Here is a 69,182-nt window from a genome sequence, read left to right on the forward strand (position 1 = left end):
ACAGCTTTGTCCATTTGGTAACACAGCCTCGAGGAAAGTAAATGGTTTGTGGTGACAGAAGCGAAAAATGAGAGTCCTCCTGTAGCAGAATTGGTTCCCATGTTTCTTATCTATGTCACGCTAGAAGCTGTAAAGTGATTTATCAGTGTGACAGGGAGGCGTACATCCCACTGAGAAAATGAGAAACCCCCATGCATGAAATTACTTTTGTTGTAATTTAGACAGAAAATGTCACTAATTTCCATGAATGGCATTGACATTTTCTCAGCCTTTTTAACCCACTGTTTACACAGTGTTGTGTTTGTAATCCATGTATTCACTTAGAATTTGTTATTCTGTGTGAGGCAGTCTGGCAGTAGCTACTTATGGTTTTGGAAATAAGTCGAGGTCTTACACCTTTGTAGCCAAGAATGTGGAAATGAGTTGTTAACCTGATTCAGAGCCACATTTGAATACATGTTAGGTTTAGGCACAATACCATATGTCACAATAAACATTATAAAACGTGACGACTCTTTCTGTTGTCTTTCCAGTCCTTTTTCAGAAATTTATTTTCGTCTTGCTGCATTTCTCCCTCTCTTAGAGCCATCCACTGCTTTTGATTTGGGTGACACAGCAAGCTTTGATGATGGACTGAGGAGGAGGGCTGTGTCCTCTTCTGATACACCAAGACCGAGAACATCAGACGAGGAAGAGGAAGAAGAGGAAGCAGAGTTCAGACTGGCTGAGAAGAAGGAGGAAAAACCATGGTTTTCTTTGAACAAATGCATTGTGGGAGCTCTGATCCTGCTCTTCTTAGGTTCCCTCTTCCTCTCAGGTGAGTTCCTCTCATGCCTGACTAAACCTCCCAGTTTACTTATGCGTTTTGTTGTCAGATACAATAAGAGGCACTACTTGTGCTCAAAATTACTGTATGCTGTACATCAATAAGATACTGATCATCCAGAAGCCATTTTTACCATATTAACCATATTAACTAACACTTAAAGATGAAGATGTTAGGAATAAGTTAGTATTAAAATTTGTTCCTGCAGCATATCATCTTTTAGAAATAATCAGAATCAGTGCACATGTTTACACTTTTTTACTTTGTTTTATTGTAAATATTGTCAGAAAATTTCATTATTGCACATTTGCTTACTTGGCAATGTCAGTATTTACAAAATACTTAAGCACATTTATTTGCAGTTGTCAGCAATAGTTAGTCTATTTTTAGATGTTGTTGACTAAGCTGAACTATGTCAACAGGTTTCTTCTCTGACCTGGATAATGGTAGGTCCAGTACTAAAGATAAGACAGCAGTGTAAGCTTGTGCACTAGTTGCTAACAGGCTTGTCCAAGTGTTTATCTTTAGCTTGACACTTCATGCACTGGCAGCAGAACATGGCAAATAACTCGCATTTTGAATTGTACAATAACCCTGTTTGTCACAGTATGAAATGGAATTAAAAATATTCTGCATAAATAAATGGTGTCTGTGTAGTGCACAAAAAGTGGTCTAACTCACAGAATGCACCTTACAACAGAAGCATCTTATGCTGTGATAATACAGCATGGCAGCTGCAAATTGGTCAAAGTGTCCATATGAAATTTGTGTGAAAGATGCGTCATCTCAACAGGTGACTTCGACACGTCTGAACTTGGTGATGGAGAACAAAGCCAGGTCTGCTCTTATATTTTGTCTAGTATGTGTCTATACAGTATTGTTTAAAGAAAACTGATCTTAAAACTTTAAGGATAAATGCTAAAAGGATGAAAGACTGGATTACGATGTGGCTTTTATTTATTTGCCAATGATTTTCCAGGATGGGCTTAGCAGTGATCCACAGGATATGAAAGAATTACTGGATAAACTGACACAGGAAAACCAACAAATCACTCTGCTGGAGGCTCAATTACAGGTCAGCCTACAGTCATATAGATGCCAGTAAAGATGTTTTCCTCTGTCATGACGGTTTAATACTCTGCCGTACATAGGCAGAAAGTTTTCAATAAATGTTTTTGTACACATTGTTAACTGTCTATATGTGTGTTTATCTCTCAGTCTCAGAAAGAAGAACTGGACTCAGCATTAAAAGCATTAGCAGCAAGCGGCGATGAAATGGGTAAAGCAGATCTGGAAAAAGAAAATGCAAAGTTGAAGCAGGAGCTGTCATTTCTGCCCGAGCTGAAGAAAGAGCTGCAGAGTCTGAGGGCCAGGGTGACCGAACTCAGCCAGCTTACAGGTGTGATGTGAAGTGAGGAGGCTTGTTTAATATTGACTGAAATCTGTGCTGTGAATATTGCTCTCAGCTAATGTTTATTAAAATTATAATGCATATGTTCATAAATCCTTTCTTCATGCAACTGAGTGTAAATACTGTGATATTAAATGGATTCCTCAGCGTCATAATCTTTTGACTGTTCTGATAAGCAACTACGAAGGCCATTATAACTGATATCCTGCTATTGTCACAGCTGATCAGGAAATGCCCCCGGCTGCTTCTAATTTATCCCCTCAGTCTGGAGACAAAGATGCTCAGAGTAGCCAAAAAGCAGCTGGACCCGAGAGGAGGAAGCACAAGAATGAGGGAGGTAGACTAAAGGAGGAACTCCAGAGACAGAGAGTTCTTTTGGATGAGAGCAGGAAAAGACTGGAAGGCATGAAAAAAGATGGAGGCGACAGGAAACAAGTCAGGGACAGTTTGGAGGAGATTCAGAGGAAGCTTTCTGATCAAGTCGAGAGGTGGGGGAAGAAGAAGCCGCAGGATTCCAAATGGAAAGGGAACAAAGGCCAAAACAGTGAGCAGGGCCAGTGGAAGAAAGGGGAGAAGAAAGTGCAGAGAGGACAGAAAGAGTGGAAGCACAGCAAAGAGGGAGGATGGAAGGACAAAGAAGAGAACAAGGACAAGTCTCAGAAGCAAAACTCTCACAAAGAGGCATGGAGGGAACACCAGGATGAGTGGGAGAGGAAGAAGGATGAGCGCAGAATGGACAGAGAGGAGCGGAGGAAAGAGAAGCCATGGCACAGCCAGCCTGGTAAAAGCTCCCACAGCCAACATCATCATCACCAGCATCACCATCATCACGCCCGTCAGCTTCATCAGTACAACCACAACGACTTCTGGAGAGACCAGGAACAGAAGCTCAGCCGCAATGTTCGCCCCCAGCTGGGCTGCAGCTCGGTGGAGCACTGTGCCAGCAAAGAGGGGCTCTACCCAGTGGAGTTGTCTGAGTTTGAGGAGCTATTGGAGGGTTACCTGAGCAAGCTAGAAGGATCTTCATCCGAGGGCAAGGACAAGATCCGAAAACTGACCGCAGAGTTCTTTGAAGACGGCATGTTTATCCATGACAGAGTTCTTTTCAGTGACTTTGCTGAGGATGTAGCGGACATTCTGGAAGACATGGTGGACGTTTTAGAAGGCATTGGGCAGAAGAAGAACGACTCCCTGGAGGAGGAGATGGAGGAGTTTGAAAGAGAAGCCCTGTGGAAGTTTGCTGCCATCACTTAAACAGAGACATGGAGGGAAAAGGTGTAAAATATAACACAAGTGGTGGTTTTCCACGGCATTTCTTGCCTATATTTGCCTCCTCAGAGCTGTAACTGTAGTAGCTTCTGGTACCAAGTGATTGTGCCTCATAAATGTGCCCCTCTGAGTCTTTAGTTATAAGATAGACTTGTATTATTTTGGATTTAGTTGTTACCTACCTCTGTCAGGTCATGCCTTTTAATGCAAAGTCCTTCAGTAATGTGTGGATTTTCCTCTGCTAGCGATTTCTCAGTTCTTAGTGCATGTTGCGGTACATAATGTAAATTCAAACTGATAATATTCAGATCACATGCAAAAAACAGGGTTTTAGGGAGATTTTTCAGCACCTGTGCAATGCAGTTAAATATATTTATACAATTCCTATATTATTAGGCTGTTTAATTACAGAAAAATGTTATATTAACTGAGAAAAATATTTTTCTGTCATTTGACTTTCTGCCTTGTGTGAGAATGGAACCTGCCTTTACTCCAAACAGGTTACAACAAAGGAACTTTTGCCTCAAGTCAGATGTAACTGTCCAATCCCAGAGGATAAGATCCTGGTTCTTTCAGGGATAAGAATCAGATCAGGTCTGACCAGTTTCATTTCAGCAGCTCTTGGGTAGATTTGGGCAAACACACAAATTGCTGCTTTAGCACCTTAAGTGTTTGGTTTTCTACATTTGACTAGACTTTTCATGCTGCTCCGCCACCTTCACAACAAAATTTTTCCCCTTGCGATTCACTTCTGTTTTCAAAGCTACTGGTTAGCTCTGTCAAAAAAAAATTTCCAGGAATGTAGCTAAGGGGACCGCCAACACATGATACCCTACTATCCCAGAGCATGCAGAGTAACAAGTAAGGAGTTTAGTGATCTGTAGTAACCCCCAAAACATTACATTTAATGAATTTGTTCATTCACCTAAATGAGGCTGGCAACCAAACCGGTGTTTTGTTTGTCATTTTCCACTTATTTTGTTTGCAGGTTGACTTAAACTGACATGAAACATGATGTGAAAAAAAGATAAAGGCGACTGCATTTCATTTTGTTTTCAAATTCGAGTAAGCTGGACAATGGTAAAAGACAAACAGTACAATGCAAAGTCTATAGAGGATTGCAACATAATTTTTAGTTTTTCTTTCAGTTTTTGATGCTAGTCGTGTTTGATTATGAATATTTTCTTCTTTAGGTTGATGTGAAGTTTAAAGCAACAGAATGTGCTTGTTACTTCTCATTTTTCAGTGACTGGATGAAGCTTTTAGGTGTTTCACATATATTTATTCTGCCACTACACTGCTCCTCTACTCTTTACACGAGAAAAAGAACCACGTGTTGAATGTGAAAATGGTGACTTCTTTTCCAGAAATGTAGTTTTCCAGATGCTGTTTATGTGCCTTTATTATAACAGTTATGGTTAGACTGAACAAGGCATTTTTGATTTCATTTGCTTCTGCAAGATTTAGAAAAAGTTCACACTACTTGCATTGTTTCAGGTGGTTATGGGGCAGAGAATGAATGTGGGCAGAGAATGAATGTCAGGGTTTGCACATGAAGTGACGAATACAAACTGATTCTTGTTAAACATTGTATGTTGTTTCTGGAGGGGAGCTTTGTTTTTCAGGTGTTAGATCAAAGGGTTTGGTAGTAAGCTTAATCACAACAGATAATTCCTTTAATGAAACACATTTATGAAAGTTTAAACAATATTTCAGACATATTTTTGTCTTTGTGGGGACAACACTAGGGCTCTGCGATTAATGACATTGTGGTGTTTAATTGGTCCCTGAACAAATGTCTCATTTCTAATTCTCATCATCAGTTATGTTCTTGTTTAGGAGGTCAGTGTTAAGTTCAGTACATTTCAATAAAGGTTTTTCACCATTAAATGTTTGGAAACATCAGTTGATTCATTCATTGTGTGTGGAAATTTTCAAAAAGAAATCACAGATACAGCCCCTGCTTCAGTGTTAAGTACCAGAACAAGTTGTATTAATGGAACTGCTCCAGTGCTGAAAAATTCACAATGATACCCACCAGTGTGTGACTTGTGGCATTTGAATCACTCTGTGGTGGGAAGCAGAATTGATAGCATGCCAGGCATCTAGTATCACAGCTCTGATGCCAAACTAAAATATTTACATGCAGATTAAAATTCTTTCACCAGGAGCTTACACATCGATAGACAAACTCACTTCCGGCCTGGCAGTCGCTCACTGACCTGATATGCTAATGAACGAGAATGTAAAGCAAAGAGTGAGGACAGGTGAAGCACTATAAACATGCAAAGACTGATTGTCATTCTTTGAATTTTACAAACAAGTCACCATGTGAGCATTTCTCTTTTGGTAATCTTTGAGGTATGACCTGGCTCAAAAACAAAAAAAAAGGTACCTGTAGCACATTAAAATGCAAATGAACCAGCAGGTATAAACATGCAGTCTCATGAAAAGCAATAAGAAAAAAAACTCCAGAACATCCTCCATTGTCCTTGAAATAAAGTCTTAGACATGCATGATGGTCACCTGATTAGAATGGCCTAACAAAGATGCTATCAGTAGGTCCCCTGCTATGCAAACAAACTGAAAAGGGTTTTGTGCTATCATCAGTAAGAATTTGCCCTTTGCAGGACAGAACAGGAGTTATTTTTGGTTCTGTGGGTGTGTTTATGTATCTGTGTATGTATGCAGTTTTATCATGTGTCCTCAGAGCAATGGAAATCAAGCAGCGATAAAGGCAGCCTGCTGGATGGGGTTAAGGGGGCAGGTTTGGTGTTTTCCGCTGATGTGAGCATCAGTGAACAGATATGAAGCATATATATTTCAGGAGGTGATGTGAGAGTGGACAGACAAGGTTCCTGGCACCAGCTGTAAAATATAGTATCTCCATACATCAGGTACGGCCACAGCCTCTGTATTTGTTTACAGTTCTACATGTGACTTGTTTCTTGTGTGACAGATGTTTGCAGCTGTGTTCAGGCCTTTGTTTCTTTATTAAATTATTTTACAGTTCTCAGTACCGACCATCATGGAAGCTGCTATCTCCACCCTCATCACCGAGTTCAAGAAGTACGCTGGGAAAGATGGATCCTCCAGCACCCTGAGCAAAGACGAATTCCAGAGCCTGGTGAGCTCTCAGCTATCCCACTTTGTCAAGGTAGGCTTCATCTTTTAAGTTGTTCATAGACAACATAGATGGAGACATTAAAGAAACTGTGGTTTGTTATGAAGCTATGTATCTGAGGACTCTTGCAAAATGTCCCAATTGTTGTTCAGATATTAATGTGGCTACATTGTTTTCACACACATTTCACTGTTATGATTTCATATGAAGATTTCTGCAGAGGTGGAAAGTAATTTATTCAAGTATTAAGTATAATTTTGAGGTATCTGTACTTTTGTATTTTCATGTTCTGCTACTTCACACTCGAGAAAAATGTACATTGTACTCATTACATTATTATTAAGTTTAGTTACTTTTTAAAATGAGATCAATAAAACAACATAAAGTATAATTATAAGACTTTACTGATTCTCAGAGTAAAATTCACAAGCTACCCAGCAGTATATAAAGTATGTTAAATTTTAAGCATATAATATAGTTAAAATTAGCTACAACATTAAATGTGATGTAATAATAATGCATCAATCATTATACTCCAATAATATGATATCCATTAATATGAAGCGTGCCATTCTGCACAAGTACTTTTACTTTAAGTATATTGTAATACTAAAACTTTTCTACTTTTACTTAAGTAACATTTTGAATACAGGACTTTTACTTGTAACAGGGTATTTTTATGCTGTGCTATTACTACTTTTAAGGTAAACCATTGGAGTACTTCTTCCACCATTGTATTTCAGTAAAGTACTGCTATGTGTGGGTATAGACATGAGGTGCAGGATATGAGGAATGTTTTCCATATACAAAATACTAAGGCAGGGCAGCAGATAAAGCCTATTTTCTTTAAAAATGTAAAATTTTCAATTTATCAATAAACAACGTTGTAAATAAAATGACACAAATCAATAGAATATCCCATCTCCAATGAGCATCTTCAGCATAAGACAATGCTTTTGCCTGTCAAATAAAATATTCAGTATACAATGCATGGAGTGAAGGAAAACGAGCAAATATCATATCTGAGAAGTTGTATTTAATTATAGTTTTACTTGATAATTGCTTAAATGATTAACCAATTATCAAATTTGTCACCAGGTCATTCAGAATTTCTAAATATAATGTTGTACTGCATCTGTATGAAAGTGGATTGATGATAATTATGTATGACAAATAAGTCAGACACTGTATATTCCATATAGGAAGCTTTGTATAACTGTAAATGAATTTTAACTTCAGTTAATTCATTACTACGGTCGGCCATTAGGTGGCAGGACAGTCTTTCAGAGCAGTTGATGATGCAGCTCACAGTGATCTTTTATTGATGACCCACAGAACGCCAGTGATCCTGGGACCATTGACCAGCTCATGGGCTCACTGGATGAAAACAACGACGGGGAGCTGACTTTCACTGAGTTCTGGCAGCTGATTGGAAAAGTGGCCTGCCAACAGGGTTGCTTTAGTCAGTAGAGCTCGCCTTCCTCTGTTGCTTTTGGCTTTGAGCCGATTGTGCAACACCAGTCAACTTAGTTTAAGCTGTCCAGCTCTAAACTCAAAACCATTTGAATTCTTTAATCACTTCACCAGTGCCACATGTAACCACATAGTTAACCATTTGCTGAATGCAGGGAACTTTGAATTAAAGGCTTTACTGTCATGAACCTTCCGCTTTTAGCATTGTCTTCTGTCATTCATTCACCTCATTATATGATGTTAGGCCACACACATTTAGCATTGGGGGGCAGGGTGTATTACAGCCTTGATTTAGGGGGCAGTAATTCTATATGTGTTGCTGCTGCCACAGCGTTACTATCCAGGCCATATCTTGTTCCACAGAGCTTCATAATACCTGTACAAAGACGCCCGCCCAAGCATTAAGCAGCGGTGATGCAAAAGCATAGCCTGTTTCATTGTTTGTCAGTGAGCCCAGAGAAGACTGTGTAATAGAGATATGTTTACCAAGTTCATCCCATTATGTTTTGGAGGGCTCATTGTTGTTGCAATTGGGGTTTTGAAATTCAACTGCACTATGGTTGTTTAGCTGGTAATTCTGGGTGTTATGGTCACTTTTTATTAGCTCTGATGTCTATACAGAATTATTTGTGCTGGCATGCTCCTTATCTGTTTTATAGCCTGGTTTAAATGAATTTTGTAAAAGTGAAAAGGTGCCGCTAACTGATTTTTAGAATGCAGCTCTTTCAGCAGACAGGTAAATGTGACCTTTGTATCCGAATTACACATGCTAAGGTACCAGTGTAGGAGGAGTGATGACAGGTGAATGAGTCAGCAGCAACAAAGAGGGACACAAAATGAACTGGGCACACATCTAGTGTGGACTCTGAGTAGGCCACAGGCCCCAGAGTTGGCAGTCTAGAGCTTTCCCACATAACCTGGATGTGGAGGCTTGCACCTCCCTTATCCATAGAAACTAGTAGTGAGATTTAATCCATTGGGGACATTTTTAAAAAATACAAAGAATCTGCTAAGACTGCTGCACCTCTTGCATCACTTTTGCCACCCACACTGGCTTTCCTGTAGCATTTTCACTGAAGATTCCTTAACTCTCAAGTTTCCATAATTAGATGGAAAAATATCGAGCCCGCATCACTTGGTTTGCTTTTGTAGTTGAAAAATATGATTTTGTTTATATTGGCAACATTTGCTGGCGCAAAACAGGAAGGTATTTTGAATTTGCATAAACGCATGGGTTGTCTTGAGTCATACAGATGTGTTTATACAAGGACATGTTCCCTAAAAGGGTTATAACATTCTGAATTATAACTATACTTTCAGTTTTAAATTTTTTCCTATGTCTACATTTAACGTGAATTTTTTATTTATTTATTTATTTATTTTTTGAAAGCGATCGATCCTTGCTCAGAGGATAATCCTGCCCGCCCTGTCTCCTCGCCACCGGAGAGGAAACCTCTCCAAAACCCAAGCCTTTCTATATGCAGTGAAACTGCAAATAGAAACAACTGACCAAGGATAATTCCAATAAAACCCAAGTTTAAGTGTTTGGATACACTTTCACTCCCCTTTCCTGCGAGTTAGGCCCGCGCTATTCGACATTCCCAGTTCTCCCTGACTCTTCCAGGTACACGCCCTTTGACTTGTCATGGGGAAAAGTTTTAAGGAAAGAAAAAAAACGTAAATCACGGAAGAGATTCTGCAGTCCTACTAGTTTGGCAAGTTCTCTGGTCTCAAAGCAGCGTAGAAAGGCGGAGAAGAGGGTAGAAACTCAAATTTGCGCATATTTATACACCTCTTGTCCCGCAGAAGGTATATGGTGAGTTGACTGCGTCTTTTAAAAATGCTTTTAAGGTTCTCCTCCGTATAAGCAGTGTATTTGTTCATCGTTTTGCCACGTTTCGATATCTTGTTGCAAAAGCCATCCCATGAAACTGCGGCCGCGCTCTGACTGCAGGTCGGTTTCAGTGACTGCAGTTCTCAGAAGTTGTTAGGCTCGTGTTGCACTTTTAGAAGAGAGTAAATGTTCATACTTGCTGGCTTTTTTCCGCTTCGTTGTTCAACGCTTTTTCGATTTGATTTGCAGTATATAATTGCCATATGCTGTCTCTCCCCCCTTCGCCTCTCTCTCTCTCGGAAAAACATTTGATATTTTGATAGATCGGTTGTCAAAATGCCGATCAATTACAAGCAGCCTATCGAAAATTGGCATGATTCGAGGGGTGCTGAGGTGAAATGTAGTATATCCACTGGGCACCCGGATCGCGCGTAAAGGCGCGATTTTTGCGCAAAATCTACATTTTGCACACAATATGCTTTTAGTAAAGAGGCCCCCGGGAGTGATAGTTTGGCTTGCTGAGTGGATTTTCCTGGAACTGTGTTGTTTATGACAACTTTTTTCACTGTAGATTTTAATGTTTAAAAGTACTTGTGGTGGTAATGGTGGCGAGTCCTGGCAAACCTAACGTATGCCAGTTGTGTTGTGGCGTTCCAGCGTTCAGTTGTCTGTATTTTCAGACTTGGATTAAAGACAGCTACTGTACGCCTGCTCGCCGCAATTTACAGCCACAACCTAAGTTGTTCCTCTGTTAATATTTTATGCCACACGACCGGTAGCATTGTCATTACTCTGCGCCCATACCGTATCACATTCTCCCATTTGGAAACGCAACACTTGATCCCCTTCGGACTCTAGAGGGAAACGGGAGACCTATGGTTGTAGGCCTGCATATTAATTATTTGCACAGTTGTGTTTTTTGGCTTTAAAACCAAATACCGGGGATTAGTTTGTGTTCTGAGTGGGAGGAGTGATGCAACTCTTGAATTCATTTGTCGAAATTAGAGTAGGCAATACTACCTTAAGACAGGTCATTAAGTAAATAATAAAGAAATGTCGCTCCAAGAACAGAAGGCCTGTTTTATTTTTGAATAGGAAATGAAAGCCGTTAGGGCCTTTGTGTACTCAGACTATGAGGGTGTGTCAGTGCAGGAAGAAGTCCCCTAAAGTTCCTAGAAAATACGGGCTGTGTCTACAGTAAACTAACAAAAGATATGATAAAATAGGCCTAATGAGAGTTAAAAAAAAACAGTGTGTCAGATTAACCTGTTTATGAAGAAATACACATCATATTATTACTATTGTTCAGTGACAACGGTACTAATGATTAGATGAGATATGCTTACACGCTTGTGTCTGCACTGTGCTCATGTGGCTCCACAGTGGGTCAGACAGTTACGAGATCAGTAGTCACCATGTAACATTTAAGAGTGAAATGTTAGATTTTAATGGTCCTATGCTACAGTGTCAGAGCTCTCCTCTTACAGGTATATGACCTAGTTGGCCATATATGTTTGTGGTCACTGCTGTAGAGAAAATACTTGGCTGGAGTGTGCTTGAATGTGAAATTAATTTCAGTAAGTGAGATACAAATGACTACTAAGTTGTAACAGGGATTCACACTAGCTTGGACTCGGGCCTGTAAATTCCTAAGTGATCTCTACAGGTAGCATTGAATAGAATTCCTGCAAAGACGCATCAGCTACTGGCATGTTTTACACTTTGAGCAATGTCTGTATACATGACTGTCTCTTAAATTGTGTAACACCTAGTTTGATTGTTGAATATGTGTGTTTTTTAACAAGCAAGAATTCACTGTTGTGTAATGAAATACTGGTAATCAAATACATTTGGCCATGTGTGTTTGTGTGCAACAATATGAAGGCAGTGGCTTGGGAAGAAGAAAGGGCAGCAGAGTGAAAGCGAGGATGAGACCGTGACAGGCAAAGGAAGAGAGAGTGGCATTGAAAGAGAGAGGCAGGTACAGCTGGAGGAACATAGAAAGACATAGAGAAAGAGAGAGGAGCAGACAGGGGCCAGGTAATCCCTTAGGTAATGTGAAGCTCAGATCAGATGACCTATCAAAGATCAGAACTTCCATTGTACATCGCATCTTGTCTCTCAGTCAGCTTCCCTCTCACCATCTCAACGTGTCTTACGTCACCATCCTTTCCATACTGCAGAGCTAGACTCAACATCTGAAACGAAAGGCCTCACAAGGACATGAGGAGATTCTCTGTTTCATTTTCCACTGGATGCACCTATCACTTTAGTGTTTTCTGAATAAAACCATTCTACATCTTCTTCCCTTACACAGCATGCAACATCAGTTTAATCATTTTTGCCATGGTCATCTATCTATCTATCTATCTATCTGTTTGTCTGTCTGTCTATCTTTCTAACTAACTATTTCTTACCACTGTCTTGACCTTTCCCTTTTCCCAGAGAGAAGAGTCATGGAGGCTGCCATTCAGTCTGTGGTAAAGGTCTTCTTGAAGGCATCCAAAGGAAAGGAGAGTCTAGGAAGGAAAGAATTCCAGAGCCTCGTCAAGACCCAGCTCTGCAACATCCTGTCGGTTAGGAAAACTTCACTACCAACACTTTGCATTATGCAGCTGTTTTACAGAAAACCACACAGTAGAGTTTTGCATTGGCCAGTCTTAGCCTGTCCAGAATTTTAACATGAGTATTGTGGCCAAATCATGGTGTAATATACAGGAGATGTATGGAAAAAGTGGTCTGGTAGAGTGACATTCATCAGCATTATAACGTAAATAGAGCCACTGATAGAGGGTCATTTACTAATCATGTATGATGATTTCATGAGTGAGAGTCACCATCATACTAAAAGGTCTCATGGTTGTCTATGCCTACTACTAAGGACACAGACAGCAAAGAGGCGGTCAACAACATGGCCCAGAGCCTGGATGCCAACCAGGATGGCAAGGTTGCCTTCGAGGAGTTCATGAAGCTGGTCGGCTATCTGTCAACATCGCTCAGTGAGCAGCGTGTCCTTGCAGCAAAAGAGCCTTCCCAAAATGCTGCCTCTGCACAAGTGGCACAAAGTGCTCACAACAAAGAGGAGGAAAAACCAGAGGCAAAAGCAGAGGCAAAGGAGGAAGCAAAGCCAGAAGTAAAGGAAGAGGCAAAGCCTGGAGCAACTGCCGAAGTAAAGGTAGATGCAAATGCAGATAAAACAGCAGAAGTAAAGGTAGTGGTAAAGGCAGAGGGGGAGACACAGCCTCAGGCAGCAAATAAGGAGCCTGCAATAGTGGTGGTCCCAGCAGCAGGAGAAGCAGCAGCAGCATCAGCAACAGTTGAAATGGTCATAAAAGAAGAAAACAAGGTGGTGGAAACAGAAGTGGTGGTGGGAGCTGCAGAGAAGCTGGCTGCAGCTGTGGAGGCAGAGGTGGAGAAGACAGAGGAGGCAGCCTCATAGGGGACAATCCATTCCTTTACCAAAAAAAAAATACACATTTACATTCAACCCTACACAAAAAATGTCATTAACATTGCCAAAATAAGTTGGCAAACTACTAAAGGTAATTAAAACACACAACTTTAAAATGCAAATGATCAGTATAAATTCAAACACAACAAACCCAGCTCTGAAGAAACCCCATTCCCTACATATGAAAAATAATACATGTGAATGATATAAGAATTATTGCTTTGTACTTGTGTTTACCACTATGTTCACATTTACAGCATGTGCATCCCACTCTATAGCACATTTACCTCATTATGATGATGTACTATGATAGCATGCAGATATACACTATCATGTGCATGCATTATCCCTGTGAAAACTGCAAACACATTACCAAAGTTTCACTGTATGTTAAACACCACCACAGACAAAAGAGTTAGTTTAAATCCTGTCCTCTCCCCACGTGTCTTGACGGTTGTGTCACACATCTCCACATCATTCACTGTACAGTCCTCTAAGTCTGTGGTGAAGCATCACTATATAGCTTGCTAGGCACTAATGACCTGAAGGAATAGTTTGACATTTTGGGAAATACCTTTATTAGATTTCTTGCCAAAACATATGACAAACAACACCACTCCTATATCTGTCCATTGAATATGAAGCTACAGCAAGCAGTTAGCTCAGGTTAGCATAAAGAGTGGAAACAGGGAAACAACTGGCTTGGCTGTGTCTACATGTAGCAAAAACCACCTACTGGCACCCTCAAAGCTCACTAGTTAACATGTTATAGCTTAGCAGAAAACTATCGTTTATACTTTGGTTTTTGTATGGATTAAACAAACAAGATTTAATGTGTTAATTAGTGAACTCAAGAGCTGCTAGCAGGCAGTTTTTGATAGCCCTTCTTTTCTGTGTCTGTGCTTGCTAATCTAATCTAACTGGCTGCTGGATATGGCTACTGGACAGATGAGAGTGGTATCAGTCTTACCATCTAACCCTAACATGAATAAGTGCATTTTGAATTACTTTTGTAAACGCTGCATGAAAATCTGACAATAACACTATTATTTTATTTTTTTTACATTCTCATCTTTTAACCCACAATGCTATGACAATAAACAAATTGTTTTGCTGAAGATTTGCATTACTTCAGCTCATCTAAAATGTGTACTCAGTACCCCATCACACCCTCGCCCTCTCTCTTTCTAGTCTACTTTATGGGTCTCATTCCTTTTTTTCTGTAATTCCCAGAAAGGTTCACTTTATCTGCAGCCTGCATTATATTCTCCTCATTCATAATCATAATTATGGATTAGGACCTGGAAGATACAGCACATAGAATGTAGTCCCTTGGTAGTGGGCTGGTGACTGGAGAAGCAGGTCAAAGACGGTGTTCATGCAAACTAATCCACCTAGGTTAGAACTGGTGGAGAAGAACAAGATAACATACAGTTACGAGCAAAGAACCCCATAAACTGGTTCCCTGGTAGCACTGGATTGGAATGGCAGAAACCTTCTGGCTCACTTTAAAATTGCTCCTTGTTTCTTGCTGTTTTCCACTGGTTGTAGCCCCAGTTGCATGTTTATTTTTCAGTCACACCTGCATACAGTTTAAAGACACTGCTTGACTTGCAACTGGATCCTTGAGTGCCAGGCACTGGGAAACGACAGGATTAGGCATTTGATGAGTAACACACCCTGGGACACAAACAATAACATGAAAGTAATGCCAGGCTCCAGCGATCCTGCCCATCAGACAAGGTGGTGGTGTCGGAGGGATTGTTTCTTTTTAAGGAAAAAGAATACTGAGCCATATATATGAATCTATGTGGTGTAATCTTTTACAACAGGCTAATAATAAGATGTTGCATGCTATTAGAAACGTATTTGCTAAATATTACCATTGTATTACCATTATTGTGGCCATTTCTATGTTCTACATGGCCTCTTTATATTTAACTTCTTAACCTAATCCTTTCGTATTTGAACCACTATGGAGAGCACTTGAAAATGTAGTTCTTTGTCACATTAGATGCAATTTGTTAATTACAATTTAATGACTTGTAAAATGTTTCATCATCAATAACCATGCTATTTTATAGGTCTACCTGGCTAACAGCATAGTGCTTAAAGGTACACACTACCAACAACACTTGGTGCTGCCAGCTGCTTAGCAGCAAAATGGGCAAGACAAATAAACCTGAAGTCATGTGGTCACCCTGCCTCAGTGCAACACTCCCATTGTAAATAATCACTCATTAACACTCACACTCACGCCTTTATACTTAGAGTATGCTATGTTACTACTACTAAGAAACTTATTGGACATGTTCAGGCTATTTTATAGACTATATCATTATTTCTTTTATTGAAACCTACAGTATATACTTTTTGTATCCAGACATTTTCTAACATGGTACTTCCTTGAATAATGGAGACATATCACTCTCTTGCACCATCTGCAGTTGGCTTCCTGTTCAGCATGTACATTGGCCTTAGGCACTTAACCAAAGCGGGTTTTACCACTTTTATCCCTGTTAGATTAATTCATTTAAATGTGACCTCTGTGTTTTTTCTTTGCTCTCAATCATCATCATCAGCCAAATTATGGTAAGAAGAAACTGGATAAAGCAAAATTCACTTTACTGACATGTTCAAATTACTTGACTTGCACTGTCAACAGATTCCTGGATTTTGAGGGGACAGACCCAGATGGAACATCATCTGGAAATTATTTTATCACAGCCGATGCCTTATTTTAGCCTGTTTGGAATAGCAGAAGGACAGAGTGAACTATGAACATTTTCTTTTAAAGATTAAACTGTATGAATTGGCTGTTATGTTATTGTTCTGTAGTGTAAACCCCACCCAACCTTAACTCCATGTAGATTAAAAACATGCTGGAACCAAACACAGAGGGGATTTGCAGCAGGGTGTGTTTGCAGCCAGATTTTGATTGCCATACAATAAGTCTCATTCATTATGAGACAGTGGATCATGATAAAAGCCTGTGTTAAGAATTCTCCCAGTGGATTAAGTGTACATGCAAGTGTATGGATGTGCGTTTAAGGACATTTTGGTCTAAAATGTATGTGGTTTTGGGATCATTCCCAGGATATTGTGCAGGGTGTTATCATTGTGCATTGAAGAACTCTGTTTATTTCCTGCCAAGTTCTAGAGGGTGTGTGTGTTTTGCATTTGGACTCATTTTAGTCCATTGTCATGTCCAGGAAACTCCACTGTGCTAGTATTTTAACTTCGTATGTAATGCTGTATCATTTTTGCTCATTCTATCTGGTATGTGTAATGCCTAATAATGAATAAAACTGACAACATATTTTTTCTTTATGGCCTGCTATGTGCTTTGTTATTTGCAAGAATCCAATTGTCATGTGTGTAGCCCTTTCATGTGCATGTGTGTGTGATGGAGAAAGGAAGAGAGACATAGTATCTCCAAAGAAAGAGAGAAGGAGGAAAGAGAAACAGAAGCAGTACATGAGTAGGTGAAGGAGTTTCAGGGGAGGATGGGAGGAGGAGGTGGGAGAGGGGCAGATGATACTTAAGCCACTGGCAAACTCTCCCTGTCCATCTCTGCCTTGCCTCTGTCCTCTGCACCTCTTCAAAGACAAAATTGGCCCTCTATCAACACTCAGGTAAGACAGACAGCATGGAAGGGTTGCTTCACTGTACTTTCTCTTCAGTATCTAATGAAGGTTTCCTTGTAAAGAAGTATTTTATTAGCTGTGCAACTGCAGCATACAGTAGCCGAATTAACATTCTATAGAGTTATACAGGTACAACAAACAGAAGACTTTCTGTTTGCTTACTGTCGGTGTGTGTGAGCTTAGAGAAGAGCGAAACAAGTGAATCTGTGGGAGAGCAGTATTAATAAGAACTAATATAATGGGATTAAAATAGAATAACCTATGTATGAACAGCAGGTATAATTAGGATAGGGTATATCAGGATATACTAAATTTTTCTTACAAATTTTAACAAACATTGTTTGTCTCTCAACATGGCCATTTTTCTGTCATTAGCGTTACATAGTGCTTTTTTAAATACCATACTCAAGATTGTGTTACTGCCATCATGTTCATCTCCATGGTTTCCTATTTTAAAACTGTCAGTCAGTGAGATGGATGACCCCTCTAGATTTTCCAGTCAGTGAGCTTTGGTGTCCACTCACCCTCTCCTTTGTCTCCACTGCCCACAACTCTAACCTCTCCTGAACAATGATCTGCAGTGAGATAAGAGGCAATAACCAGTGAGTGACTTGCATCGCTGTCTCCTTTTGCAGTGGCCAATAGGGAATGAATTATGCAAAAGGAGACAGGTGGATTGACTGTGCTCCACTCCGTTTTGTTTTGGATTAGTTTCAAAATAATTCGTTAGACTTTCATTTTTTTATACGTAGATTTCTTAACTTTAAATTCATGCTTGAAGGTTTAATGTAATTAAGTCAGTGTGGAAGTGAATGAGTGCCCTCATCTTTATGCACAAACTGAAGTGGCACCACATGTTCCTCAACACCTTAGTTATTGAAGGTGATTATCAGATAAGTTTTGTGTTTCACTTCTGGTTTTAATTTTGAGCAATAAGGCTCTTACAGAGTCTATAGATGTAAAACATTTTCTGTAATGAAGCCACTTAACACTGATCCCACAGTGTTAAGTGTTACATGCATTACCAATTCAGCATACAAGAATGATAACCTGAGGACTCTCAGAACAGCTCGACCGTTCTGAAAGCTACCGTTTTTATGCATCATCTGAGGTGACATGATGTGTATGTACGTGTATTTTTTTACACACTGACCCCAAATGCATCACTGACAGTGACCTGTCTGTCTGTGTGTGCACAGTCTCTCCACGAATCCAGCACAAGGAACTCCAAGATGCCGGACACAATGTGTGTAAGCGTGTTTGAAAAACTTTTCCAAACCTACTCTCCATCTTTTCATCTAAACTTCTGCCATGTAAAACCCCGTAAAGGCACACACACAGTGATCACAATGCTCATACAGTAACTGGGGCAGTAACAGCCTCTTCACTATATGCCAAGGGTTATTTAACCTTTAGAAATGAGTAACACTCTCTGCTTTGGTTTCCTTCCATCCGTCCATCTGCCTGTCCAACTATCACTTTGTCTTGGAGGTGGCTTCACCCTTGACTGCTATGTGACCGCACATGCAGCTGGGGCTGGAGCCGGGCATTCTGTAACAGAGTCTGACCTTTTGACCTGATACCTTTTCCAGCATGTCCAAGGAGCCCAGTTCCGACCTGGAGAGTGCCATGCAGATGCTCATAAAGACCTTCCACAAGTATTCAGGGAAGGAGGGTGACAAGTACACGCTGAGTAGGGGTGAACTGAAGGAGCTGCTAATTGAGGAGCTGGGGAGCTACTTAGGGGTAAGAGAAGGCATGTGTGATGAGGCAAATATGTGGCTGTACGCTAACACACTAATGCAGTTTGAAACTATGTGACACACGAGCGAAGGTATGTGCTCAGACACTCAAGATGGAGAAAGCCTATGCAGTGATGTATGGCTACACACTCACATAGCAGAGAACACATTCTTAACTGTGTCTTTCTTGTTTCCCACTGACAGAACTCCAAAGATAGTGAAGCAGTTGAGAAAGTGATGAATGACTTGGATGCTAACAACGACGGGGAAGTGGACTTCACCGAGTTCATCATTCTAATGGGCGCCCTCACGGTCGCCTGCAATGACTTCTTCCTGGAGTTCAAGACAGATGACAACCCAAAAGGCGAGTCGGCGGCGAAGAAATGAATCAGCGCAAGAGAGACAGGGGAAGAAATGTGGAGGGGGAGGGGGGTTGGAAAGAGGACAAGGGGAAAGAACTGTAAATCAGGAGTGACAGAAGACAGGATTGTGATGGCTTTTTGTCTTATGCAATCTGTAAACACTACGGCAAATAGTTTGGAGGTTCACGGAACATTGGACATGAAGCAAGAGTAGTCTTCCCTCTGCAAATGTTTTTCATACCGCAGCTTATCCAGAACTAGTTATGCTGTTCTCAAAAACAGCTAGTACCTTTACATACAGAAGGACAAGGTGTATTTATTTCAACTTCTTTCAGCTCAGATTAAGCTGTTTCTTGTGTATTCTGAATAAGGCACTGGAAAACACACAGCAGGGTGTTTGAACATTTCTTGCACATGAATAATTTGTGAATAGATATGAATTAACAGATCGTTGTATTACCTAACTGTATGCACTCTGTGTTGGAAAACAGAATATGATTTATCCCCTTTCTTGTGCTTATTTTGTAATCTTTTTTGGTATTAACCAATGCATTATTCAAAACAATAAATATAGCATTTAACCAACTATTAATTGTGGCTTGTGTGGGTCCATATACTTAAAAATCCTTCAGGTTTTATTCATCATTGTGGCTGAAATATTGCACCTGGAAATCAAGTTGAATGGGTCAAAGAGAAACAATGTCAGCAAGCAGTGAGTGTGTGTTAGTGTTTGAGCAGCAATGTATGTGTATTGGGGATTCCCACAGCTCGCACATCGAGCCAACAATATCCTGCAAGTCCTGTTCCGTTATGTATAAGCTGACCCAGATGTTTGACTTGGATCTGTATGGAAAACATCTTCAAATGAGAGAGACAGGAAGGAGAGAAAGAAAGAAAGAGAAAGAGAGAGGGTGCGAGGGAAGAGAGAGTGTTTGTGACCTGTCAGTTAAGTATGTAGCTTGGAAAGCAGTGGTATAATCACAGAGGAATGTTCAAGTTGCTGTGACTGTTAGCACACTTAACTGTCCCTCAGTGTCTCTATCTCTCCCTCTCACACACACACAGACCAATAGAAACACATACACAGATCAGTAAATCAACAAGTTTTCTTTCACCTCACTGGCTTTTACAGCTGCCCATCATTTTGAAGACATGACAGAGGAAGAAATGTGAGCAGCTTAATTACACACCCTCTCCTTTGATCCAAAGGGATTTCTCTACTGTGGATGTAATTATACTTAACCACCTGCTCTTCCTACATTCAGTATTATTAAGAAACAGAGTCCGGGTTAGTCAGTGTCTGTGGGCGGGGTTCGCCCTATCTGCTTTCATTCTTCCAGCTGCTGTGTTCTCTAGAGACATTCTCTGATTGGGTGGTTTGAATATCTGAGCTCAATGTGCACAGAGTGTAGATAGGCAAACAATTTCAAACAAACCTGTGTCCATGACTGTTGACCCTGGTGTAGTCTGAAGTGAAAGTTAGCTGCCTCACTAACCTGCATTATAAAGGACCAATAAATTAGGACAAAAGAGGGTAGACAAAATAATGTAAACACCTCATACAAATGTCAGATTTAATGCCAACAAGAAGGGGTTGTCATATATAAAATTATTAATTACAAATGCTGCTGTTCCTGCAAAGATGTCTCCCTGACATTTCACTTATCTCATTTGATATTCAAAGCAGCCAGACCAAGCATAATGTAAAATATCTGCTTAATCTCCAAGTTATTCTAACAAACAAACTTCACTATTACATTGCCTAGGCTGTTTGCCCTGAATATTTGTGACCACGGTTCAGTAGTTTGTGTCAGAAACACTACAAAAGTTCAAACCTGCAACAACAGTCACATTTTACAGACACATAGTATACCTGTGATAGAAGAAGTGTTTTATTAAAACTACCAATACAATGTGAAAGTCACCAACAAGCTCCTCTTAGTCTCAGACAAAGCATTCGTCTCCATACATGTCCTCTTAGATCTCAGTGCTACTTCTGACACCACTGATCATAGCAGCTTACTACAGAGGCTTGAACATGTTATTGAGGTTAAAGGAAAAGTACCAAGTTGGTTCAAATCGTACTTATCAGAAAGATTCCAATTTGTTCATGTTAATGATAAATCTTCCATGCAGATTGAAATTAGTCATGGCGTTCTGCAGGGCTTTGTGTTAGGTCCAATTCTCTTCACTTTATACATGCTCCCTTTAGGCAATATTATCAGGAAACATGGCATAGAGCCTTATCATCCCAACAGAGCACTTTGCTCTCAGAGTGCAGGTTTACTTGTGGTTCCTAGAGTCCACAGAAGCAGAATGGGAGGCAGAGCCTTTAGCTATCAAGCTCCTCTCCTATGGAACCAACTCCCAGTCTCAGTTCGGGAGGCGGACACCCTCTCTACCTTTAAGATTAGACTTAAGACTTTCCTTTTTGATAAAGCTTATAGTTAGGGCTGGATCAGGTGACCCTGAGCCTTCCCTTAGTTATGCTGCTATAGGCCTAGGCTGCTGGGGGGGCCCATGATGCTCTGAGTTCCTACCCTCTCTTCCCCTCCCATCTCCTCTCCTCTCCTCTCTCTCCATGCATCTACAGTATATGCCACAATTACGCATCATTAGCTGTGTGTCCTCTCTCTCTCTCCCCCTGTACCTTTCTGCAGGTAGCCATGGCTCTGGAGCGCTACGTTTCTGATGAGCAGTCACTAGCCACATCCACCTGACCAGTGTTTGATTGTCTGGTGTTGTGTTTGTTGTGTCTTGTTGCTTTTCTTCTTGTGTCTCCCCTCTATCCACTCACCCCAACCGGTCGAGGCAGAAGGCCGCCCACCAAGAGCCGCGGTCTGTCGGAGGTTTCTTCCGTTAAAGGGAGTTTTTCCTCCCTGCTGCACCAAGTGCTTGCTCAAGAGGGATTTATTGGGTTTTCCTCTATAATAATAATAATAGCAAGGTCTAGACCTTACTGTGTCCTGAGATGACTTTTGTTGTGATTTGGCACTATACAAATAAATTTGCATTTGCATTTACATTTGCAAAAGTAAAATCCTGGATTCAGTGTACTACTTAGTAAAAACTACTGTACAATCAAAGTTTGCAACATTGCTAACTAAAACTATGTGAACAGTCTGTGTGTTATTTTGTGCACATTTTGACCTACAACTTTATTTTGGATTCAAATTGAGTGCTAATTAAATACAATGAAATTCCAATGTGATTGTGTGTAGTAAAATAGAGGAGGCTGATGTTTGTTCAGTGAGTTATGGGCTTGTAAATGAAGCATATTGGTTGTGAACCAGTGTGAGACAGATATCCTCCATGAGTTACGCTCTGTACTAGTTACTTCATTCTAACCGCATGTTCTTTTCAACCACACTGGGACAAACTCAAGGACACCTTGCAAACAGCATCTGAAAGCACACCTAATTCAAATAGGTGAGGAGATTCATTACTAAACAGCAAGAGTCTCTGCTGATGAATCACGTGTGGCGGGTGCTGCAACACAAAGCCGGCCCATGTCACTGGCACCAAGCCGGAATCATCTGATAAGGATGGCAGAACACTTAGGTTACCAAGAGAGCAGGTCAAGCGACACCAAGATGTCAAGCCGCAACATCCATCAGAGAGAGTCAATGATCATGTCAAGCTGTCATGCAAGCCTGAGAGGGGGCAGCGATTGTGTGAGAGTAGGACGATGTACACGTGAGAACAAAACGAGACTATTCATTCAAGTATACAGTAGCATAGATGCATCCAGGTCTATATCATTTGATGATTCATTCTCTTCCAGGTGTAGCTTGCCTTTCTCGTGGGTAGAATTTGAGAAGGATGCTTTCCTCAGGTTCATGAAATGCATCTTGATAGAAGGCCACAGGGAGACCTTATGGCTGCAGCATACTGACAGAGAGGAGTCAGGAGACATATGAATTACAAGGCCCTGGCACTACTTATTCATAAAGAACATGATTTGATGGTTTGGTGGAAAGTAATCTAGTACATTTATTCAAATACTGTGCTTAAGTAGGTTTTTGAGGAAGTTGCATTTTACATTCTGTATTACTGTATACTTATACTGTTACATTTTAGAGGGAAATATTTATCTGAGAGCTTTAGTTAATAGTTTCCTTGCAGATTACAATAATACATTTAAAAAAATACAACACGTGGTAAAAGGTTAAAACAGTAGCTTGCGATTTTTCTGTGACTGTGTCTTATTGGGGCTTCTTGTCACATTTCAGATGTCTGTAAGTTGCAAGGACAAGTTCTCCTCTAAATGTTTTACTGAACTAACTTCAAATGATCCTATATTTTCCCAAAAAAGCTAATTAGAGATTTGACTTGTAATTGAGTACTTTTATGGTGTTATATTGTTAATGTTATTTACAAGTTTATTTTTTGTCATCTGCAACCAGTTAGCTGTTTCAAAAGGTACCAACAGTTACTTATGAGGTAACACAACATCTGTGAGAAGACTGAATATTATTTCCAGTATTAGAATCCTGAAACCTAACCTGTGGATGACTTGCCTTCATAAATTAAAGCACAAATTCTTGGTACTTCAGAGAAACAAACAGTGATAGTGTCCTCCTCAAGACTCAATGAGAAACAGGTGACAGACAGATCTCAGCCTCAAATAACACCGACAGATTGATGAAGGTAAAGGAGAGGGACTGACGATATGTAAGAAAAGGAGAGCAGGTTGGTGTCAGTTGCTCTTTTTCCTTCACATTAAACATCTTTCACATGGGTGTAATGATACTACTCTTACTCCTTGTCTGTTGTTAGTGCTGCGTTTACCTTGGATCTACACACAGCACAAGCTGGGGTGCTCATTACAGGCATGTAAGCTGTTTGTCCTCAACATGATCCTCAGCTAAACCCAACTTTTTCACCCATAATAATCTACCTTACTTTAGCCAGAAGGGTCTTACCAAAATTATCAAACTGCTGAAACTACAATCAAGCTTTCACAGTTAAAAAGACTCATTATGCTCAGAAACGCCCTCATTCAGTCATTTCAGCATTTGTGAAGAGGCTGACTCCTCTGGGAAAATGGGATGGATTGATGCTTTGATCATTCACTTTCAGAGCACACATCACTGACACATACATCCCTGCATGACCTTTTATTATAATGTGGTTTACAAAGTCTGAAAAGCAGGTCTCCATATATCAAAGGATGCCAGTGAAAAAAAATGGGTAGCAGGTGTGTCTCCTTGAATTACTTCAGTTTGATTGTTGTGCCAAAAACTACCATCTCTTCTTTAAAGAGACATGGGAATGGCAGATTTCCAAAAAACACAAAATATAAGACAAGTTATACCAAGGTAAATTAAATCTTTTATTGTTAGCCTAAAAATAACATTTGGCTTTGGCAGATCAAAGTTGCTTGCGTTAACAGCATGTCACTAAATTAAAAGTACAAACACAACCTCAAATTACTTTTACTTAGAATACACAAAGAAAAAGAGGACTTCAGTGACTATAATACACATAGTTATCACTTCTCAATTTGCTGTTTTACCTCTTAGCACCAGGGGGCATAACGCACTGAGGAAAAACAGCGTAACCTTTTACTATCAGGGGTCTGAATGAAGAAAGAGAAAGGCTATGACAAGACAAAATTCCTTTTATTCTGATATTTAAACAAATGTTTCTTCTTTCCTTCAGTATTTGTCATTAACTCTTCCAGTTATACTTGTAAATAATCCTCATTTGTAGACCAAAAAAAACTTACTTAAGACATTAATTTTATAATGTTTCCTTATCATAAATCACAATAACTCATAATCCTCATTTGTAGACCTAAAGAAAACTTACTTAAGACATTAATTTTACAGTGTTTCCTTATCATAAATCACAATAACTTGCAAGACTGTTTTATGGGCGTGTTGAAGATGAAATTTAATCTCAGTTCTTGTCATAAAAAACTCAAACTATTGTAAAGTCATTTTCCCTTCAAGCACATTGTATCAGGGTGAATCACTCACTCTTCACAGTGCAACATAATACAGTGGAAACAAATCCCTCATTCACAGTAGAACAGGAAATCCTCAAGGGACAGCAGTTACTGAAAACTGGCAAGTATGAAATCATAAATTACAAATCTGCTCCAAGCATAAACATAAAATAGCTGGTCTTTGTTGATTCCTTGATAAGTGGAATGAGAAACTGTGCATGGTTTTTACCAAATATAAACTCTGAGGAATGAAGGAAGTTCTTTGTTGATGAGTTGGTGCAGTGCATGGGTATATCCACTAGAGGGGGAAAGAGAGCCACAAATCACTGTCTAAGGGACTTTCTGCTTTTAAGACATTTTGCTTAGTAACAATAACAAAAATAGCAAATGCCACTTGTAATGAAGCAACAGTGGATAACTAAAATAACACATCTATGTCTGACTCACATTCGAATCCCAATGCAAGTCACATTTGATCATTAAAAGTGTCTCGTCATCTCCACTATGCTTACTCCTTGTTCACATGCAAAACAGCAGCCTCGATGTTTTGCATCAGCTGCACTTCAAAGTCAATTAAAGACAGAAGAGGCCATTGAGAGCCTCTAGACACAAACAATTTCTGATGACAAAAATAATAAACACAGGGTCATGCAAATAAGTAAGAAAGAGAGGCCTGCTAGTCAAAGTACACAGTGAGCTTCACTGATTAGAGGTGAGGTCATGACCAATTTCTAGGAACATTTTGTCCATTTAGGCCTAGAGGTGTGTTTGTTTAATATATCTAAGCTGGGCTGGGGTGGAGTCAGTGGATGCGCGCCACTGGGTGCAGCAGGGTCATGTGCTCTGCACCATTGAAAGGCAAACGCTGAGTGCAGTAATGGTGCACCACCTCTGGGATGCTGGGAAACACGCAGCTGCTCTGGTCCAGGGTGTAGCCATTTTCTTTGGTTTGGGCAACAATGATGTGAACACAGCCATGGCTCGTCCTGAGTCACACAAAGGAGAGCAGAGGAGAAGAGAGGATAGGAGAGGAGAGGAGAGGAGAGGAGAGGAGTAATAGGAATTAACCCAGAATATAATAACTTCATACCTTCTGGTGTGTGTTATGAGCCTAGTTAGATAGTACATGAAAATAACATTTCTTGGAAAAATTTAAATCCAAATTCCTTTATAAAAAATATGGGTGTTTTGTTTTTATTATGCAAGTACTGTAATACCTCATTCCCTTAAATCCTGCCAATGCACCTTCGTGGTATACTCACTTGAGGGCAATGGAGTACTTGCTGTTGTCCGATTCACTGTTCCTGACCAGGAAGCTGGCCTCTTTGCAGGACTGCAGCTGAAACTCTGCCTCCTGGCGCGTCATACACCCATGGTACCAGCTGAGACAGAGAGTGGGAGGTTACATTTCATTTGCTACTAATGAAGTGCAGAACCTTATTTTACACTAAAACCATGAAAATAAATAATAGTTTTACACAACACTGAAATGTATTATATTCTGGAGTGTGGTTATTTCAAGAATGAAAAACATTTATTCTAGATTCTTTACAATATAGTTTGAGTATGATATTGATTTTACACTGTGGTACTATCATGTTTTTTGCATCAATATCTTTTCTCATACCCCTTACAAAAATTAAGCTCAGGATTTACATGAATTGTTTCTGTGTTTGTCATAAAGGTACTAGTACCTCTGTTTTTCCAGGGGCAGGGAGGGGTCCACACTGCACACCTCAGTGTCAGGGTTGCTGCCTTGTGTGGATGAAGGCAACAGAGTGGGTGGGGAGGATCGCAGGATCTTCTGAGTCCAGCTTTTCTGCCTCAGATGCTGATGTTGCGACTGTGGTTGGGCTGGTGCGTGCCTGGTGAGCGTGGGGTGAGGCGTTTCATCTTTGGCTGGGCTGTCAAACTGTGCTGGGGGAAGAGGAGTGATGAGAGAAGATATGAGTTCATGTAAAGTAACAACTGACTCTATGCCCAAGTTTGAACTAAATGCAGAAGCCTCCAGTAAATATAGAATAAGAAGACATCACTTTGACATTTCATGCAGGGTGTTATTCACTATGCTGCTGGTCTATGAGGCATAAAATATAAATGTGAACGCAAGCCGGGCTTATTTTTTGAATAAACACTTTTTATATTGTTCTAAGGTAGAGAAGAGGCAGGATTGGTACTGTGTTACATAAACATTACTGCAAGCAAATCCATATCAGAATCTAATAATATTCTAAAGTCAGTGTGTATTTTGATTTTGGGTTTTTTTAGTACTCTGATAGGTTTTTGCTATTTGGCACATAAAGATAAGAAAAATTTAAACATTTAAAAGTGCTGAAAATTCAATTTAGTTGTGCACAAAAGCAAATATTTCCTCACTTTCACTAAAAGTATATTTTCCAGTATCAATGCAAAGTTTGGTCTTACTGTGCTTGCAATCAGGTTCTACCTGCTTGTGGTGTGACCAACGTAGTTGACTGTACCTGACAGAGTTTTGACAACGAGCTCCTTCTTCCACTCCCAGGGCAGCTCGTACTCAGTGGAGGGACGGGTGTCCAGCTCTGGCCGTGTGTTTGCTGTCTTGTCACTGTCACCATTCCCCTCATATGGGATGTCATAGATCTGTGGAGGTGTGGGCTGACCTTCCTTCACTAATCCATCACTCCCCTCCATCACCACACACACCTTCAGCAGGTCCTTAGATCCTCGATGTCTGATCTCTTGCAGGCAGAAAACATGAAATCAAATCAAAGTACAATCAAATGAGAGCACTACAATAAAACATGTTCACATTTACAGCAGGCTATTGTTAAAGTTTTACTTTAAAAAAATGGGATGAAAGGTCAGGTGAGCATGTGATTAGACAACAGACCACCAGTCATTCTGGATGCTGGGAAATTTGATAAATCGTCAGACAGATCCATATAAGGGTTTACACAGAGCTGCATCCGAGAGGAGGAGGGGGCACCAAGGACCAACTTCCTTTTTAGAGAATAGTACCAGGAAACAGAGGCAGGAAAGAGGAAGCAAGGGCAGGAAACTGCACCCATTGTCCAAATCCAGCACAGTTGCCATAGCAACCCCATGGGGTACGGCAAGGACTAGGGGAACGAGTTCATGTTCTCACTGCTCGTCCTGGAGAGGCTAAAACAGGAATTCTTTCATTCACACAAATGTAGCTGTACAAATTCAGCAATCAGGGAATGAGTGAAGAGTCAAAACATACTGTAACAGCTGACAGCTACATAGTTAACACAAGCCTTACCAGTAATCATCTGCTGGGCATCATAAGGCTCCATGTAACCATCGTTCTCCCCAACCCTCTCTGCCTCCCTTTGCTCTCTGGTCTTCTGAGCATCAAAGGGATCTGCATAGTCCTCAAGAATTATCACCTGCATCAAAACATGCAAGAAAATCCATATGTTTCCTGCATTTCAGTCCAAAACCCTGAAACACTCAGCTTACTACCATATTAAAGCAAAGAAAGCAATCTAACACTGACATTTGAAATGCTTTGGGATTTTTGGTTGAAAAATGACTGACACAGTTATCAGTTACGAAATAATTGCAAATTCATTTTTGATCAGCTAATCAACTAAAGTAGAAGTTTAGAAACAGGGCCTCTTGGAAATAAGCTCCAGATATACTGGAGCTCTTCTGACTGGGTTGTAGGGACACATCAGGCAAAAAAATGGTAAAGTAACTTTAGTAAACTACAAGGCAGGCTTCAGCTACAGTAGTTAGAGGAATACCTGGCACCTCATTTTTCATTTTTTGTTGTAATTCCCACTTTCTTCACATTCATTTCCCTGTGATAACAACCTCTGTTCTGCCACACCAGTCATGCCTGACTGTGCTATCATCTTATCAGTGCCATATAATTTCATGGTTATTACTAGCCAAGAGACAATAGTAGGCTGTAAAAATAATCTCTGATCTCTTCTGGTTGTGCTCCCTTTCTAAAGAAATGTTGGCATTTGTCCGTGTTTGACTAAAGTAGCAGATGCTTCCACCTCCTGTGGAAATAACTGCATTACGTGCGAAACTCATAGAGATACTGTATAACACATTACTAGAACTTCACGAATCACACTTAGAGGCTGCTGCAAATCTGAGATTAAGAATGAACATTTACTCCAATCTGGAAACATAAAACTTTTTCTCTTTAATCTGTCTCTTTTCTCACCATCTCTCCACTGTCACTATACCTTACTTGTCTATCTTTCTCCTTTTTCTCAAAGCCTAGCTGGAGGGGACTTGGGTCAGTGCCTGAGTGTCAAATAACATCATGGTTTTTATAACATGATAGTCTTTCACCAAGGGGCCTGAATCTATTGAAAGAAAGGGATGAAGCGGTGGGAGGGGGTGAGAGAATGGGACTCCTGAGCCAGATTACACACAGGAAAGGAAGGCTAAGGCCTCATGTATGAACACAGTTTTGTGTTCAAGGGTGGTAAGGTGGATGTGAGGGTGGGGGTGTAGCGGAAGAGAAAGAGAGAAAGAAAACCAGACTGGAAAGAGAGGACACAATGAGGGAAGCGGAGACAAAGAGGAAGGAGAGACAGAAACAATAATATCAGTTTTCAGAGTTTGAGCTGGATCCTGGTTACTTCATTGTCACTATTAATGACACTACATATTTTGTTTTTGCTGGAGTAGAGTCATTGCTGACAGAATCAGACAAAGGTGCCACAGATTAGATTCATTTTGTTTAACTTGACATCAATCTTTCAGCAGTTGTCAAAGAACCTTTTGCATATTTTAATTAAATAAAAGCAACAATACCACACTGCAGAAATACTCTGCTATGGCAGATTTACTGAGGCTAAGTAAAAGCAGGATGATAGTAACAAAATGTACTTTAGGAATGAAAAGTATTTTTCTGGCAAAAAAAATGCAGTATTACATGTTATATTTTAAATTATCATTGATCTCAGATGTTTTTAACACATTAGCAGCAAATAAATGTTGTAGCTGGTCGACTTAGAGCTACTTTTAACTCTTCAAGACATTTGGTAGTTTAATCGTTATTAAAAAATTGATTCTTAAACTTCTGTGTTAATCTAAAAGTGTACATAAATGTAATGGTCTGGAAAGTATAGTGTATTTCTTCTGAAATGTTTGGGAGTAGAAATGTATGAAAGTATTCAACTAAAGTAAAAAAAAAAAAAAAAAACAACAACTCATAATTGTACTTGAGTGCAATATCTGAGTAAAGTTACTCTTCATGAAACTCTATGGGAAAAAATTACCACCAAAATCTGTTAGCAACTGTATGTAAGAATTAATTTGACAAAAACTGTTTGCTCTTTAGAACAAAAATGAAGTGCCTTATTGTTATAAAAAAATGTAATGAATATATTTGTTCATTAACTGATATACTTTTGTTAGAGATCAGAACAATGAGCTGTAATTTAAAAAACAAAACAGGGGAGAAAGGAAACGTATTCTTGCCGGTTACAACATCAGAATATTACTGGCAGACCTATATTAAGATGATCTTAAGATTGTAACTCACAGTTTCTGTCTTGCACTGGGCCTTTTCTGCTTCGGGTAATACTTGGTTGGTGATGGTACCGTTGTTGAAGTTGGGGCTTTTGTCCTGTTTGTCCACTCTGATCAGCCGGTTGATGTAGGCATTGGCAGATGCAGAGCTCTTCAGGGATCTGTGCTGCTCCTCAAACACGGGCTCAGCTTTGGAGTTCTTGCGACTTTTCCCAGACAGGAGGTTGTCCCAAACTTTTCCATCTTTCGGGGAGCTTACACCGTTTCTACTTAACTCTGTGGCTGAGTTCTTGCGGTTTCTTCCAGACAGTAGAGACCCAACTCCCCCTCCACCTCCTCCACCTGTGCTGTCTGCAGAGGAGTTTTTACGATGACCCGTTTTGGAGCTGGTGGTTTTGGTACCTATGCTGGCCACAAGCCCGGCTTTACTGGCTCTTGGTTGAGAGCCTGATTCTGACGCTGAGCGGATCCTGTCGGTACCATTCTTTAGATTGATGGGGAACTCCTTGAACCACTTTGCCATTTGTAACTGATGGAAACCAGTAAACCTCTCTGCCTGCGCCGACACCTTTTAGCTCCATACACCAGGGCCCCAGAGACGCACCTTTAGAAATCACACCAACAAAAGACTTCCGTTGCTTTATTCTAGGATCGAGGCTGTGTAGACTATAGGATCTCCACACCTCAGTTTAAAGCATGTCATAAATGTTTTCAGTCATTCTTAAAACCCCTACGTTCAAACTATTCGTAAGCAAAACAATTAGGCTACATCCTTTCACATCTATTTTGCAAGGTGAAAAAGGAATAAATACCTAGAAGTTATCCCATTTGTGATTTTCATAAACCTGTTCCTTTTTTGCTTGGAGGAAAAGTTTATTCCCTTTGGATGAAGAGATGTCTTCGGAGTGGGAAGACCCGAAAGTAGGCAAAGTTTTTCTTGCTTATGGTTTCTGGTCCCATTCCCAGAGCGGCAAAACTGGTGTAACAAGTGTCCTCTGCTGCAATGAGGCTCCTGACTGCGCCTGGAAGATAGAGGGGAGGGGGTATCTGTGGTTGAGAGGGGGAGGCCGGGTGGGCGGTGATACGCTTTTAATTGTAGACACCACGGTAGAATCACCTTTTAATGAGTTCGTTATTCTAGTTTAGACTGATATTTTCCAGGTTACCCACCAAGGATAATGACCTGTTCCTTGTCTTTATATTTTGACTAATATGGAACCACTATTTCAACTATAGTATAGCCTACAAACTAATAGTGTTATATACGAATAAAAAACGCTAGTGAGAACAAACAGCACTAAAACCTCATAAAATGCTAGCTACTGCAGGCTGTCACACACATCTGTAGCCTGCATCCTACCTCCATTCATGCTAAAGTTTTTTTCAGGTAACCACTTAAACTGAAGTTGACAGTTACATCAATATTTTGATCCTGATATTTATTCAATAATAACCACAATGTCACTTGATAATGTGCTTAATTGGCTACCTAATTAATGTCCACCCCTGCTTTAATTGTATACTGTACAACTGGAAAGTGGTCCGTTCTGAGCAACTCCATATGTACCACTAAAAGGTATAACAGTTTTTATATAAATTGGAGAAATATACACTGTGGACAACGGTGATGCTGGTAGATTTTCAAAAGTAATATTATGGTTTTATTTATTGCACAACACAGTCTGCATTTTATTAAATTAAAAAAAAAGTTTTTATAATGATGAAGCATACTTATCGACACCCCCATTTTTGCGACAAGTTGTAACCTTCCATGGTGCGCGATACTCCTGCTTGTCCCTCTTTGTCCGGTGGCGAAAGAAGGCCATGATAATTATGGCAAAATTTGCGTTTTTGAATGAATTATAGTTGAATGGTGGATCAACAAGCATACACCGTGTGACGACTGGTTTGCTGGCAATGACACACCAGAGAGTTTCAATTTAAAGGACAGCAGAGCAAGCAACGGAGAAAGGGTACAGTTTGCTTCCAAGACAGTCTGCAAGATGGCTAGTTCTTCAGTGGCATGCTAACGTTAGCTAGTAAGCTAATGTTAGCATAGTAAACAACAGTTTCCAAAACGTGATCGATTGCTTTATCTAATGATTGCTGTGATAAGTAAAAATAAGTGCACGTGTTCACAACTGAATGTAGAACAATAAATTACAATTTCGGATTATTATTCCAGTGTTGCAGCTGCAGGGTGAAATCTCAACGCTGCTAGCCAGCCACATTGGGTAACGTGGCTAGCTAGTTAACCAAGGTAGAAACTAGCTTGCATTAGCTAGCTGGTCGAATTCTCGGCTACACATCTGCAAGTGATCTTTAAGAGAGGGAGGGGTGCTCTATAACTTGCTTGTACTGGCAGATAAGCCAGGTAGCAAGCAACCAGTTCCATTCAAGGCGAACTTTTGTTAAATAACGAGAACCAGCTCACACTTTTACCTGACGTTTATTTGGTGACCAAATCCCGGCGTGACAGACACCGTAGCGAAAGATTTGCAGCTGGAAAGGAGTTTGCAGACCTGGGCCGGTGTTACAATATAATATAGTTAGCAATATCTGTTAGTTACTGCTGTGATGCTAACAATTTTAACGTTACTGACATGACCTGAAGGCAGATTCCACCTACTCGGCTCATAGCCTTCAAGACGTCGTCATTTTTAACCTTTTTTTTCTTGCATATGAACGGTGATATGCCACTTCACCGACAGTCATATTAGCTAATGGCTGCCGAATCGGGGAGACTACTGGCGGGACATGGAAAACGAAGCAAAGGTAGGAATTAATTTCACCCATATCCCAATCAGATCGGAATCATCCATTACTGCGCTGCAATGGGCTGCACTGGTGCTGTTAGCAAATCCCTTTTCGCCTTTCCCATATGTAAAGTTCACGACTGTTTCCGGTGGTGGCTGTTTCTCACAGAGTGAATCTGTGAACGGGGTTCATGTCTATCTTGCTATCAATGTACCTTCAGCTCCGTTTCCTTGTTCTCATGTCTTCGTCTTTTCCTGTCTCCCTCATTGACCTTACCTCTTCTGCCTCTGTTTACGGCCTCTCTCCCTCTCGCCTGGGTCATTTGGTCTGCCTGGGTCATATGCGATTCAAGGCTTCATAACCTTGGTGATGATAACGCCTGGATGTTCAGCATCTTGTCTTCATGCCAGTCTATGTCCCATCATTGAATCCATCTCAACTGTTGGACTTGAAAAAGAGGGCCCTAGGTCTAAAGCTGCTCCACTCTGTCACTAAGGGGTATTGGCCAATCCAAATGTGATGCTACACTTGACTGGCGGTGGACTAAGAGTATTGGACATTGAAGCCTTTTTTCTTTGTGACTAATATTATATTTCCCCTTTTCCACCCCTTTCCTCCATATTTTACTATTTCAGCTTCACAGATGAAGAGCCCGGAGAAGAAGAAGGCTAGGAAATCCACGACTCAGGTAAAAGTTATTGTTCGAAATGTGACTGTTTTGCTACATAAAGGAAATATTCTCTGTGTCAAATGCACCTTACAGACAGGTAAAATGAAAATTTTAATTATCTGATTTCATAAAAGCACTGAAAAAACCTAACATTTACTTTGCACTTTCTTTTTCTTGTTTTAGGCGGTGGGGTTCTCCCACCTCACTGAGTTTGCACCTCCTCCTACGCCTATGGTGGACCACCTGGTTGCCTCCAACCCATTTGATGATGACTTTGGGCCCCCATCCCGACCTAGTGGGGCAGGTGGACCAGGTGGTGCTCCATTTCTTCCCAGCCCAGGTGCAGGTGGAGGAGGTGGGTATGGAGGTGGCGGCAGAATAGGTGGAGGCATGAGCTTCATGGGAGGCCCCGGAGGACCAGGTGGTGGTCAGCCTGGAAGGAGGCCACCCTTCGGCCCTCCATCCAACGCTGGACCTCACCACCAGCTAGGCTTTGGAGGTATGCCTGGCTTTGGAGGTGGTGGTGGGGGCAGCAGTGGGGGAGGAGGAGGCGGTGGTGGATTCCCCCCTGGTGGCCCTTCTCAGTTTAATATGCCACCAAATTTCAGTCCACCCATGCACCCTGGGCCAGGATTCAATCCCATGTTGTCTCCAGGGAGTATGGGAGGTCCCGGAGGAGGAGGGCCACCCCACCCTCGTTTTGGCATGCCTCCACAACAGCAGCATGGGCAGGGTGGACACCCATTCAACAGCCCACCACTGCCTGGTGGCGCAGGTCCCAGAGGGCCCCCACATGGCCCCCTGCCTCCTATGGGGGGAGGAATGGGTCCTGGGATGAACATGATGGGTGGCATGAGTGGCGGCCCCGGAGGCAACATGGTGGGTGGGTTGCCAGGTATGCCCCCTCAAGGACAGTTTCCTCCCTCACAGGACGGTCCCTATCCTGGTCCCAGTCCGCCAGGGCCAGGCAATGAGGATGGAAAGAACTTTGGTGGAGGAGGGGCACCACCTGGGCCCCAGCAGCAGCAGCAGCAGCAGCAACAACAGCAGCAGCAACAGCTTAACCTTAATCCCAATGGTCCCCCTAGTAATGCTGCTTCTGGCCCTCCTCCTAACTCTGGCCAACCACAGCCTGGGGGGGGCTTCCCTGGACACCCTGACGTCCAGCAGCCCAACGCCAATACACCTGGTCAGCCTCCTTCAGCACCACCACAGCCTAATCCCAATTCATCTCCTACAGGTCCCCTGAATGGATCAGGCCAGTCCCAGCACCCACCAAACAGTCAGCTACAGCCCCCTAGCAACACAAACACCCCCAATTCTAATAGCTCTACCCAGCCGCAACAGCAACAATCTACTCCTCCTAACTCTGTTTCTGGCTCCACCCCTTACAACCAGCAAAACAACACTCCTGGTGCTGGTGGTCCCATGCCAAACGCTGCCCCCAGTTCAGGTCAGAACAACATGACAAACAACAATGGAAGCAACACTCCTGGCAGCAACCCCAACCCCCCATCTAACTCCACCTCAACCCCAAACACCCAGTCCCCTCTGCCCCCTGGTCCTACTGCCCCCTCCACTGGGCCTGGTTCTGGCCCTGGAAAACTTGGTGGCACTGGGATGGTCTTCCCTTGCGGCCTTTGTATGGCGGAGGTACACGACGATCAGGATGCCATCCTATGTGAGGCATCGTGCCAACGCTGGTTCCACCGTGATTGCACAGGCCTGACAGAACCAGCATATGGACTCCTGACTCGTGAGAGCGCTGCTGTTTGGGCCTGTGACTTCTGCATCAAGACTAAGGACATCCAGGCTGTCTTTGTGCGCCAGGGCTTAGGCCAGCTGGTGGCAGCTAATGAGAGTTGAGTAGTGGATGGAAAAGGAGTAGCATGAAGGTGTGACACATATGGACAAACAGAGACATTTTGTGCTCTGATCTCACTGAATGACCTCTGTGTCATGTCAGCTATTTGCCCAGCTTTCTCCCAACTAGCCCTTTACTCATTCACTACACAGAAAAACACACTCATTGATGTTCATGCTTATAATATAGCACTTTGAGTGACTCTAGGCAGATGATTTTTCTTCACCCCCGATATAGGAGTCAAATCATGATGAATGTTCAACTACACAGTCTTTGAGACATCTAGCCTGCCAACCAGCAAAGCACTGACACCAACACACTACCTCACACCGTTTGTGACTAACTGGCACAGAAGCTCCTGCACTAACTGACTGTGATCGACTCACCAGTGAGATGATATTTCAGATACACATAGACCCACATTTGGCCGGGAAAGTAATGTTGAAATATTCCTTTACTGTGTATTAATACATTAACTCAAATTATCAACTTGATTTAGATTTTTTTTTTCCAGCTTTAATTTGAAATGGATGTGATATAGCCAATCTATACATTAACAAAATGAAAGAGCCCCTAAAATTCTAAAAGAGACTTGGGATTCATTCACAGCTGTATTTGCCAACACAGTCCTTCATTCCAGCACTGCCTAATCACAGTTTTTTATTTTATTTTATTTTTTTACTGAAAGCCAGTGAAGAAAATGGAAAAAATACATCAGTATATTGCAGTGTAAAGTCTATCAGGCATATTGCTAACATAAACATCAAGTGCGGAAAAAAAAAGGGTTTTATGACGGTTCCTGAGCCTATACACATGCATACATACACACATACACTTTGACCCCATATTTCTTATACATGTCATTTTGTACCCAGTGCTAAACCACAGGAGTCCTGGGCTGAGACTTCATCCACACATCACAGAGAGGATTTTACCACCGTTTACATCTGTAAATATTAGGACAAACCATTTGTCCGGAACTCCCGTCAGTTGTGATCATGCTGCAAAGTTGACCAACAAACAAAATAACCAGTTGAACTTGTGTGTCTTGGTTGTAAACTTTGACCTTTTTTATACAGTACAATTGAGTCAACATTATCTCTACAGTACACATGAATTGTGAAACCAGTGCTTTTGGATGGTGTTGGCATAGCGAGTAGTGATATCATGTCATGTCAGATGTGCATAGTCATTGAAAAAAAAAAAAGAGGGAGGGGGTTGCATGTGAACCAATGCAGTAACTGTCTGATCTGTTCCTGTTTATATTCTGACCTCTGCACTGCAGGAGGCCTTGAGTTAGACCAAATAACTAAAGAGTGAAAAATACTCCTTTTCACATTTCTGTCACGGTATAAGGTGTTTATAACTATTCTTCTTTCTCTCTATCTTTAATTTTTCTTTACTCAGCGTCTGAGTCGCCTTTCTTTTCTCGCTGGCTCGGCTGTTCCTTTTTATTTTATACTGGTATTTGTGCTGTGCTCTCGCTCTACTCTGGTGCCTCCTGGAGGAACCGGCGAGTCCCTCACCAGGTGGGGAACAGAAAGGTACTGAACTCTAAAGTAAAGAGTGTTTTTTTTTTTTGTTTTGTTTTGTTTTGTTGTTGTTTTTTTTTGTACTTGTCCTCATCTGTTTGTATTCCTGTTATTTTATTTCTTTGCTAATGGTTGTATTAAAATGAGGGTTGGAAAAAGCTGTTGAAGCAGATGTAATTTCTTTGACCTGATGCTCAGAGTTACAGTACCTTTATCAATTTTGTTTAAAGTTTAGTTTTAAAGTTACATTTTTTTTTCTATATCACTTGTCTTAAGGGTTTCTTCTCACTTTATCTTGGAATTCATCTGACTGGCTCTATGGTGTTTCATAGTAGTATTGTTGACTGTGCATTATGTCTATAAATCCTTAATAATGTACTAATCATTTCCTAGTAATGTAATTTACCACCTAGTAGAGGTAGAACAGACTTCGCTTGGTACAAATTAATTCCAGTGAAATGCTAGGATAGCATAACCAAGATCATTTTAGTCAGTGTGCAGCAGACGTGAAAATAGCTTCAGCAGTAAATTAAAACTTACTCACTTGGGTTTAAATTTAGCACTTCTTTCAAAGAAGTTCCAAAGGATTGTTTGGATTTTGTGCCAGCCTGTACAAAGATGCATGAAAAATACCTCATTATTATATTGTATTATTGCCATATTGAAGCATAGAGATGGGTTATGATGATTAATATTAGGTCATTTGACCAAAACGAAAAGAAAATCCTAAACGTTCAGTGAGTAGCTGTCGAGTGTCTTCCTAGGAAACTGTAGGCCTGTTCGTATGCTATATGGTTATAGCTCAGCACTTCCATGCAAACGTTTTCAATTTGATAAATGATTTGCCGTAACACCGCCGTGGACGTGGGTCACACACTCGCGATATTAATCCGTGAGCGCAGAGATGACAACGAGCTCGCAGCAGGCGCCGCCTCACGGGCCACCTTCCACCAATGAAGGCGCTGCTGAGGCGGGACGCTGGCTGTCCGATGTGGTGGCAACAGGTTGAGCTGGTAGCAGAGGAGTATTTCTTCATGTCCCCAGTCCATTGACTAATAACTTGTTCCACCAATACTGTGCACCTTTAAGGACTGAAATAGGACCCATCAGTGAGGAAGGAGGAATATCTGGATTTGAACCGTCTTCTCAGGTGCGGTAGAATTTGAGTATTTACACAGCTGCTGCGTGTTTATTGAACATTTGTGGGATTTGGTGTAGAGCTGGGGGAAAGCGCTGGGTGTCTGAGCAGCACTATGTCCCTTACCCCGTTTTGCTGAGCGGGCGTTTAATAACACTTTGATTAGCAGAAATGGACACCTGTGGCTTTGTGACTGGATTTGGCAGCCGTGCTCTCGTGCACAACTTTGCCTGCTCACGATAAATAACCGACATAAAGGGCTTTGGGTGAAAGCCTATTGTTCGCTTTCAGACATGTTTTCAAAGGTTTGGATGCAGCTCTGTGAGTGTACCACTGCCTATAGTTGGATGTGACTGCGCTGCGTAAAGAGGATATGAGAGGTTTCATAGTTGAAGCTTCAAATAGGATGCGATGGTGTCTCGTTGGGAAACATGCGCATCGGTTGTTTATCTGTCTTGTTGCTTAGTTCGTGGTCCCACTGGCCTGTGTAAGCAACCCGGTTTCGACGCACACAGATACTGACTGACCGGATAGGTGGGTGTGACGCAATTAATCCAGGCGCAAACAGGTGCTTTAAGAGTGGCTCTGTGCTCATGGCTTTTCCGGGCTAAAGTATCTTGAGGTTTGATATGAGTTTGAATACGATATCATTTAATATGTGAATCAAGCTGTGTAAATCTAACATCAGCCAAGAAAATAGTGGAGTCGTTGTATTGGTTAGATGTACGTGGCTGAAAGGTGAGCTCTTGAGTCAGTCCCTCGTGTCCTTGCCAACATTATAGTTTACAAGTGATTAACTCACCAGATGCTGGAAGGTGTTGGTGTTCCTTGATCCTTTTCATTTACTGTACATTCAAAATAAATTGTGCTTGGGGACACACTTTGAGTTTGATAAACATGGACTTTGTACCTTTAATGAGGGACTAGTATTTCCATATTCCTGCCATCCTGGCCCTATCTCACTGCAGAAGCTAATATAGTCTGCTTAATATCATAGAACCTTTACTTTGCCTACCTTAGTATGAGCATATGTGTAACTTTTCACTCTTTAGGGCTGTAGCTTACCTTCTTTCAGATTATAATGTAAATTGGCCATCATTTTCTGTCAAACATTTAAATTTGTCTATCTATGAACTTGGGTTGAAAAGCCAATGAGATTAAGTTTACAATACATAAAATAGGGAAAAGTCCCATCAAATATTCAAAGTTTTTGCTTGAAAAACCTTTTAAATAACCGTATAAAATAACAAACCTGTTGCATATCACTTCTTTGTTTATCAATTCATTGACTAATTCATATTCCATCAATAAACTGTAGGCTTACTCTCATAGAATTCAGCCAAATCACATGTCAAAGCCATCATGTTCAGATGCCCAAGGGCCAGAGGAACTGGGGGAGAAAGTCGAAGAGCAGGTTAGAAGTAAAGAAGGGTGCAGGAACGAGGCCAGAGGAGAATCAGAAGTGCATGCTGGGTGAGGAGAAAATAAAGACCGGTGGAAAATAGCCCCGCTTGGTGACATTCCTGTCTGTTGACACAAGTCTTTCTTGTAACAGGTGAGAGGGATCATGAGAGGATGTGAACCAGTTGTCAGCAACCGGTGTTGGTTGCTGAACATGTAAAACAACTGAGCCTTTGCTGAAATTTGTATTTACCTAAGGAGTATGCTCACACCTGGGAGCCTTAAGTGTGATTAGGAACAGGCCATGTTTTTTTAACCTTGAGGTCATTTTTTGATGCCCACTGTTCAACGTTGTCTGGAAACCTGGTTGCTTATGGTTATGTTAGAACAGGGAAATTAATATACTTTTGCACTGTATTTTTAGTCTCCAGTCTGTTGTCCTTTAATTAGACTTTTGTTCATTTTTATTTACTGCCTGTGTGGACAGTTTTCCATATGTGTAGGCTTTAAAGTTGATGTTGCCCCAGTTCTCCATTTCATCTTAATCTGTCCTTATTATATAAATGCAAGCCATGCACAATGCAAGGTGTACAGGGAATGCCTGGAATTCTAAGAATGTTTTTAGGAAAGACAAAGCCTGACTTTGATTCATTAATCTAAGCGCATTGCTAGTTGAGGTGCTGCGTTATACTGTAACCAGTGCTCAGTTAGGGATAGTTAGACTTTAATTCCTGTGAGAGTCACATTTGCAGGTGCAGTAGGTATGGACCAAGAAAACAGGCTGGAGTTGAAGTGTGGTAATGAAACTCAGCATTAGCAGAGCTTAAATATAAAAATGAACACTTGCCATACAATAATAGTTTTTGCATGTGACTGCAGTAACAAAAGTGTGTTAACATGATTTACATTACTTATTTACAGACACATTGAAAGGAGTGATGCTAATTAGATCAACTTCCTGCTAACAGCAGGTTTGGCCTTGTCTGTGCACGCCTGTGTGTGTGTGTGTGCGCGCGCGCGCGCACACACGCACAGGCATATGCTTGAGTTGATGTGTGTGCCTGCACAGCTCAGAGTAAACAGTCTATGCCTGAGTGACTCTACTCTGAGGTCTAGTGACTGGGGAGACTCGGGCAAAGGCAGAGAGAAAGAAGGCTCATTGTTGACATAGCCCCCAATGTTTAATGCTCCACAGAGCCTGGACAAAAGGACAAGTATTCACCTTCTCGTTGTGTTCATCACCAAGCTAATTTTAAGAGCATATAAACTGGACATGCTTAGGTTATTTGACTAACATTGTAACTGCTGTAGTTAGTTCAGTCATTTTAGTCAAAGCTAAAATGGCATGCACATTTTGGTTTCAGCTTTGCAGATATAAGGATTGAATAGTTTTCTTTGTGATAACAGAATATCTTTGAGTTTTGGACCGATGGTTATTAAAAACAAGAAATTTGAACACATCACTTTGGACTAAGTTTCTCTGACATTTATTAGACTCTAACTAATCAATAATATAATGAGTAGGTTATAAAATACTGCTTAAATTTCAAACTGCATTAAAGATACAGTGAAATTTAAAGAGGAACTCTGGTGACTTAATATTGCACTTACATATAAATGGGGGACTCATCCAGCCTTTTTTTTTTTTTAAGAATTATCAAAGTCAGAGCATCCGAGGCCAAGAAATCCTGACATTTATTCCCCACTGTGGGTCAGGCTCCAGGATGCTGCAAAACATGGTGCAAACTGTCAGTATCAGGGGTTCATTTGCTACGGTGGTCACTACTGTTGCAGATCTATCCGCCTATGCTATGTTATGTCAACCACCACAGTGAATGAGCAGGCTCATTGTTTGTTTTGTGTCTTTCCTTTTTTAATGCTCAACTGAAACCATAGTATCATTAACAGCATGCCTTTGTAAATGAGAGGTAATGTTTTGACCTGAATAGTGTGTCCCGTCTCATAAACACCCACTTCTGCTCATATGTTTTCCCTGCCTTCCAAACACACCCTCTGATAACACAGATGCCTCAACCAGTACAAAGAGGCTTCTTATTAGTGCCAAAGTGGCATATTTGGCATGACATGAATACAGTACATTCTGGCTGAGAAGGAATTGAACCTGTCACAGGATGTCACAGCAATCTGATATTTTTGCTGTGTCAGAGTGACTCCAACTTGGAATAAGAAAGGAGTTTACACAAAAAACAAGATGTAATTACTTTTTGTTAAGTCTATAAAGAGCAAATTGCAAGAAAGACAAAGGCACATCTGAACTAGTGCAGCAGCTGAAACCAGGAGTTGGTGAGAGTTTCAGTCTGCAGGTGTGTTTTGTGGAATAGATTTATAAATTTCATGTTCAGCATTCTTGTTGTTTCCATAACATATGCACCTGACTCACCTGGTTTGCATTTCCACTGTTTTCTCCTCCCTCTCTGACTAGACTGCTCTCACCTTAAACCAGGAAGTGGACATGAACACTCTCTCCACTGACAAGAAGCCTCTTGTGGATTATGGCATTCAGATCCGCTTCATCAACGATCTCCATGACACAGGTGGGGGTTACCCCGATAAATCCAAAGGAAACAATAGTGCAACCCCTGCTTCCAGTAAATACGGGGTGGCAGTGCGAGTTCAGGGAATCTCAGGACAGCCCTATGTGGTTCTGAAAGACGGTGAGAAAGGTGACTCCTATGGAGTTCAACTAAACGCTCCTGCTCCCAGCTCAGGGACCCCATCACCTTATAACAGCCTCCCCAAAATTAATAAAGAACCTGCAGAGTTCACAAACCCCTACAGCCCCATTTTAAACACAGCACACCCCCCTGTTTCTCCACCAGAGGATGAGGATGGGGAGATTTTCAGGAGCCCTCTTAAAAGACCCCCTGGGGATGGTCAAGCAGGAACACAAGGGGAGGAGGAGAGTAAAGCTAGAAGAGAAGGGCAGGTGGACAGGGTGAAAGCTGAACCCCAACTCAAAGCAACAGCCACTGAAGCAGAGAAAAACAGAGACTGGACTAGTTCAGGCAAGTATAATGAAGCAGGGCTGAAACCTGTCAAAGTAAACGGTGTGGGGCCCAGGGGGGTCAAGCAAACTGGCACTGGTTTCACTGGCTCTTTGGGGAGACACAGTGGGAAAAAGCAGAGTAGAGCTTCCCCTTCAGAGTCATTCCCAGAACTTTCTGCACCAACTGGTGAGACACCAACCCCAGAAATTGACACCAACTCCCTGGCTCCCATCAACAAGCTCATCAATAAGTTCAACAGTGGGACGCCAGGCAGCGCCCCACAGACCCGGGGCCGCTCTGGAGCAAGGCAGCGGCTCAGGTTCGACGAGCGCAGGAGGTCCAGAAGTCTTGACGCTAGAAGAGATGATGAGCCAGAGGTTGCCCTTCCTTCTCCTGTTCCTCTAAATCCCTACACTGTCCCTCCATCTACCTCTTCCAACATTTTGACATCATCTGCCCCAATGAGTGGTAGCTTGGGAAGGAGCTCTATGTCTGTTTCCAAGGTGACGGTTCTTGAGGCCCCAAAGCCGAGCTTTAAATCACCAGGGAAGTTTGTTGCCAAGGACACTCCTCCAGCTTTAGCAAAAAAGCCTGTAAGTACCAGTGAAGGCAAGCTTGTGAGCTATATCATGGTATTAAATCCTCTGTTTGTTTTCTATCTTCTTACTTTTCTTACTTACTGTTTGAAGGAGATGTCTGCAAGGAGTCAAAGCACAGAGGTCATCATTGCAGAGGAAGCTCAGGTTAAGCAAGCTTTTCACAACACCCTCAAAGATAGGTATATAAAACTATTAGTATGGCCATTGTTACTGTATATAGAGACATGGGTTATTCCAATCTAATCCTCTGTCCACTGTTTTCTCATCAGCCCCAGTGAGAGTGAAGGACCCCTCAAAAGACAGGCCAACCTCACCTATGAGACAACTGGCAGTTTAAAGGTACAACAAGATATTAAAGCCTGTGATTAGTTTGTTTTTTTTTCACCATATGCAGTAAATGTGAGGTTTTTCTATATATTTTTAGAATTGGATTAGAAAAATCCAGCATTAGTGAAAAGGTATTCTTTAAGAGAACCAGAAAACAGTAATAATGATGGCGTGGAAGTTCTTCCCCTTGAGGGCAGAATGTATGAAAAGTAATTTCCAACTCAAAGGTCCACGTACAAGGTTTTTTTAATTTATTTATTTATTTTTATAGCTTTCAACAATATGCCACCATTTTTATTAACAAATGGATCTAGCTGCTGTGTTCCACACGTAAATTACGTTGGCATCCAAGTCAGTTCTGTTCATGAAGAAGACGAGATGTGGTTGAAAGCTCAGGAAAAGCTAGTAGGTGAACCACTGAGTTGAGATCATTTTGGCATGAGTTGCATGAAGAACTCGGATTCAATTGTTCAGCTTATGTTAGTCCTAGTTACGGTCTTGTGTTTTAAATTGTGATAGTGGAGCTGCATCTTGGTTTGCATTTGGATTGTGCCTTTAGAGAAATAATTTTTGAAAAATACAGGAAACAGGATTAAATAGCTAGTCTGGATCTGTCAATAATAATAATAATAAACTTTATTTATATAGCACTCTACAACTCCAAGGAGCCCAGAGTGCTGCACAGTAAAAATAAATATACCAGGTGGAAACCATACTAAAATGGAAGCCAAAACAAAGCCAAATAGTTTATTTGACTGAGCATAGTCACAGCCAGTTTGTTTAGGCAGAGTGAATAAGCAAATTAAACTACTGCATAGAATAAGAAATGCATTGCTGAATTAATAACAATTAAGACATTGCATAAATTTATAATGGATTTATAATGGCTCCCTTAGCTTTTGTGGTGTGTTCAGCATATTGGTCAAACAAAAGGCTGGAAAGTAATGGTGTCTGGGATGTGAGTCTTATTCTCAACAGGGCAGTTCTTGTAATGAAGCTACCAGATGGTTGGCAGCCTGTCCTTTTCTCTGAGGTTGCAAAGTTTCTGTTTTATTTACCTCCACGGATCTTCTTTGGCACACCAAAAAAATGTAAAAAATTAAAGGGCATGCTGAATAATCAAGTCAGTTTGGTCCTTTGTGCTCCCATGATACCTTATTCAAATAATTGGGCCATGTTGTTTGTGAGTGTGAACACACTACTTCTTTTAAATTTGCACTCCTTTGCATAAATCTACATACAGAAGGTTTTCCTTTGTGTCCCTACCTTCTGATATTACATGCACTTGATTATGTACTTCTCAGTGTGCTTGTGACCATGGCTGCTTGTGTATTATTTGCCTGTCTTGTCTCTTGGCAACGATGGACCTGCAGAGGAAAGCTGTTGTGGGCTCAGTGTGTTGAGGGCATCAATAATTGAGCTGGACCATGCACCAGCTGGGGGTTGGCTTGTTGGATGGCACAGATCCTTCTCAGAGGGGTTTTGTTGAACAAAACCTTGTTTTTCCTGATGTTTGTTTGTCCGCTTTAGTAGATTTAGTGGCTGATTTCTTAATCAATGCTCATGTGAGGCGCTCTAGAAGTGATACTGTAACATCCACAGATTGCATCAAACTGCAGGGTGAAGGGGTTTACACTGTTTTTTGCTTAGTGCAGTTTTTTTCTGCAGCTCTGGCTCTAAACGAAAACATCACTTTTGGCTGTGTAAAACCAAAACATAAGATGAGAGCAGCCTGTGATTCTTCCAGGGTCCAGATTAATATGCTGACACTTGCTTCGCCTTTTGTTTCAGAGGGTTACTTGCATTTCAAAGTGTAATGTGAAGCAGGGTTCACATTCCCTTGGCACCACTAGTGTCTGTGGCTCTCTAAGTGCTTGTGATTTGTTTTGACTGGTTTAATGCAGTGTTACCACACTCCCACCTCCCACTTCACAAGTCTGTTACTTGTGTCCCAACACTCATGCTGGGAACCACTGGACTAGAGGCTATCGAGACCAAATCAGCTGTTATTTTACTTTACTTGAATCTCATTTGCAGTATTTAATGACATCATCTTCAAGTAATTCAACACTGACTACTAATATATTCTTTTATTGTTAATACACATAAGGATACAACTGAGGCAATTCACTCTTGGTGCTTTCAAAGGAGTTTGTTTTGTTATCTTCTGTTAATTATGGCTTTGTGAGGACAGAGAAACTGAAATGTCCCACAACGGGATTACCTGCTAATTTGACTCCAGGGGACAAGAGGGAAATGAAACAACGCTGTGCAAAATACATCTTCATCACTAGATAACAGGAGGAACAGAACCCTCCATGATCCTTGCTTTGTCTCTCTCTTCTGCCTCTGTGTCCCTGTAATGAGTGTGTAGGAAGATAGTGGTTCATGGGCAGGCTGGGCTTCTTTTCAGTGAGAGGGGGTGTTGATGAGCAGTGGAGTGGTGTGGGTGATGAAGGAGCCACTGCTTCAGCTCTGCTCCCCTGCAGCCTGGCAGAAAAGGTTGTTTATGTTGGGAGATTAATTTATTTTTTTGATGGTGTCTGAACATACAGATGTGGCCTGTTCTCCCAGAGATTTTTGAGAAACTATAGGACAAGGAATCCAAGGCAGGTTTAGGATAATGCACAGTGCATAATGTATTTGTCAACAGTGGCACTGTTGCAGTGTTTCCAGTACTGCTCTCTGTCCTTTTTCTCAATGTCTCACCCTCAGTTTCCTCTACATGTTGTGTGTGTGTGTGTGTGTGTTTGTTTTTTATGTGCAGAAGGGAGAATCTGATGGAGGCATACTGAAGGGTAATCTTGAGGAACTTCAGGAGCACCTCAATCGCTGCAAGAAAGAACTGCAGCAGGCTCGTGATGAGTAAGGATGTGTGTGTGTGTGTGCTGGGGGTGCATTTAACAGTCAACAGCTGTTGCTCCTGTGGTTTCTACGTCACAAGATCATTTCACTGTTGCCTGATTGATCGGCATAGTGGTGTTGCAGGATAGATAATGTATGTGTGTGTGTGTGTGGGCGTGCAGACTGGCCAAGGAGCGAACAGCCAGGGAGGGGGCAGAGTCTCGTCTGCATGTACAGGAAGATCAGCTGGCTGAACTTCAGGAGGAGCTGAGGAGGTTTTCAGAAAACTCACCTCACTCAGACTCTCTTCAGGCGGTACTGACACTCTGCACAGTGACACACACAAACAGCCCCATCAGCCGACTTCTACCACATTACCTGTCTATTTAATCCATACGTTTCTTTCTGCAGGATGTGATGACGCTGCAGGCAGAGCTGGCTGAGGCCGCCATGTTACGTCAGCGCCAGGAGGAGAAGCTCCACCAGCGGGAGCGGGAGCTAGCGGCCCTGAAGGGGGCTTTGAAGGAGGAGGTGGAGTGCCATGACAAGGAGATGGAGGCTCTGAGGGAGCAGTACAGCCAGGACATGGAGAATCTGAGAAAAACCATGGAGCAGGTCACACAGGTGTGTACAATAAATCACACAAATCAGTATTTTGTTTCAACCTGTAACCTAGAGCTCAATTTCTCCTGGGAGTTGTAAGTATAACAGTGGTTCATGGAACAAAAAAATAAAGAGCTGTCAGTACTTTGTCTATTTGCAAAAATGATTAAAAGCACACAGAGAGAGGGAATCAAAAACTCTGCTGATGAGACAAGAGACTTTTTGAACAGTCTAATGGTGCACAACAAAGAATAATGATAACTTAAAAGAAAATTTATCTTAAACATTAGTAATACACTGTAGTAACACTCAGGTTGTTCGATGTGAGTTCTGTGATCTCTGCTTGACCATCTGCTGTCTTAATGCTTCGGAACTGTGACTATGATTTCAGTCACAAAAAAATGGTATCTCAGTAAAACAAAAAAAGAAAATTCACTGAGCCAACACAAACGGACACAAGTGATTCAATAAACTGAAGAAAGACGAAACAATGTAGTGTTTATATAGGCATAACTGAATAAACAAAAGCAATGGACCAGGGAAGATGTATAACCTGCAATAACAGTCACTGAACATTTCCCCTTTTTTTTGTTACATCACACTCTGCTAATGCATTTTTAAGATAGAAACAGTCAGAACTTTCTTTATTTTCACAGGAGCCTTTTGTATGGATGTTGTGTGAGAACTGTCAGGTAATACCTGTCAGGCAGTTTGTGTGTCCTGCATGCATTATTGACGTTATACTCTGTTACGCTTTTGATGTTGCATCCGCTCATTATACACCCAGGCTTTATCTTGTCATTCAGTTTTATGTGTCCGTACGCAGCCAGCGTTCAGACACTGAGTCAGAGTAACACAAGGTCATAATATGAGAGTGCAAAGTTAGAGAAGAAAGAATTTTTGCTAGTTGTGATTGCAGTGTAAATCCTTTGCAGTTGAGTTTTTTTTTTTTTAGCACTGCAGGATGTGGTCTAGAGGATTTTTGAAATATATATACAGTGTGCATATGCAAAAATATTGTAGATCATTATGTAGATTTTTCAAAAATGTGACAGAGGTGATTGAAAAAAGTTACATGGAGAGTGAGAGCAGGAAATATGCAGACAGGTTGTCAGTGACTTTTGATGAGGTGAGCTACTTGGCAAGAGGAGGATTAAAGGAGTTGTATCTCTCTTTGTAATGACTATCATGCTGTGTCTTGTCTGATATGTTATGTAGAACTTAGAAAATTAGGACTCTGATGAAGGCATAAGATGAAATGGGTTTTGTTCCCTTGTGCTGAATGTTTGCTTGGCAAAGAAACTATATTAAAAGTGATAGATTTGGGTGTGAGAATCATTGAATATGAGGAATAAGACTGACTCTCATAACTCTAAATTTCAGTTTTTGGTGTATGTTTGTCATGTCAGTCTCAGGAGCAGATAGAGAAGGAGAGGGAGAGAGTGAATGCTTCCATGCTGACCCTGGAGGAAGAGCTGAAGAGCTACAGAAATCAGGGAGAGCGGTGGAAGACGCAGCTGGAGGCCGAGAATCATTGAATATGAGGACTAAGACTGACTCTCATAACTCTAAATTTCAGTTTTTGGTGTATGTTTGTCATGTCAGTCTCAGGAGCAGATAGAGAAGGAGAGGGAGAGAGTGAATGCTTCCATGCTGACCCTGGAGGAAGAGCTGAAGAGCTACAGAAATCAGGGAGAGCGGTGGAAGACGCAGCTGGAGGCCAGCACACAGGAGCTGCACAACACCAGAGAAGAGTTAGTGTCTTTAGGTCACATATGTACACACTGCTTCCTTTATTACACCACATAAAAATGCATGGCAGATGGCCTTAACAAATATCAGAGTCAACCACATGTTGGCTGTTCAATAAACATAAATGACATGTCACCAAAAAGCTGAAGTATTTTAAATGTTTTTACTTAGATGTTACTCACAGCAGATTTCTCTCTAATTCTCAGATTGTGAGCGCCACATGTCATATGGTTTTCAGTATCTAGCTTCCAATATGACTTTAAACCATGCCATAAAAGCATGAAGTAACATTCTAAGACCATAAATATATGTGATTAAATCAGTCACTGGCAGGTGTAACATTAGAGACTTGGTCAAGCACCAAACGCACACTGTTGTATTTTATGTTTTTAGAATCAGGAGAATTGGATCAAATAATCTGAAGTGCTCACTTAAAACTTTAGAATATGCTGTGAAAAGATATATTAAGAACTGTTTTTGGTTCAGTTGTATAAGATTTCAGTTCTCGAGTTATTTTTTAACGGATGCACTCTTTCACTTGACTTTTCATTTGGCAGGAGCGGGAAGCACGTCAGCAGTCAAATGTGAGAGAAGATCAGTCTTACTGTGTTTGGTTTGATTGGATTTAGCCTAGTTTCAGCCATAACTTGAGAGATGCTCTCTGAAATTCACTTGAAAAGCTTCTATATCAGAGTGGATTTTGGATTTGATGACTTCTGTTTTGATCATTAGATTGGTGAACTAACTGTACTTACTAACTGTAATCCGGTGACAGTAAAACCCAATCACGTCACTCTTTCAAAGTATTTGTCTCTGCTATCTTTGGTGTGTGCAGGTGTGTTCCTTTGCAGTGTGTGTGTGTCTGCATACATACATATACAGTTGTGTATGTAGAGCAGCTGTTATCCTACTTGCTTAAGATCTACTTTCTTTCCGGCAGACTTCTGAAATCTCAGTTGGAGAAGGAAGAATTTGAAGGCAAGATAAAGGATCTCCAGGATTCACTTCTCACCACAAAGAAACAAATCCCTGTATCTGACGAAAACCACTCTTTAGCAGAGGTAATCCACATGTTGGTCATGAGTCAGAGTACAGATTAGGTTTGCTGTGTGGGTGAAATGCAGGGGCTCATCTCCTTTGTTTTACACTGTCTGTCAGAGCAGTAATGCGACAGTGGGTTTTCCTTTTGGCTGTCATTTTGATCTTTTTTTTTTTTTTCTCATTTTGATTCATTCTTCCTGTACACACAAACACACGTGCATGCTCCGTACTCGTATCAGCACATTGTTATGCACTCAGGCAAATTCCTCTTGCTCACACAGACATTATTCATCTCTGATTACTTATCCCAAGGAGCTTCGTTGTTGCCATGGCGATCTGAAGCAGACTCGCGCCGATCTGGACAAACAAAAGAGCGAGTTACACAAGAAGAGTGAGGCACTTCAGGCCCTGGAGAAAGCGAGTGAGGAGAAAGAGGCTAAGCTTCAGTCAGAGATCAGTGGATTGAAGGAGCAGTTGGAGAAAGATAAAGCCAAGCTGGAAAAGGCCCTCGAGAAGGCAAAGGAGGTGAGGCTTCATCTAGACTCTATAGAAGAGAAGGGCATTTCTCAAGGAACACCTTTGCATCACTGAAATGAATTTGTAGTTAAAAAATAAATAAACAAGAGATGATAGCTTTTGTATTGATAAATGTCCAATAATACAGAAAAAGCGCTGGCATTGTATGTAGAAACAGTAAATTTGTTTCATCATGCCCTCTCTTCTCCCTGTAGTCATCTGTTGGATCTGCAGGAAAGACTGAGGTGGACCACGGCACCAACTTGGAGCTCCAGGAAGAAAACGCTCGCCTCCGAGAAAGGCTGGCCCGCATGGTACTGCACAAAAAGACAGTGCTGTACACTCACATGCCCGCCAAATCATGGAAACATGCATACTGTTCAAGAACAAAAGAAATAGTCTTCCACACATGTTATTTTCAACCAGGAAATGTGAACTAAAGTGCATCTGAAGAAAAACTGGGAGAATAATCTGTCCAAGATACATTTGCATAAGATATGCTTTAAGTGCTATGATCTTGTTACTTTTGATGTGAAGAGCATAGTCGTACACAGATCAGTGTAGGTGCAAGGCCAATACAAGTCAACATGTAAGTGTTACAGAGTAAAATTTTAGCCTGCAGTTTGGGTGCAGGGATCATTTCACTGAAGTTTTAAGTTCAGCCTGTTCTCACTGTACTTTGGATATAAAAAGACGGAGCCCTTTATTATTTCCCACTCCTATTTTACATATCAGATATAACAGTGCAGAGAACAAAGGCAAATTATGATGTACTGAACAAGTACAAATGGGTTTGCTATGTGGAAGACATGGCCAGATATGTTGCATGAAATATCTAGAAGTACTACCTTTTACCTGCAGTGTGATCGAAATATGTAACACAAATGAATCCACATGTTATAGACTCAGGTTCATCAATGGAAATTTTCTTCTTCTTCAGACAAGGCATCACTCCGGTGCGTCCCGGAATTGTGAAGCTGAGGAGGCAGTGCAAGCTCTGGAGGAAGAGACCCGCTCCCTGAAGAATCAGCTTGAGGAGGTCAAGAGAGGAACCACCCGCCTGAGCAAGGAGAAGGACGAGCTGACCCAACGGCTAGAGGAGAGGGACCTGGAGAGGGAAGCACTGAGGAGGGGCAAGAGCGACCTGGAGGAGCAGAAGAGGCTGCTGGACCGAGCCCTTGAGAAGATTAATAAAGAGGTGTGTGTTAGGGTGAGATGAACGTCTTGGCTTGCTGATGTATAGTGATATTGTCATTTACTGACATTTCTCTCTTTCTGCCTCCACCGCTGACAGATGGAGATGATGATGGGAGATTCCCGTCAGTCGGTGGCCACCCTGCAAACACAGCTTGATGAGTACAGGGAGCGCTCGAGAAAGGACCTGCAGGAGGCGCAGCGCAACAGCAAAGACAGGCTGGCTGAGCTGCAGAGGGCCCAGAGCAACCTGAAGGCTCAGCAAGAAGAGGTGAGGACAAACAGGCCGAAAAAATTACAGATATGTGAAAGAATGCAAATCTGCTTGTGAAGGAAAAGTATATAATGTCGCCATTGTCATTCTAAGCATGGTAGCATACTCGTATTTGCATTTTCTGTGCCTCAGAGAGTTGTTAGCATGGCTGTAAACTCTTATTCCTGTTAGAATATGCTGTATATTAGGAGACAAACTGCTCTTAAGGTAAAATTTCATAGAATAATGATCGAATAGGTTTCCCGTTTGAAGAAGGAGCTTCTGGTATGCAGCGAGGACAGAGAGAGCGCACAATTGGAGAGAGACCTCCTCAACAACCGTCTCAAACACCTTGAGAGCGAACTAGAATCAGAGAAGAGCACCTACACTGACCGCACCAGGGAGATCAGGGCCCTGGAGGTGAGGCTTCAAGGTCAAAAATCACACACTGCGATTATAAAGTTGGGTGGCAATAAATTGGGCAAATGGTAACATGTCAGCAAATTGAGTTTAAGGGTAAAAAAAAAAACATTGAAGTAACTTCAGTGCGGGTAGATTGAGAAGATAAACTCAAAAAGAAATATATTATGGCATTTATTTAACTGTGTGTGTGTTTTCACAGGATAAAATTAAAACACTGGAGATTGAACTAGATGAGGAGAAAAGCAATGTGGAGCTTCTGAATGACCGCATCACACGTAGCAGAGATCAGGTGCCCCATAAAAGTATTTTGTATGCACATGCAAATAAGCAAGAGGCTTAACAGGTTTACTTACACTGCCTCCACATTCTTTTCTCCGATCGCTACTTTCTCCTCTCAGGTGGACCAGCTTCGTTCTGAGCTGATGCAAGAGCGTTCAGCGAGACATGACTTGGAGATGGACAAAAGTGCACTTGAAAGACAGGTACAGTGTGTACACATCTAGGCACTGGACATAGTTAGAAGAGATTTTTGCAAAATCAGAAGGTGATTTAGCTGACTGTACCACTCAGGTGAAGGAGCTGAAGACTCGGGTGGCAGACATAGAGGGACAGCCTCGGCCCTCACCTGGAATCCCCCTGCTGGAAAGCAAAATCCAAGAGTTAGAGGAGAGACTACGCAGTGAAGAAAGGTATGATTGAAAGCAAAATGACAAGTCAAAAAAGAAACAATCTCTATATTGAAATATGGAGCCCTGCTTTTGTGGATATTTTAATGATTCGAAGAAACAAGCCATCTCTCTCACACTGTCATCACTTATGGTAAATATATTTAGAGATTCTCATGTCTAGTTATAGTAGTAGTACTGTGTGTATTCTGAATTTCTCTACACAGAGAGAAGGCCAGTATCCATGCCTCTCAGAGACGAATGGAGAGAAAGCTGAAGGAGCTGAATGCCACATTAGACCAGGAGAGAAGCCAACATGCTGAGCAGAGAGATCAGGTAAATATCAAAGGTTGCATGAAAATAGTCTTTGGTGTTTTAAATACTAAATGCTGATGTTCAAAGTGGACGTAACCTGCTAGTTGGCACGTAAAACCAGTCTTGTCATTTTTACACCTTTTTGTTTGTACAAGTCAAACAACAAATGCATATGTACCATTCAGACACAGTCTTTTCATCTAACTCAGCAAGAAGTCAAATAAGTGTATTTCCAAAATGTGTCAGTGTCAGACCTGTTTCCTAATTCCGTGTTTGTATTAAGTAACCTGCTTGAGACTGTTTTAATTATGTAGTAAGAATTATAAGATACAGTTTGACCTACACTTGCTCTTTAATCATTAATGTAGTTCAAACAGTAGTTAATTGCTTCATCTACATAAGGCTAATCTCATCTCCCCTCCTCCTGACCCCAAACCCACCAGAATGCTCCATGATCTTTGTTCCCCTAGGATATTTCTCGGCCGTCTTCTTGTAGTCATAGCTGCTCCCATACAAAGCCTTGAACCCATGCCCATTTAGCTTCTTACCCTTCACTCCCACATCTTTACCTGTGACCTCCCATGTTCCCCTCTAACCCCCTGTCTCTCCCTCTCCATCCCCAGCTGTCTCTGCGTGTGAAGGCTTTGAAACGGCAGTTGGACGAGAGCGAGTTAGAGGTGGAACGTCTGGAGGGTGTTCGCCGTAAGGTTCTCAGGGACTTGGAAGAGCAGCAGGAGCTCCAGGAGGCACTGCAAGCCAAAGTGACAACACTGGAGACTGAACTAAAGTAGGACTTAACATATTTGTGTGACTGAATGTTAAGTTGGCTGATATTTAAACAATTTTGCTGTTCCACCATATCAATACCATGCATCTTCTTTACACCAGGTGGCACTCTATAGTAACTAGCAGGACACATGCCTGTGTTCATTGAGCTGCACTTTATTAGGTACACCTGTACAATTGTGTGCATTTCAATGCAGCACTTCCACCTTAACATCGATGTTTATGAATCCCAAAATGTTTCAGTTTTTGGTGTTTTTAATATTATAAAGATACCTCTGAATATAAAGTAGTCCAGTACAACACCACCTGTAATTATGACCTCATGTGATTGAATTTATAAATTTGACAATTTTATCAAAAATGGAAAGATTTTGAGCTTCATAAATAGATGTTAGGATGGAAGTGTTGCATTGAAGTGCATGCAATTATACAGGTGTACCTAATAAAGTGACCAGTCAGTGTATGAAAGTAGAAGAACTAAGTCACTCTTGTTGGATTTTCTGTTGTTCGCATTCTCCCAGGCGAAAATTGCAGCAGACACATCGTGCAGCCCTGGGCCTTTCCATTTTAAGCTCTGAGGATGAGGATGAGGTTTCTGTGACAACATTGCTTCCATCCTGAATGAACGCCACCCAGAGAAAAGCTAGAGGAACATTTAAAATAAGATTTTTTTCAGTGCAAAAACTTGTACAGTTTGTCAGAGAGAGAGGTACTCAGGGCATCAAGGACCTTGCAATTGTTCTTGGTTTTATTTTTAGTGCAGCAGTCAGAGACAGAGATTGCAGTTTTTGTGAGCCTTCAGCTTGCTTTGATGCTGACATGTTTTATCCATCTTGAGCCCTTATGTTTCTCTAAAGTGAAGACAATTGCAGTTAGAAATACAATGTTTTACTTCATATGCTTCAACTTGAACTTTTCAAAAAGGCTCTTTGTTATGTGTTTATTGTATTGACCATATTTACTGTATTCTACTGTGGTAGCATGTTACTGTGACATGATTTATACTGAAAGATCATATGGTTGCTAATACTGTTGATGCCAGGCTTGCAAATTCAAACCCACTTAAAACCAACTTTTTCCCCCCCCCCACATATGAGTTACATCTGTCAGTGTTGTTATTAATGACTCTCGGTGTATTGAAAGTGATGTAATGTGTTTTTTTTGTTTTACCTATGAATGTGAACGTAATGGGGAATTTAAACTGAACCCAAATCTTTATACTGTATCAGCTGTGCAAACTTGTAATCCAAGACAATCAAATATACATGCCGTAGCACTGTTTATCCTCACAGATTCATCTTTTTCTAACTTTGACCCTATTTCTGAATGTGGTTCAGTATATCGCTGTGGATTTAGCTTGATTCATGTGCATGTTTTCAGTCAAATGCCTTAAAGATGAGATTTATATCTATTTTCACTTAATGTTGTCATCGCATGTTGTGTTTATACAAGTAAGCTGCTGTTGTAATGATTTAAATGGTATTTCATGTGCTTGCCTGTGCTTGCACTTCCTGTACATGTCATGTTGAAAGAATTATTAAGCTACGGGGCACCCCATTACACAAAGTTTATATCACAGCAAGGTTACTTGTATCTAGAGTGATTTCCACTGTACTGTGGGGGCCTTAATAGAGTAGAGGCAAATCTTAAAGGAGAGTGCTTGTTCTATTTCTGCCAATTTGTTCTATAAAATATATTCTATGAAATCCTAAGAGAAAATCTATTTTTCCATGCTCCCTAAAATGAGGCCAGAGGTCAAAGTGACTTGCATGGCAGTAATCTGCTCTGGTTGCACAGGTTTATTGATCAGATTAAGGACACTTAAGCAGGTTTAATGTTTGAACCCCGAGGCCACTCTACCAGTTTAGTTATTATTATTATTATTTAATTCTAACTCATTTGGTATAATAGCTACATGAAACGGAGATGATCCACATGTTGTACTCCCAGCAAATGTAATTTAACACTATAAAGTATACTGTTGCTTAATTGACAAAGCTGTAAAAAGATCTCTGTTAGATGGAAACATTGTTAAATTAAATTTGCTGGTAATGTAAGATTTTCAATTCCATTTGTTTTGTTTTTTTTGATCCAATAAATGTAGAACTTTTCTGGATGTGAACACTCTGCACTCGTTTATCACAGGCACATGAACTGTCATATCCCAGGGGTGCAGCCATTGCATAATACCTGCCTCTCTTATGTACATGCCTCCATAGACAGAATGCCAGTTAGCAGCAGGCCTGAACCCAGTACCAGTGACGTCACCTCTCCTCCACTCTTCACACTCCATTAACCTGTAATCTGCAATCTCTCACTTCCGCTCTATGTGAACAAACAGGGTGATCCCGAGGTTTTATAGTGAAACTGCCCTGCCAAGTTTTCCTCACCAGGAGTCACAAAGTAAATACAAAATCCTAAAATCAGACAGTTTTGCAGTGGGAGGTGTTGAGGATTCTAGAGGTTCAGTCCATACAATAAATTGACTTTGTTTTCTACAAATAACATAATATACTTTGCTGTAGTTCATCATACAATATAATTTGCCAGGGGATGCCATTGGCCACCACCAAACTCTGACCCCCAGGTGCCACCCCTGCCAGAGCCAAATTGTGATGCTTATTAGTATTAATAAATGAAAATCAATGTCAAATTGTAGCCTAAAATGCAAGTAACATTTTTCTTGTGCTTTACAATATAAACCACTCTGCAGCAGTGATGACCCTAACCAGGAGTAAATAAGGAGTACAGCCAAAGTTAGATAAACAATTTGATTCTTAATAATATATGGTTTATTATTTCATATAACTAGTGGTTTAATTATTTTTTTTACTATGGGATTAATTTACTTTTTACATGCATTTCAAATGTGCCACCCCTCTCTGAGTCTGTATACCAGCCTCGTCACCCCATCCAAAATTTTCTAGCTCCACCCCTGCAAACAACCAGTGGGTTATTGCAGGATTTACTACAACTTCACGACATTCAATCCTTCCAATGGAAAACTGTGTTTAAAATAACATGTTATATTGTACAATATGTGAGGGCTCTAATGATGACTGAGCTGCCTTTTGAATTTGAGTCATTCATACCAGTACTCCTCAACAGGTGTTTGGCACAATGAAGATGTACTAAATACAGCAGGTTATTGTATTTCAGTGAAGTGTACAAAGTGACTACTTTTACTTGCGTGTCACTGTACAAATAGTTCTTAACATAAGACTGACTTACTGAAACCAAGAAGTAGAACATAAATACATGATGACTTACTGAAACCAAGCGGAAGAACATTGTAGTTAAATAAAAAGTAGGCTTAAATGGTTTAACCTGATTTGGGGGATTAGATTCTGGTAATGGCCTTTTATTTAGTTTTATGCCACACCCCTCTCAAGGCGCATAACCACAGGAGTAAGAGTATGTCATCAGTTACTCTAAGCTAAACCTTCACATGGTAGGATGTGTCTTTAATAGCTTTTTTATATTAATTTATATTCATAACATATTGATGATAACTATTGATTACATTGGTGAAAGTTTTATAAAAGTGTTTATTATTGTCTCTACCGAAACTCTGTTTATTGCGCTACTTATTTCTTACTGGTTTGATTTATTATTCAACAAAAATCAAAAGGTAAATGAGCTCAACCACAGGCCTTGCAGGGAAGTAAGTACGTGGCACCAGAGCTACCTGACATGTGACTGGCTATATCCTATTTGCAGGTCTGGCACAGAATTAGCTGCAGTGGAGAGGAAGGAGCTCACAGGCACTATCAGGTTCTTAATGCTGTGGTGTCATTAACACAGAAATTACTGGAAAATATAGAAACAAACTTTGTTGAAACAAGGTAGATGAAGAGAGAAAACTTGGGATCAGTGTGTAAGATCAGGCGGATGACTAAGGGCAAAATTCTATGGTTCAGGAGCACTCACATCAAATGTCTTGCGGACAGGGGTCATCAGCCTCCTTTAGGTCAGTAACAGTTTTATTTCAGCCATAAGTGTTCTTGAGAAAAACAATCATCATGATCTCTATATATCCCACAGATAAAGAAGACATTTTGAATTTATATGTGCTATGACTGCCAGGATTTTATTAGCACCTTAGGTAGCAATAAATAACCTTGTCCAAGTATGTAAAGCTAACCTTTTTCTCCCACTCACACACTTAAAAAGAATAATGTAAACTGTCAATGTCACAACATCACAACAACATCAATGATTAGATTTGCTCAGAGAAAATTGCCATTCAGCAATCAAAGGAAAAGGGATTTAAAAGGAGGATACAGATGTAAATAGAAAAAAATTACTTGTGTACAGTAATTTACCCTGCGCCATACAAAAATATAAAGCAGGCTATCTGCAGCAATAATGTAAAGCCTATATTTGTCATCTTATTCGTTATCACAATCATCATTACCACAGGAAATGTTTATTAGGCAGAACTGACAATTATGGTAAAAGATGACAAAGCCAAGACTAAAAGCAAAATACAAATCCTTATATGTTAATGTAGGAAGGCCAAGTTTGACTTCTGCTTGCTCCATCCTGATTTATATTTCAGTACATTCCATTTAAGTGGCGTGTTGCAGACCTGGAGGCTTCAACTGTACTATCTGAATAGACGAAGAAGGGAGGGAGGGAGCAAGGGAAGGAGGGATGGAGGGGGCGGAAACTCTTCGCTTCTCCGCACTTTTTATGGAAGCGTTGCAGTTTGCAAGGAGGAGGTGGTATAAATGATAAAACAGCATCTATAATTTCTAATCCATTTTATGTTTGGGCTTCACTTCACTGCTGAGAAGATGAGCGGTGTGTCAGGTGTCGTGACTCGGACGGTGGAAAATCGAGAAAAGGACCGCACAACTAATGTGAGTGATGCAAGAGAATTCTTATTAAAAAAGACAGAGTTCATAACATAGATGCACCTGTGCTACTTAGTAAATGGCTCACATGGACCTAATCCCTATGTGCCTATATCGTGTGGTACCGGACTAACTTTAAATGATTACAGCTGTGATAGGTAACGTTAAATGGCTAACCTGTGTGGCTTTCTATGTGGATGACTTACCTCTTTTACAGAAAATCTCATTCTGAGTTCAAACTAGGTCACCTTTCATGTCCTTTATGAACATATAAAAGTGAAACTGCTGTGTAAATGGCATAAAACTATAATATTTATAATATTGATAGCCTACGTGGGGCTTTTGAAATAGCATTTATGACATATGGAAAAGCAGAAACTTATTTTCTTCAGTCATATGACGCCAGAATACACCGTGGAAAAGTACGCAGTGTTCATACAGGAGAGCAAACATTGTCCAGCACTACTGTAGTTTTTTTTTTCTTTTGATTTATTTCCCCTAAAAAAGTTATGTCAGACTTGTCACATTCAACACACCTGTGTTTCTTTGGCCTAACACCACCTTGGCTAACACACAGTTCATTTCAAGACAATAATTCACTGAAGATAACTCACAGTACACTATTGCTTGGTAGCATATTGTTTGAATAACCCAAATGTGATAGCCAACATTAAAATCTTTTACATGCACTTGATACAGTATGAGCATTGTGCCAGTTTGATTATATACAGTAATTGTACACTGACATCATTTATTAAATGGGAAGTGAATTTAGTTGAGATTATTTAATATTCCCTCAAAGAGAGAATATCAAATGGTCCCTAGTCTATTATCACTTATCATATAGTATAATGCTCAAGCAGGACAGATGGTGGCTGTGACTGCTGGATTACACTGGTAATTGTTGCATGTCTTCATTTACTGTATGTTTATCATTAACCTTTTCTACAGAGTGACTTATATGGCGCTTTCTCTGGATTTTTAACCTGCTTTTGCCTTAGAAAAAGTTGGGTGAGCGTTCTTATGGAAGTCCAGGATTCAGGTTAAATCGTGTTTTGACGTGTCACTCAGTTTCTCAGTGAGTATTAGGTTGCGCCATCATATATCTGCTGGGTCCCATAACAGGTGATGCCATAACTCTAACCTTGACATACTTTTAAGCTGCTTTTAACTCATATCCTCAGCCAAACAAGGAATAAATAATTAGTGCCTTGACCCAGCATCTTATCTACTTTGTGTCTATTTAGGGCAAGCTGTCATCTGAATGCCTGCTAGTAGTTTTATCAGAAAATTGCTACTCTCTGAACTAGTGTTCTTGAATCCTGGCCCAGCTGGCTTCTTAGAGCCAGGTCCAGTCATTGTCCAACCACCATCACTGTAAAACTCCACTAATTGCAACATTAGCCACTATGTAGCAACCTATGAGAAGGAATTATTTACCGCAGGGGTTTTGCTGGAAAACCAGTCTTGTCTGAACTAGGTATAAGACTATGAAGCCTAAAGCAGGCAGTGAAAAACCTGGCTATCACTGCAGGCAGTTCCAGTGAATGACTGTGGGTTAGTGTGCAACATGTCGTCTGAGTTCATGATGCGTTGCACACAAGTACAGTGTGTGGTACTTGTTAAGATGAGGTATCTGAAGAGGCTACCTCTTCCATGACATGTTTCATTCTTTAAAAATAAAGTAACATTTTAAACCTATAACTTTTTAAAGTTATTCTTTTATGGCTCAGCTGAGAAAACAATTGGTATGACGTTCCAGGAGTTCCAAGCAACTAATTTAAAAAGTGCCAAGACTTGTTGAGCAGGTAGTTAACTAGAAATTCTTTATTCTTTATTGGCAGTCCAATGTATTTGTTTCTGCCAATGTCTTATTTAACTAACATATATAAGACTCTGTAATATTTGATCCAATCTGTCCAGAACCTTCTCCTTGTTGCAGATTGTTGTGAACACACACTTCCTTGCAGGTATCACAGTATAATGACTATTTAGCAAAGTGACATGAACAAAATTTTGTCAAATGCAATCTTAACAATTACATACCTTGTTATCATGAAATTAAAGTAATATATTGGCTTAAACCATTGAGTTAATACGTGATATATCTTGCCATAGTGTGTGCCAGAATGTTGGCACGAATGAGCAGATTGTTTGTTTATACATAGTACAAAAGGGTTTTTGGCTCAGCTGGCAGACATTATTTTTTAAATCTTTTTTGCATCCAGCAAACTTAACATTTTGTTTCTTCATTCCACCTAAACACAATGAGGATTTAAATAGCTTTCTTCCTCATCCTGACAAATAGCATACGTTTTAGTTCATGTGTGTATAGTTATTGCATGCGAGCATTCTGGGAAGCACAAGAACAGTTCAGGCAAGGATATAATTAAAATAGCTTATCTGGCTTGTAGTCTTTTATTTTGTCAACGCTACAGTATACTTTAGTAACAGTAAACATTGTTGAATGGCATGTTTGTACCGCTCACATGGCAACAATAGGCTAAGCAAATATAAATACTTATACTATACTATACAAGTTTGAGAAATAACTGAGTATTTGGACATGTTATAAACAAAACTAATGACTATTTCTATTATTTTCTAGTCTGTTATTCTATTAACAATTTGGTTGATTAATGAAAATGGTACAAGGAACCCACATTTCTGATTTGGGCCCCATACTGCACTTGAAATGGTCATGAATAACACAAAGTTTCGAGTTTCAGTAGTTTATTCATTTCAGTTATAGTTTAACATATAAAGGTTTAGATAGCTGAAGACACAAGAACACACAGACATGAACATATTTGGACTGTGAGGCATTTGACGTTAGTTTGCACACTTGTGTTTACACTGCACACACTCAGTGTCAGTACCTGTTACATAAAGAGGCTTCATTAATCTCGGTTATATAACTGGCATCACGCATTCCTCAGAGGGCTGCTACCTGCCACTGTCATTGTGTGCCAGATAAATGAAGTCATTCTACAGTTTTTTCTGTTGGCCACTTATTGTCCAAACTAAGTTATGTATCAGTGCATATTTATATAAGATTAAAATAAAATATGTAGAAGGCTACTGAGTCTAATTTGTAGGCTCTGTAGTTTATAAATGACTGTCAAAATATGTTAGCAGTTGAGAGTCGCCATATCCAGGACTGTGTATAATCTAATCAGTGGAAATGTTCCTTCCAGTTCTTTCCACTGTGTATTTGGCAGTACAGTCCTGTAGTGGAGGCTAACAGCTACAAGCCTCTTTGGACTGGCACTGTATTGAGTGGGGAACAATCTGGATGAAAAGGGGTTGGGCATCTGGTGCAGCCTCACCCACCCATATGCAAGACAAGACGGTCGCGACTTCCCACACACTTAGTCACACAGACAGACTGGGTCGCGGCTGCATGCACACCACTGTGGAGTTTCCCGGACAGCTTTGTTTGCCGAGGTAGATACCAGAGCCATGTTTGTGAGATAAAATTAAGGGTTTGTGTTTAGGATTATAGAGTGTGAAGTGCATGATGGTACTTGAAGTTGTAGTTTTGTCTGCTTTATGAATCACAGGGAAGTGTTTGGGTGTATGATTCATTTGGCTATGTGTTCAAAGTACAGGGCTAGATTCCCACACACAGATCAAGCCAGTCCAGATAGAGACACTAGAAAAATCATTTGAAAAACATTAAATGAACATTAGCTTTTTTTTAATAGCTTGACTTATGCAGAAGGAAAAGTACTAAAGAGATACTTTAGTTGAATCTGAATTTATGTGAATCTGAATTCATTTTATTGACTCAGACCACCTGAATGCAGACATTGCCTATGACTTTATCCAGCATATAGTGCCACTTCCTGTTTGTTATTGATGCCATGGAAAAGTGACTCCAAATCGATCTACTGTATGTGTACAAATAATGTAACCTGAACCTCTGTTGTTGCATCGATGACACATACTCTTGGTATTAATCAAAAGGGAAGAGGTTATGTGACGTAATTGTTTGGAGCACGACAAGTTAGCATTTGTATTAGGTGTTTTATGACTTTGTGTCATTCATAGCATGTGTGGCTATGTTGCTTTGTAATAAAACTATTGTGTTCTTACTGCACTCACAGATAGATGGGTTTCACACTTGGCTGTGAGCTCTTGGGACAGGACTTCAGATACTGTGTTTCTGCAGTGCTCTGTTCTCTCTTCTTCCGAGCTCGTTAGAATTATTTTGTACATAGATTTATAGCTGTTTGTTCTTGTCGGCCTGGACAGCAGTGATATCATCCCCAGTATCAGTAAACACCAGCCATGGAGGCGTTTGTAGCTTGGTAGCTCTGATTGGTTGGTGCTATATTGATTGTGGGAGGTTACTGATGGATGTTGTTGTAGACCACATGCTGAGGCGAAGCAGTGACATTACCTCCAAAACAGTAAACATGGGTTAGGCTGGATAGATGTGTAAGTGGTTATTTTTGTATTTGTATGATGTCACCTGAAGCTATTCAAGCCATCTCTGCTCTGCTCTGACTGTTTTGACAATCAATTACTTTGGAATGTTAATTGTTGAAGTAATTTTTCACACAAAAATGCTAAACATTATCTGGTTTTAGCCTCAGTCATTGCTGCTTTTCTCATCTTATATAGAGGTAAACTGCTTATGTCTGGGTTTTGAAATTTGAAGATGTCAACTTGGGCTTTAAGAAATTATGGGCATTTTTCAGTATTTTTGGCATCTTGTAGATGAAACCCCCTAATCAGCTAATCAAAAAAAATCTGCAGCTGCAGCCCTGGGTACTTTATTCTAGTCTATACTTTACTGATTTGTACTCTACTGCATTTATTTTGAATGTCTTAATGTTATGCCAGCCTTGTAACTAGTAAGCAGGAGTCACAGAGGAGTAGATGTGTCTACAGCAGCACTGTTCTGTCCTCATCCTCCATTGTTTGATATGGTGAAACATGACACTGGAGACAGAAAACAGACCCTCCCTTGGGATTAACTGCTGCTGCTCAGTTTAAAAGCCAACCTGAGAAAGATACACTAAACTGGTGCCCCGGATAGCAGATTATCTACCAAAATGTTTACCATGATACTTGCACCTAAGCAGTTTACCTGTGTGCTAACAGTTTGCATCAGTCAGTTTGTGATCACTTTATTGCAGCACACTAATTTGGAGACTTTTGTGATGTGTGAATATACTATGTAAGCTTTCAGTGAATGCTGTTTTGACTGCAATACCGTTTGTTTAATGAAACACATTGATCATGGTGGTTTCTGGTTGCACATGACATGAATGTTAGGATATGGCTGACTTAGCTTGGACTTGCTTTTACCAGTAGAAGATTTTACACATAGTGTGATAAAACATGGCATGTTTAGCTGTAAATTTGTCTTTTGATTTTATCAAACTCATAAGAATTTGATTAACATAGATTTATACCTCGAAGGGATAATTACTCAGCCATGATGGAACAACATCTGAACACTTTTTACCTGGAGGTTGATTATATTATAAAACGGGTTTATGGAGTTATGTAAGAGCTATTGAAAAGTCATACTGCTTAGCCTTACAGCTTTGCTCTTGCTTTGGTTTTCAATTTTGTAAGTAAATTTCAGGCTAGTCCTTGTAGATGGGAATTTATTCACTGAGCTGCATGGACAAGCCTAGAGAAGCAGCACCCAGAGCTTTCTACCCTTGTGCCTCAGTGCTGGAGGCAGATATTAACTACATTATAAATGCACCAAAAAGATAAAAGGGCTGACTCTATTATCAACATCTGAAATGTGTGAGTTTGTACCTGCCCGTGCAGCAGGCAACAAATATGTTTTAGGACAAAACAGCAGATGAAATCAATTTGAGGTGCAGCAGTATATTGTAACCTGTAGTACAACCTATTTATACACTCATATATTAATTTGCATATATCTTAAGTGTGTTGTTTTTTTTCTGTCAGTGCATGCAAGTCAGTGATTACATCAGGACTAACAATGGTAAACAGTTCTTATGCAAATTGAACAAGCCAGAACTGCAAAGGTATGCAATGATTCAATGTTTAATTTCACCTTGCAATATGAACACATACAGATTCACAGTAAGACACCACCTTTTAATTTATAATCATTTGTTGGCAGTGGGTGCTGTTATTCTGACTTCAGTACAACCAGTTCAGTATAGTCTCAAGTAATGACGCATCAAATGATAGTGAACTTTTTCTGAAATATGATAATAAGCACACGTTGCTTCGATGTTCAGCAGTCAGTGTTTACACCAACCCATTATACCGTCATCTAAGGACAATACTGTAGTCTGAAGTTTCCTACATGTGTGGTTTTTGTTGTTGCTGTTCCTGCTTCCAAACACATAAAAAGATTTTAAAAAGAGAAAAAGGCCTCATGCTCACGGTTCGTTCATGCTCAACGATACAAATCCAGAAATCTTAAGGTGCTCTTGAAGTTGAATCATGCAAAAAGAGAAAATATACTTCATGCACTATTAGGTGGAGCAAGGAATATGTTAAAACACCTTTTTTATAAATAATAAAAAATAGTTTAAATAAATAAAATAAAGTTGTTGTTTTTTACATATTCCTTGTGCCACCTAAGAGTGCCTGACATAAAATGATTTTAACCAGGGAAAGAATGCCACATAGGAAACTGGAAATTCACCCAAAAAAGCTTTAATGAATTTTGCATAAATTGAGTCCTCAACTGTAATATTGATTAATTTGAGTACCAAAGCATACCTATAATTTAGCTACAGTTGATTTTTATGACCTATAACATATAGTTTTTGAATCTCTCTGGATGAGTCTCAGCCCCATGACTGAAGTTGGAGCTGGTGGTAAATAAGCAATGAAGCACTCGCATGTGGTGAGGTACAGAACATTGCGTTTTTGTGTAGTGAGCACCTCCCAGGGTGTGTCTGTTCTACAATCCTCTCTGTTGTCTATTGAAACAGAAGCCCCGGAGCTGGCGCCTCTTAAGATGTCAGGGTGAAATATTGGCCTGTCTGTCATTGCCTCAGCTCTGATGGTTTTCAGACACACAAAGAGCTGCCAGTCTGGCTAAAGCATTTATCCGGTGTTTGATTTGCAAGCCAGAGAATTGGTTGCTTACGTAAGTAACCAAATGTGTTACCCACATGTTGTGCTGGGTTGGCCTTCTCTGTTCTTTTAAGCCTTATGTTGTTGTGTTTACATAACATATGGTTGGCAAAGCTAGCCCTAATATAAACCTGATTCTCACCTTACATTCAACACCAGCTGTTAACCCTCAGAAACCTTGTTGAAGTTGTGAGGACCAGTACAAATGTCCTCACATGACAGTCTGAGAACTTGATCCTCATCATGTACACACTCACAAAAAAGAACAAAACATTTAATAGCATTAGTTGTGATATACAAAATATCTCTTATTAGTAATTTCATGACATTTTGTTGGACCTATACATAACAATGCTCTGCAAAAAGGAGATCTCTCTCTCTTTCTCTCTCTCTCTCAGCATAGGTAAATGACTTCACCATGGACAGACCTGTACAATATGAACACAGTACACACACATTAAAGTTTTATTTTATTACTTTTTCATGGTCAAGTTGCTTTTTAATGACTCTTCATCCTCGCCTATTCAGATGTGGTACACTGGGTAATACATTAAGCTGCATAGGATTTTTTATTTAATGTTGAATGAAGATAGTTCTGTTACTGTCTTTTGCACATTTCATGATCATCATGATCTGCAGGCATCAGATGTTAATTGTTTGTCATCAAAAATGAAAAAGTTACATTGGTCATGAGTTCCTTCCTCAGTTTGAGGTGACAGAATACAAATCCAAGCTGGCACATTACTGCCATCACTGCCATGGTGTTAACTGGGAGGCCAGACGGTGAATTAATTCAAATTGTTGTATGGTAACCATTATGAAACAATTACAAAATGCATTATTCAGGTTGGGATACTTACTACGGTCTCATAGCCTTTGTTTGTCTTGTGAAAGATTGTGTTTTCTTACAGGTGTCACGTAATCATTTGTGCAAGGTCAAGGTTATTATTGTGGTGCTAAAACTGGCAACAGACTGTGGCATGTAGGGAATGTGTCAGTGCCTCATCATAATAACAGGCGTCATTCTCACAGAAAGTAATTGAAGATCTGTCAAGTGGCTCCATTAAAATGTACAGTTGTAACAGTTTTGAGCAGTTGCTAAGCTGTATACTATAATGTTTCTGCAGTGATGTGTCAAACAGGGGAGCACCACCTGTTCCCCTTTAAATGTATGTTCCAGTTTATGTGTTTTACCTACCAGCACTGAATTTTCCTACAGCACAGCTGTATTCTATAGAAGGAAGTCAACATGCAACATTATAGTCACCTAGAAGCTTCTTTAGCTCTGTTTTGACTAATTGACTATTTATTGGTATATTACTATATTTTGATGTGTCTTTTAATAATTATCATGATAATAGTTTGGGTGTTTTGCTGAGAATTCCTGCCTGAGTTTATAGACTAATACTAAACTCAACAAAGAAGTTAAAATAATTACAGTCCAAACATCTACAGGCTATTTTTGCACAGTTTACTTACCGTCACTGATGATAGCACCCACAGCAGAACCACAAAGTGAAAAAGCACACGTTTTTTAATGCAGCTGCCCCCGACAATGGCTGATAATTCAGTTTTTGCCTCAAATACTGTAGGGTGGAGCACACTGCATATAACAAGTGCATACACATACACGCACGAGCGTACATACAGACAGGTAACACCTTGCAGAGGTAAGGATTAAACATAATTTAAGATGGTGATATAATATAAAATAGGTGCTAGGGAGCTCACCTGCACCTGGACTTATAAGATCAAATGTTGTCAAGTAGGATTATGTGGAGTCAAAACACATGTTTGTTTTGCGGAATTATTGAATCTTGCACTTTGTTATGTAAAAATACCTCATAAGGAATGTCATTTTTAGCTTCCCATATTATCTAGATGGTCACAATGTATTATATTAGGCACCGATGAAAGTATTAATAACAATAAGTTAAAGTTATGTACTTTGTGACATTACGCCATTTTCAGTGACCTTTACATAAAGTTCATTAACTTGAACCAAATCAATAGCAGTGAGGATGTGAACTTTGACTAAATAGGAATGATTAACACAGGCTTGGACTCCTGGACTCCTAGTCATTAACAGGGATGTCTCTATGTTATCAGGAAAGTATGATATGTCATTAGCAGAGTAATACAGGACAAGCTAATGTCCCATCATATAGTGATGTTGGGACTCAAACAAATCAAATTAAGGCAGACAAAGTGACAGGCCATGATTCATTACTGTTGATCTAAAAAAACCCTAATGTATTAGAGCTAAGGAAGGTGAAAGAGCAGCAAGTACAGAGTGCACATACATATACAATGGAATCAAATGCACCAACTACAGAACTGCATAGTATACTTGTAGGATGCATACAGTAATAGAAACACCAGCCTGGACGCGTTGTTGTTAACCAAACTATGTTCAATAAATAAAAGAGCAAGTTGTGAAAGCATGTTGGATGGAACAGGACCTGTCTTTGTTACCAAGGCGATATAGTTGGATTGAGAGTGACTCAGTAGCCACAGATGTTTTGAATGAAAGTATTTTTGGCCTCTACTGGTTTCATTTTCTCCAGTGAGTGTAGTGGAGTGTGTGGTCATAATCACCAGACTTGGCTCTGAGGATTCAGTGGAAATGTCTCCTCAGTGTCCGTTGCTGGGTTGCACAGTCAAACTGTTTAGCATTCACAGAGGAACTTGGGTAATGGGGAAGTTTTATGGTAAAAAGTACCCATCTCTCTTTCCTGGCTCCACCCTCTTTCTCACTAGTGACTTTCATTTTGAACCCCTTTTGTATTCATTGGTTGTTTTTCTCATAATCCTCATTTGTAGTCATCTCATCTTTTATTTCAGGGTCAATGCAGGCGGTTTAGACTCACTCGACAAGATCAAGATCAGCCAGGCTACACCTTGGAGTGGCGCAGCAACAAAGTACAAATGAAATAGTTTTATCATGCAGTT

At 40.5% G+C, this 69,182-nt stretch overlaps 8 protein-coding genes across 21 annotated transcripts in view; 7 read left to right on the plus strand and 1 right to left on the minus strand.

Annotated features, from left to right (window-relative positions):
• The window catches only part of pbxip1a (pre-B-cell leukemia homeobox interacting protein 1a), a 9,577-nt gene extending 4,181 nt beyond the window's left edge, over positions 1 to 5,396 (plus strand). For 4 of the 5 annotated variants that reach the window (XM_020623770.1, XM_020623768.1, XM_020623766.1 and 1 more), the window contains exons 6-10: positions 581 to 817; positions 1,620 to 1,663; positions 1,806 to 1,901; positions 2,045 to 2,225; positions 2,458 to 5,396. In XM_020623770.1, the coding sequence (XP_020479426.1) occupies positions 581 to 817; positions 1,620 to 1,663; positions 1,806 to 1,901; positions 2,045 to 2,225; positions 2,458 to 3,491 (1,592 nt within the window). In that variant the 3' untranslated portion in view covers positions 3,492 to 5,396. The remainder of the gene's footprint in view (positions 1 to 580; positions 818 to 1,619; positions 1,664 to 1,805; positions 1,902 to 2,044; positions 2,226 to 2,457) is intronic. The other variant, XM_020623771.1, reaches the window with a different exon arrangement.
• Positions 5,397 to 6,325: 929 nt separating this feature from the next.
• On the plus strand, positions 6,326 to 8,263 carry s100a11 (S100 calcium binding protein A11). Its single transcript, XM_020623818.1, has 3 exons — positions 6,326 to 6,403; positions 6,517 to 6,663; positions 7,966 to 8,263. Exons 2-3 carry the CDS (start codon positions 6,535 to 6,537, stop codon positions 8,098 to 8,100), a joined length of 264 nt encoding a protein of 87 aa, XP_020479474.1. The 5' UTR covers positions 6,326 to 6,403; positions 6,517 to 6,534; the 3' UTR covers positions 8,101 to 8,263.
• Positions 8,264 to 9,777: 1,514 nt separating this feature from the next.
• s100u (S100 calcium binding protein U) lies at positions 9,778 to 16,695 on the plus strand. The gene is made up of 3 exons (XM_020623816.1): positions 9,778 to 9,919; positions 12,383 to 12,513; positions 12,819 to 16,695. Exons 2-3 carry the CDS (start codon positions 12,394 to 12,396, stop codon positions 13,374 to 13,376), a joined length of 678 nt encoding a protein of 225 aa, XP_020479472.1. The 5' UTR covers positions 9,778 to 9,919; positions 12,383 to 12,393; the 3' UTR covers positions 13,377 to 16,695.
• Positions 16,696 to 16,980: 285 nt separating this feature from the next.
• On the plus strand, positions 16,981 to 19,164 carry s100s (S100 calcium binding protein S). The gene is made up of 4 exons (XM_020623817.1): positions 16,981 to 17,023; positions 18,235 to 18,281; positions 18,628 to 18,781; positions 18,982 to 19,164. Exons 2-4 carry the CDS (start codon positions 18,268 to 18,270, stop codon positions 19,162 to 19,164), a joined length of 351 nt encoding a protein of 116 aa, XP_020479473.1. The 5' UTR covers positions 16,981 to 17,023; positions 18,235 to 18,267.
• A 5,767-nt stretch (positions 19,165 to 24,931) lies between these two features.
• Positions 24,932 to 33,973, minus strand: LOC109973905 (SH2 domain-containing adapter protein E). 6 transcript variants are annotated; one of them, XM_020623789.1, is made up of 8 exons: positions 33,628 to 33,973; positions 31,407 to 31,616; positions 30,608 to 31,198; positions 28,355 to 28,481; positions 27,573 to 27,809; positions 26,787 to 27,009; positions 26,355 to 26,474; positions 24,932 to 26,078 (listed from the first exon to the last, which is right to left on the minus strand). In XM_020623789.1, exons 3-8 carry the CDS (start codon positions 31,115 to 31,117, stop codon positions 25,895 to 25,897), a joined length of 1,401 nt encoding a protein of 466 aa, XP_020479445.1. In that variant the 5' UTR covers positions 31,118 to 31,198; positions 31,407 to 31,616; positions 33,628 to 33,973; the 3' UTR covers positions 24,932 to 25,894. The 6 variants fall into 6 exon arrangements, with proteins under 6 accessions (XP_020479445.1, XP_020479443.1, XP_020479442.1 ...); XM_020623787.1 differs by having other exon boundaries at positions 33,566 to 33,973; XM_020623786.1 differs by lacking the exon at positions 33,628 to 33,973 and adding an exon at positions 33,037 to 33,321.
• Positions 32,359 to 37,047, plus strand: pygo2 (pygopus homolog 2 (Drosophila)). Of its 2 annotated transcripts, XM_020623784.1 has the most exons (4): positions 32,359 to 32,567; positions 33,306 to 33,369; positions 33,987 to 34,039; positions 34,205 to 37,047. In XM_020623784.1, exons 2-4 carry the CDS (start codon positions 33,318 to 33,320, stop codon positions 35,885 to 35,887), a joined length of 1,788 nt encoding a protein of 595 aa, XP_020479440.1. In that variant the 5' UTR covers positions 32,359 to 32,567; positions 33,306 to 33,317; the 3' UTR covers positions 35,888 to 37,047. The 2 variants fall into 2 exon arrangements, with proteins under 2 accessions (XP_020479440.1, XP_020479441.1); XM_020623785.1 differs by lacking the exon at positions 33,306 to 33,369.
• A 1,274-nt stretch (positions 37,048 to 38,321) lies between these two features.
• On the plus strand, positions 38,322 to 54,975 carry cgnb (cingulin b). 4 transcript variants are annotated; one of them, XM_020623796.1, is made up of 21 exons: positions 38,322 to 38,567; positions 42,400 to 43,557; positions 43,654 to 43,742; positions 43,833 to 43,902; positions 46,658 to 46,755; positions 46,917 to 47,049; positions 47,146 to 47,358; positions 48,747 to 48,860; positions 49,057 to 49,091; positions 50,030 to 50,150; positions 50,443 to 50,655; positions 50,862 to 50,960; positions 51,587 to 51,844; positions 51,941 to 52,111; positions 52,352 to 52,513; positions 52,716 to 52,805; positions 52,915 to 52,998; positions 53,087 to 53,205; positions 53,409 to 53,517; positions 54,120 to 54,283; positions 54,804 to 54,975. In XM_020623796.1, the coding sequence occupies exons 2-21, from the start codon at positions 42,430 to 42,432 to the stop codon at positions 54,901 to 54,903; spliced, it is 3,570 nt and encodes a 1,189-aa protein (XP_020479452.1). In that variant the 5' UTR covers positions 38,322 to 38,567; positions 42,400 to 42,429; the 3' UTR covers positions 54,904 to 54,975. The 4 variants fall into 4 exon arrangements, with proteins under 4 accessions (XP_020479452.1, XP_020479453.1, XP_020479455.1 ...); XM_020623797.1 differs by lacking the exon at positions 38,322 to 38,567 and adding an exon at positions 38,855 to 39,089; XM_020623799.1 differs by lacking the exon at positions 38,322 to 38,567 and adding an exon at positions 39,202 to 39,293.
• A 3,951-nt stretch (positions 54,976 to 58,926) lies between these two features.
• tuft1b (tuftelin 1b) overlaps positions 58,927 to 69,182 on the plus strand; it is a 16,673-nt gene continuing 6,417 nt past the window's right edge. The window contains exons 1-2 of the mRNA XM_020623811.1: positions 58,927 to 59,147; positions 69,075 to 69,152. Of these exons, the coding sequence (XP_020479467.1) occupies positions 59,052 to 59,147; positions 69,075 to 69,152 (174 nt within the window). The 5' untranslated portion in view covers positions 58,927 to 59,051. The remainder of the gene's footprint in view (positions 59,148 to 69,074; positions 69,153 to 69,182) is intronic.

Source organism: Monopterus albus, unplaced genomic scaffold (genome assembly GCF_001952655.1).
Source record: "Monopterus albus unplaced genomic scaffold, M_albus_1.0 scaffold310.1, whole genome shotgun sequence".
Lineage (NCBI taxonomy): Eukaryota > Metazoa > Chordata > Actinopteri > Synbranchiformes > Synbranchidae > Monopterus > Monopterus albus.

Excerpts from the sequence above, each read along its gene's own strand:
- s100u (XM_020623816.1), top strand. The coding sequence starts at position 12,394 with ATGGAGGCTGCCATTCAGTCTGTGGTAAAGGTCTTCTTGAAGGCATCC. Across the intron at positions 12,514-12,818 it reads AGCTCTGCAACATCCTGTCG|GACACAGACAGCAAAGAGGC; the intron begins GTTAGGAAAACT and ends CCTACTACTAAG.
- cgnb (XM_020623796.1), top strand. The coding sequence starts at position 42,430 with ATGAACACTCTCTCCACTGACAAGAAGCCTCTTGTGGATTATGGCATT. Across the intron at positions 49,092-50,029 it reads CTGCACAACACCAGAGAAGA|ACTTCTGAAATCTCAGTTGG; the intron begins GTTAGTGTCTTT and ends TCTTTCCGGCAG. Across the intron at positions 50,656-50,861 it reads CCCTCGAGAAGGCAAAGGAG|TCATCTGTTGGATCTGCAGG; the intron begins GTGAGGCTTCAT and ends TTCTCCCTGTAG.
- pygo2 (XM_020623784.1), top strand. The coding sequence starts at position 33,318 with ATGGCTGCCGAATCGGGGAGACTACTGGCGGGACATGGAAAACGAAGC. Across the intron at positions 33,370-33,986 it reads ACATGGAAAACGAAGCAAAG|CTTCACAGATGAAGAGCCCG; the intron begins GTAGGAATTAAT and ends TTACTATTTCAG. Across the intron at positions 34,040-34,204 it reads CTAGGAAATCCACGACTCAG|GCGGTGGGGTTCTCCCACCT; the intron begins GTAAAAGTTATT and ends TTCTTGTTTTAG.
- LOC109973905 (XM_020623789.1), bottom strand. The coding sequence starts at position 31,117 with ATGGCAAAGTGGTTCAAGGAGTTCCCCATCAATCTAAAGAATGGTACC. Across the intron at positions 27,810-28,354 it reads TGCCCAGCAGATGATTACTG|AGATCAGACATCGAGGATCT; the intron begins GTAAGGCTTGTG and ends TCTGCCTGCAAG. Across the intron at positions 26,475-26,786 it reads CTGCCCCTGGAAAAACAGAG|CTGGTACCATGGGTGTATGA; the intron begins GTACTAGTACCT and ends TCTCTGTCTCAG.
- s100s (XM_020623817.1), top strand. Across the intron at positions 18,782-18,981 it reads AGCTGGGGAGCTACTTAGGG|AACTCCAAAGATAGTGAAGC; the intron begins GTAAGAGAAGGC and ends TCCCACTGACAG.
- s100a11 (XM_020623818.1), top strand. The coding sequence starts at position 6,535 with ATGGAAGCTGCTATCTCCACCCTCATCACCGAGTTCAAGAAGTACGCT. Across the intron at positions 6,664-7,965 it reads AGCTATCCCACTTTGTCAAG|AACGCCAGTGATCCTGGGAC; the intron begins GTAGGCTTCATC and ends GATGACCCACAG.